We start from the raw sequence: 72,089 nt of genomic DNA, 5'->3' as shown, positions 1-72,089 counted from the left end.
ATTGATTAAAGTGGGATAAAAAGACAAAAAGATTTTTAATTTTATTTTTACCATGTTTTTAAAATTAATATTTAAATCTTAAATTAATATTGTAAACTTTGTAAAAACAATATTTTTAAAAATGTAAATATTTGAAAAATTAATATAAGTTTGGTGTGAATTTATAATATGAATTTTTAAATTAAGATTGGTGTGAACTTTTAATTTTTAAAATATAAATTTTTAATTTTATGCATTTTAAATTTTAAGTTTGGTGTGAATTTTTAATATTAATTTTGAATTTTATATTTAAGTTATGTGAATTTAAAAACAAAAATTTACTTTATCTCATTAAGTTAAGAATATGATTTTTAAAATTCGTCGCAAGTTGAAGACTAGGTCTTTGAACCGAAATTGCTTTACCCGAGGGAGGGACGAGAACTTTTATTATCATTATTTTTAATCTTATTGAATTAAAGTATGCCAAAAACATTGAAAAAACCCAAAAATCTTAGCTTTTAAAACAATCGCTACAAAAAGACAAATTTTAAAATTTTGTCGAGGGACGGACTAGGACATCGATCCGAAACGACCTCGTCCTAAATAACAAGGGAAACAAAATTTTAAAATTAAGTACTTAATTGTTTCAAAAGTTAATGATTATAAAAAAAAAAAAAAAAAAAAAAAAAAAAAAAAAAACTCCGCGAGTCGCGGAGTTTGAAGGCAAAAATGCCGCGACTCGCGGGAGGACCGGATTACAGAAAAAAATAAGAGCTGCAACAGCTCAGTTTCACACTCCACAACTCAAAAATAACTGCGAACATACTCCACAAAAACCCGAAAAATACACCCCAAAATCACAATTTTTAACCGTTAATCACCAAATTTTTTGCTAAAATCATGTTGAGAAGGATGCTATCTAAGAATTACTCAAGAAAAACGGTAAATTTCTACACCTAAACACCATTTAATCCGAAATTTGGTGTTCTTGAGCAATTTTTTCCCCAATTTGATTTTGATGCTTTTTAGTGTAATTATGCTTAAATTGTTTATGTATTATGCTTGAATAACCTAGATTGATGCTGTTTAACATGATTAGAAGCCTTAAACTTCAAATTTTGAATAATCTAGGGTTTGTGTTCTTGAGCAAATTTGGGGCTTTTTGATATAAACAGGTTATGGCCGATTTTTGTCATGAATTGTTGCTAAATTGAGTAGTGTAACATGTCTAGGTAGTTAAATGATCCAAACTTTGAGCCTAAACATGATTTTGAGAATTAAAGTGGACTTTTTCAAGTCTAAAATTCATGAACTTGATTTTTGAAAGATAATGCCATTTGAGACTTGTTTAATTGCTAGTAATGATTATTTTGACATGTTATTTGAGTTGAATGCTTATAAACTTGGCGAACATTTTCGTATATGCTTATTTGAAAAAGTGTAGATTTGATGAAAATATGAAAATAAGCTTAAGTTTGATATAAATTGATAATGTCATTGTAATTATTTTGATTGATGATTTTGCTGACACTAATGCATATTTGGATGCACAAAAATTGTGTTTGATGTGTTTTGCAGAATGAAAGGGGTGAATCTTCATCCCAAGCCCGCAATGCTCCTGCTGAGAATTTGGAACAACAGGAGGTGGATAACTACTACAAGCAGGATATACCTCATCCAGTCATGACCTTTTCTGATATGCACTTGGAAGAGTTGCACCCGAACCTGAGATTTGACAGACTTTGGATAGATTATCCAAAATATCAAAGGGGTTTGCATACTCTTCATTCTAAGGTTGTTGAGGTACCAAGGGTCATAGAATGGGGACCCTTAGAAGCTGTAGAATTGGCCGGGCCAATTAGGGAATTACTTGTACAGAGGTATGGTAATTCTTCTTTTAATGACTGGGTACGTTTATTCACCATACGTAGACCTGTATATAAAGTATGGTGTGAAGAATTGTTATGTAGTATAGAGTTGAATGATCGGGTAGCTAGTTTAACCGATCGTTCTTTTATTAGATTTTTGTTAGGCGGTTCAATGCGCCACATATCTTTACTGGACATGGCTCAGGCTTTACGTATATATACGCCTGAGGAGTTAGCGTCTGCCGATTGTAGAGGATTGATACTAAACGGTAGAAAGATAGATGAAAATTTTGATACACACGGTGTGTGGAGTCAAATGACAAGCCATCACCGTTTCAAAGGGGGAAATTACTCTTATTTGGATATAGATAGAGCCGAATTAAGAGTGATACATAGGTTTTTAGCTAATTCGATTACACAAAGGGGTAAAAACAAGGAAAAAGTAAATGAACAGGATTTGTTTTACCATATGTGTATTCGAGACCCACAAAGCGCTGTAAGTATACCATATTGTGTGGGTTATTATTTATCAGCTATGGTTCGGGGGATGCGACCGCATAGCATAATAGGAGGTGGTATTTTTATTACTTTGATTGGTGAATATCTCGGTGTGGATATAAGTCGGGGGGATTATTAGTAGAAGAACCGGAACCCCGCGATACTATAGGTTTAAATGTATACCATGGTGCGAAAGTTTTGAAGAGGTGAAATAACGCCGCAGTACGATACCATGGTAGACATCCACATGTGGAGAGAAACCAGCAGCAAGGTAATGTAGGAGGGGGGAATGAAATGCAAGAAATGCAAAGGTTTATAGCTTCTCAGGAATACGAAAATGCTAGACAGAGAGCATTTGAAGATTGGCAAGTTCATCAGAACCAAATCATAGCTCATTGCCAACATATAGGTAGAAACTATATTCCTACACCGAAACCCATCTTCCCTCCTTGGTCTATAGAGATGCAGCCACCATATCCTACGTATGACCCTGCCGAAGCATTCTATAGCACCTATGGTTATGCCTGGAACCCCTATTGGTACCAATATCATCCTTAGTATACTTAGTTTTATTTATTTTGTAATTTGTAATTATTGAAACGTTTAATGCTTTTGTTAATATTGTAATCATTTTTATAATTGTCTAACTTTTATTCTTAGATTTTAATAATTTTTGAATGTGGGGTAATATACCAAACTTCAAAAATATGTATATATGTTTGCAGTTTATCTTATGTACACAACAGGGTAAAACAACGCATTTTCAAAGACTGGCATTAAGTTCAGCAAAAGCAACTAATTTTGACGACAAGATGCAAAATATATGTGAAATAACAACAAGACGGAATGAACAAATGATGTGCACCATTTATCATTCAGCCAACAAACGCCAATATATTTGGAAACTTTGGTAAAAATTTAATCATTATCACACTAATCACCCTCAATAATTTAAATTGTTACTGATTTCTTGCAAATGAGGGCATTGCAAGATCTTAAGTGTGGGAAGGGGTTAAATTCTTTCGGATTTTAAAATTTTTATCTTAAACACTTGGTTACCATTAAAAATACTAGTAAAGCAGTAGTTGTATTAGAATCTAGTGCTCTCTGATAATAAAGAACAGCCCTAGTCTTATATACTGACTACCCAATTCTAGTAAAAATTTTCAAAATTTTCAATTAAATGAACTCAAAATCATGTTTATACATATTTATGAACGATAAAACTAGGTTTTAACACCGAAATTATTGTTACCTCGGAAAGGACATAAATTGAGAAACAAACTAAAATATTAAAATTCATTTAAAATGGAATAGAGGACGATAAAAAGGAAAATAAAAGCCAAGTGTGGGAAAATTTACCAAGTTATCTTAAACATATGTCACATATATCTGTAACAAATAACTGAAAATACTTTTGCTTTGGACTAAACTAAACTGTTTTACCCGATGAAAGAAAAGAAGAGATGGATCTACACGATGAATCAATTCCATCATTAAAAGGAAGTAAAGTCTTCCGAAAAAGACACGCGCTTCTTGATTTAGGTCATGAAGTTGTCGTCCAGACCAGCTGTAGGTTGACGAAAAATCTAGAAAAGTCATCACTAAAATCAGCAGGAAATCCACGGACCTCAGCATTAAACAGGGTCACCAAGTGGTCAGATTTATCCTAACCATGAGAAGGATTTATCTCGTACAATGGGGGGGCACCATGCAAATTAGCTGGATAAGACTAATGAATCAGATCCCCAGAAAGGATATTCTCCTTAAAGATTAAAAATCAGCTTTTAAGACTGATATTACTCAATCCTTGAGATTGACCTTAAAGATTGAGAATTACAAACTCATGGAATTCAATGATATCTAAACTCGAGCTTGAACGAGAAAATATTTTGATCAAAATTACAAACCGATTTGTTTTCTGAAAACCCTATTTTCAATGCGTTCATTACCATTGAACGTAAAATCCTAGGAATTCACCTGGAATTCATTAGGTCACCTGAACTAAATCGGGTGTCAACCGTAAGAACGGTGGTTGCATAGCATGGTCAAAGACAGGACCTTGTGCCATACCGAAAAATTATAAGGGTGAGCTTTACTATTGCTCCTACCAAGGATAGTAATTGCGTCCGACACGTTATAGACCATAATTAAAAGCATGTCAGGGGACATTGCCTTAACAGTTGCTTGTTCAACGCTTTCCTTTACAACCGGACGGTAGTTTACCGAAAGGTAATATACGGGACAAGTAAACTGGACGTGTTGCTTTCCAAATACAAGGTTAGCAAGTGGGTGACACAAAACCGCAAGTTTTGAGCTAAAATTTTCAAATCTGAAACCCACCAAATCCACAAAAATATTTTGCAAACACCGGTAAAGGGTTATTCTGAAAAACTTATCTAGGGTAAAAACTAGATTTAATTTTCAAAAGATCAAATGTTTTCATAAAGATCCAATTTCCTTAATGGATCTAAATTTTTATAGTCATGTGGGACTGTAAACCATATCGTTACTACCATTGTTTATACCGTCGTATAGAAATCACTGATGTACAAAGTGTGAAGAATAAAGAAGTGATTCTAGTATTTCAAGACGATATTGCTTGAGGACAAGCAACGCTCAAGTGTGGGAATATTTGATAATGCTAAAAACGAACATATATTTCATAGCATTATTCCTCAAGAAAGACAAGCTTTTAGTTGCAATTGTTCTATTTACAAGTGATATTCGTTTAAATAATAAAAGGTGAAGACAAAAGACAGATTCGACGAATTGAAGACGCAAACGACCAAAAAGCTCAAAAGTACAAAAGACAATCAAAAAGGTTCCAATTATTGATAAAAAAACGTCTCGAAATTACAAGAGTACAAGATTCAAAATGCAAAGTACAAGATATTAAATTGTACGCAAGGACGTTCGAAAATCCGGAACCGGGACCAGAGTCAACTCTTAACGCTCGACGCAACGGACTAAAAATTACAAGTTAACTATGTATATAAATATAATATAATATATAATTAATTATATTAATTATATATATATTATATTTATAAATAAAAACCGTCGGCAGAGAAAGACTCCAAGGGACTGAGCTGTAATTTCATTCTCCGCGACTCGCGGAGTTTGAAGGCAAAAATGCCGCGAGTCGCGGAGCCCCAAAATGAAAAACTGCCTATAAAGCCAACCGAATTCTGATCGCAAATCATCATCTTTTTTTTCCTCATTCATACGATATATTTATATTTATAATTTATATTTTAATTTTAATTTTAATTATAATTCTAATAATAAGGGTATGTTAGCAAATATTGTAAGGGTGTAAGTCGAAATTCTGTCCGTGTAACGCTACGCTATTTTTAATCATTGTAAGTTATGTTCAACCTTTTTACATTAATGTCTCATAGCTAAGTTATTATTATGCTTATTTAAAACGAAGTAATCATGATGTTGGGCTAATTACTAAAATTGGGTAATTGGGCTTTGTACCATAATTGGGGTTTGGACAAAAGAACGACACTTGTGGAAATTAGACTATGGCCTATTAATGGGCTTTATATTTGTTTAACTAAATGATAGTTTGTTAATGTTAATATAAAGATTTACAATTGGGCGTCCCTATAAATTACCATATACACTCGATCGGACACGATGGGCGGGGTATTTATATGTACGAATAATCGTTCATTTAACCGGACACGGGAATGGATTAATAGCCACTAGAATAATTAAAACGGGGGTGAAATTACATTCAAGGGTAATTGGTGTAATTGTTAACAAAGTAGTAAAACCTTGGTTTACACGCAGTCGATAACCTGGTGTATTCATTAAACAAAGTATTAAAACCTTGTTACAATTCGAATCCCCAATTAGTTGGAATATTTAACTTCGGGTATAATAATAATTTGACGAGGACACTCGCACTTTATATTTATGACTGATGGACTGTTATGGACAAAAACCAGACGGACATATTAAATAATCCAGGACAAAGGACAATTAACCCATGGGCATAAAACTAAAATCAACACGTCGAACATCATGATTACGGAAGTTTAAATAAGCATAATTCTTTTATTTCATATTTAATTTCCTTTATTTTATATTTAATTGCACTTCTAATTATCGCACTTTTATTTATTGTTATTTAATCGCACTTTTAATTATCGTACTTTTTAATTATCGCAATTTTATTTTATCGCACTTTTATTATTCGCAATTTCATTATCGTTATTTACTTTACGCTTTAAATTAAGTCTTTTATTTATTTAATATTTTACATTAGGTTTTAACTGCGACTAAAGTTTTAAAATCGACAAACCGGTCATTAAACGGTAAAAACCCCCCTTTATAATAAAATTACTTAGATATATGTTTGTATTTTTATAAAAGTAAATTAATATAGCGTTAAGCTTTGTTTAAAGATTTCCCTGTGGAACGAACCGGACTTACTAAAAACTACACTACTTTACGATTAGGTACACTGCCTATAAGTGTTGTAGCAAGGTTTAAGTATATCCATTCTATAAATAAATAAATATCTTGTGTAAAATTGTATCGTATTTAATAGTATTTCGCACTAAAAATAAAGCTATTTTGTATACACCCCCTACGACATCAACCACGTCTATACTCAATTTTCAAATCCAAAAGATTGTGAAATGCTTAATCCGGTTCTGATCCTTGTCCTCATCCTTACTATCGCAACAATCATTCTCCTTTTCCAACTTCCACCGGAGGAATCTGTTTTCTTCTACTTCGCCCTTGGGGTTATAGTGTTTTTAATTCTCCCGTGTCTTTACGTTGCGATAAACATTGATATACACGGTTTGTAATTTATGTGTTGTTATCGGGCTTTATATTTTCCCTTATATTTTGAAGTTCCATGCTTTTGTTTTCCCTTTTCGACTTTAAGTCAAGCGAATAATGGTCCAGAATTCGTAGGTATGAAGTTTCGATTGATCATAATATTTTAAGCAGGAAGGAACGTAATTGCACGATTTAATTTGGTAAATTACCAAAATCACTAAGAATAGAACTATCAATAATATATTTTCTTGATATGTTTAGAAGTTAAACAGAATGAAAGAGTTATGTAACATGACACATGATGATGGTATAATCTACTGTGAACCATCATCACGTTTCATTAGAAACTCAGCATGACTTACTGTAATATAATCACGTTGGCCAAGCGCCATTATATTATACTTAACTCATGCTTCAATTCCCTACATCTCTCCAGAATTCATTCATAATTTATACTTGAATTTTACAGAAGTTTCCAACATAATGGAATACAGAAAGCACGAAGAGGTAGATAATTTCGGACAAGAATATTTATGAAAATATCCTCAGAAATATCGAAGATATTTATGATGATATTTTGAAATTTCTAAGTTCGAAAGTTGATAAGGAAAAATTTTCCGCAAGATTTTAACATGACTTCGAAGCAAGATATTCTCTAAAGATTTTGGCGGATCCAGAATTACCTGGATTCTTTGAATATAGGGTTTGGTCCTTGTCTTTGTCCTTGGTCTCCTTCATGTTTAGCTCAATCTATTTTTCAGTACTAAATTTTCTATCAAGCATTCCCAGCATTCCATTCTTATCATCAAACTCTTGGCCATTTAGGCCATCTACAATTTTACTGTTTCCTCTGCATTTAATGCAGCCATATCTGAATCGTCCATTATCACTCCGAGGTGGTTTCAGGAGAATTGTGTTTTTAAAATTATTAAACGCTGATGGTAATATGGTGGAATATAAAAGGTTCCCCGGTAGCAATAAAGAGCACGCATATACTTCAAAGTTATAATAAGGTTGTTTCGAACGAAAAGTTGAAGTTGATTTGCTGGAGCTGTGACAAAATTGGCTATCTCGAACAGGAGTTGCAAGGTTATTTTCGGTAATAATAACACTAAAGGAATTAGCACAGCTACGTGTTAAACGTTTACTCAGTTTTCGAGAGTTTTTCAGGTGCATAACTATATGCATAAATCTTTCCTTCCGTAGATGAAGTGTGGTTGGTTCATCCTCTAGATTGAAGTGTTTTCAAGAATCATGAAAGGTTTGAATGCAGATTGTAATCGTCAAGATACAAATGAGGTTTAAGATAAAATCAAGTGGCAAACTAGAAAGAATGTTTAATTGTAGTAGATGTAATTTATTTACAATCTTTTAAGTCAAAATTTGTTGTAATTAATATTTCTTACTCTTTTAATACTTTTTAATTGTCCATGATAGTAGTCCAATAGTCCAATAGTTCAACCAAAACTAGTATATTATAAGGATATAGTCATATAGGAGCAGTTAGCTAGGAACAATCAGCTAGGTTTTTTTTTTATTAGTATAGGGTTAAAATTTTACGTAGTTAATTAATTGGTTACTAATCAATTTTATTTTGTTCATTATTTTCTTCATTATGCCACTTGTCAAATCTTGACTTGGATTTTGATCGGTAGAAACTCGTATATGAAATTGAATTGGAATGAAAATGGTTATTCTTTGGTGAACGGATATGTATATCCGTGGTTGTATGTAGGATAGTAAATGACTGTTGAATCGGATTTGAAGAATGTATAGTGTAACTTATTAATGTGAAATCTTAAGTATTCCTCGGGTATTACCTACCCGTTAAAATATTTTCATCATTAACAGTTTGTACGAAAGAATTTTTTAATCACAATCTTTATGAAAATATATATACATATATATTTTCTTCAGATGTAATTATGGATTTAATGAGTCAATATAATATTAGACTCATTTGATTTTCGATTTGAGCTAGAATAAGTAATCTCTAAAACTATTAGGAACCACATATTCTTCACAGAATATTAATGAAGTTATGGATCAATACTTCATTATTAATTATTAGGATCCACATATTCTTCGTAGAATATTAATGAAGTTATGGTTCAATACTTCATCGTTCATTGCTGTTGGTACTCCTTGGTATCTATGGTGCGTATGATGTTGATGTTCGTGAGACAGATTGTGAAATTGAAGCTTGGGATGTGGATGTTGTTGTTGGTGGTACTGTTAATGTCGGTAATGTTGCTGAAGCTGGTACATTTTGCACCATAATTTTCACATCTACAACTCGGGTGCGAAGCTCGTTGACTTATTACTCCGGGATGATTGTCGGTAGGAACGAGCGAGTGAATAAGGTTTTGAATTTGAGATAGTATATAATCATAGCGAGGTATTCGGAAAATGAGGGTGAAAATGGTGTTTCTAATAGGTTCACCGGTAAGTGTTTCAGGTTCTTCGCCAAAAGGTGAATTTTGGTTGGTGAAAGATGTGAATGATAACATATGTGAATTAATTATGATAGAAGCCCTTTAGAGCTTCTTTTATATTTCTCGGGCATTACCAACCCGTTAAAATATTCACACGTCATAGTTGATTTGAAAAGTATTTTAGTACGATTACGAGATATACATACATATATCTTTTAATCGTGAACCGTAAGTAATGAATTAATGTTTCATAATTCATCATTCTCGATATTCTTCGATGTCTATGGTGCTTACAGAGCTTGTGGTGATGGGAATGATGCTGATGCTGATGGGGTTACTGATGTTGTTGGTATTGGTGGTGGTACTTGCGTAGTAGGTGCAAGCCTAGCTTCCAAATCGAACACCGTCACTTCTAGGGTTTCTACTTTACACTCGAGTCTATGAATTTGTTCTACCCATTCTTCCGTAAGGTTTGTCAATTCTTGATATTTAGTTCGAAGTCTTCTAACTTCTTCTAATAATCCTATCTGATTAGAATTCGGGAGTAGAGGACGAATCCTATCTTTAGCTATATCGAGTCGACTTTCGAGGCGGAAAATCCTTGCGAAAAGAGTGAAAACGGTGTTGCGAACAGGTTCGCCGGTAAGCGGATCGAGTACTCCGACGTTAGGTGGAAAGTTTGGCTCGTGATACGGTGTACCTTCTTCATTTCTCCATATGGTAAGTATCTCGCGAACCCATCCCCACTTTCTAAAGAAATCACGGTAGTTGATCGGTTGGTGCGCTCCCATCGCACTGTCTTCGGAGCTGGAGGAACTTGGTCTATTCGAAGAGGCCATCTTACGCGGTCGCAGAAAGTTATGAAATGATTCTTGATATGAATTGAGTGTTGGATACTGGATGATATCTCCGTCTTCTCGAATACATATATATAGCAAAAAGATTCCGTAATTTACGGAGGAAATTTTGGAAAGTGTCAAATAAGATCCATGGTAATAGATATGATGGGATATGAATTTGTCTGTACATCATCTATGCAATAATTGCAATAAAAAGTGTCGAGACTGAAAATGATAAGTAGATATTTTTCGACAAGGAATGATATGCAAAGTTTCTATCATGCAGACCAGGTTCAAGTCCAGACTTATTAATATATCCTAACAACTACTAGGTCGAAGTCCAGACTCATTAATGCATCCTAACAACTACTAGTTAGACACACTAATGCAAGACCTGGTTCGCTAAGACCACCGCTCTGATACCAACTGTAGTGACTCGTCCTAATCCATCTGGACGAATACATTACATTTGGTTACATCGCGAGGTACTTGACCTCTATATGATACATTTTACAAACATTGCATTCGTTTTTAAAAGACAAACTTTCATTACATTGACAGTTGACAGTTGACGACATGCATACCATTTCATAATATATCCAACTATAATTGACTTAATAATAATCTTGATGAACTCGACGACTCGAATGCAACGTCTTTTGAAATATGTCATGAATGACTCCAAGTAATGTCTCTAATATGAGCAAATGCACAGTGGAAGATTTCTTTCATACCTGAGAATAAACATGCTTTCAAGTGTCAACCAAAAGGTTGGTAAGTTCATAGGTTTATCATAAAACAATAAAATTCATCATTTTGATAGACCACAGATTTAAATCCTGCATGGTACAAATGGGCCCGAATCCTATACCCACCTGTAATGTACATGCGATATCTTTTTAAATACAGTAAACCTTTCTCATGTACAAAATCATTTTTCATAAATCTTAGTAACCGTACACATATCTCGTGCACAAAAATAACATACACATAACCTGTGTATAAAATCATTCTCTCGATACATAACATTCATATCAATTGGTGGCAATTATCATGTCCACATAATTCAATGGTGGCAATTATCATGTCCACATAATTCAAAGGTGGCAATTATCATGTCCACATAATTCAATAATAATCCGCAGAACTTCTGTCTGCATAATAATTCATTCGAGGAATGTTTTTCTTGTGTCTATCTCGTCAAACATTTATAAAAGCATTTCATGTATTCGCAGTTCACAAATATATTTCAAAAGCATTTAATAAAGCAGTTGTAAAAACAGCCCATGTATTCTCAGTCCCAAAAATGTAAAGAGTAAAAGGGAATCAAATGAACTCACGCATATAAATATTGTAAAACAGTTAATAAAGCATTTGCATGTATTCTCAGCCCAAAAATGTAAAGAGTAAAAGGGAGCAAATGAACTCACCTAATGTATTTTGTAGTAAAAATACATATGACTATATTAAATAATGCAGGGTTTGGCCTTGGATTCACGAACCTATATCATTAACGTATATTAACACATATATTTGTATTCGAACAAATTTATTTATATTATATCTTAGTTTATATGTTATATATATATTTAATTTGTATATATTTAAAATGATTAATATTTATACATGTAGATATCTTAATATGTATATTAGTATTTTATTAAAAATTTGTAATTTGTAATATTTATAAAAATAATGTTAATAGGTTTAGTATATAATTATAAGTAGTATAATATTTATTTGTTATAAATATAAAAAAATAATTAAAATTAAAATAATAATGATAATTAAAATAGTAATGATAATAATAATGATAGTTTTTAATAATAATGTAAATTAATAATAATATTAAAAATAATAACGTTTTTATATAAAAATCATTTCAATAATAATAATAATAATAATAATAATAATAATAATAATAATAATAATAATAATAATAATAATAATAATAATAATAATAATAATAATAATAATAATAATAATAATAATAATAATAATAATAATAAAATTTATACCTCACAAGAATAGCTAAAATAATATAGTATCCTTGCCCGGGCTCGAACCCATGACCTCTCGATTACCCTAACACCCTATTAACCATCCAATTGTTGATTACTTTTGTGTTATAACCCGTATCCTATATTTATTTTACTTGTACTTTTGTTTCTACTTTCCTTCTTTGTTAAACCCATTTCATGATCATCACCTATAATCATTATTATAATCACTTAATGATAATAACCAAACCTGCATCATCATTCTTAATATCTATACGTATATCATCGTTATTATTATTTTCATAATCGTCATCATCTTTTATTACCATCACTCTTATTGTGATCATCATCTCCATCATGATTATCATCACTAATCTCATTCAGTAAACCTTAATCATCATCTACTATCTTATATATATGTCACGCCATCATCAACTATCATTAATCATCACCTTTTACATTATCACCGATACATCATTCGTTTGATCATTTTATTAATCACAACATGAAACCCCAATTAATAATCGAAATATAGCAGACATGGAATCAGTCTTTACGGCCCACTCAAACTTCAAAAACCAATTAAACTCTGCGGCCCCAATACATGTGATCATAATCGCCAAAAATAAAATAAGAATACATGTGACCCATTCATCAAACCTTGTAACGATCGATTCTCTTTTTTTTTTTATTAATTTCCTTTTAAGATAAGTAGGGTATGTCTGCCACTCAAAAAAATAAAAAATAAAGTGGAATAGCTGTAGTTGGTACGCGTATCTTTTTTACAAAAAGAAGATAACAAATGTAGTAATTTATGGTTTTAATATAAGGAGTGGGTGGCTTTTGGTCCAAAAGAACAAAGCTATAATATATATAATCGATTAAAGAAAATGGAATAGCTACACAAGTATCCTCCCTATTTACCTTTCGTGATCATGGCAGAAAACAAGGAGGACGGCTGTATTGACCATAAATCAAGTAGCTTGAAGAAGATATGAAGTAAAGAAATTAATTAATGGGTTGTAGCGATTATCGGCCAACCAATTCAGCTGCAATCGTGGTTTGTTTGGAATAAAATAGAATTCAGAAGTGAGAGAGGGAGAAAGAGTGAGGTGGTCGATCGGGGTTGAAGTGGATGGTTCATGTTTGACAGGAAACAAAGAGGAAGTGGATATAGATGGTGGTTATGGTGAAGCATGATGATGGTAAAGATGGTTGTTGTTAAATGGTAACGGGTTGGTTTACGGTTACAATAATAACAATGAACGTATTTGGTGGTGAAAAGTGTGACTTGTGGTGATTCACGAATCAAGGAGGTTGTTGGAGGTTCAAGAAGGTGGTGACAGTTTGGTTGATCAAACTGAAACAGAACAGAATGCGAATAGTAGTAACTCGAGCAATGTTTTAATGGGTTTGAAGTGGTTGGCGGTGGACTATCAATAACCCATGTAATAGTAGATATAAGTTGAGCTTTGGTTCTTGATCTAACTCAATAGAAAAATAATAACGAATACCTTGGTAGACCGGGTTGAGTGGGCTTAATCGACTTGTTCTTCCCTTTTCTGTTAAATTCCGAATTTGCAGTGTATATCTTATACAATGTGATTGTGTGAGTAAGTGAATGATTAATGTAGTAATTGTAATTGATTTACGTTTTAATATAGTAATGGTAGCTGACAATTTTACTCAGACAAGCAATAAAGGATAAATAAGATAAATAAAGTAGATATAGATGTAACTGTATTTGTTGTGTTCATGTGTTTGCATCTCTGATTCGTACCAATTTGGAACAAAAAAAATCAATCTAACATAGTAGGATAGATACAGATAACTGAATCCATGTTATGTTTATTGATTTTCTCTTTTATATAAATAATATTAATATAAATAATAATTCTATTAATAATAAATACTAATAATAATAATTGTAATAGAATTAATAATAATAATAATAATAATAATATCATAATAATACTAATACTATTAATAATAGATATATTAATAATGGTAATAAAAATAATATGATAACATTAACAATATTGGTATAATAATAATACTAATAATAATAATGTTATTATTAGTAAATCACATGTTTCAAATTTTATATTAACATTTAATATTAATAATTATATTAATAATAAAATAATAATGATATTATATATCAATTATATTTTAAATTGTTATTAAAATTGATATTACATATTATTATATATATTAATACATTTAAACATATACGTATCTATTTACAATTAGTGGTTCGTGAATCGTTGGAAATAGTCGAAGGGTAATTGATTTCATGAACAAAATTTAAAATTTTGAGACTCAACATTACAGACTTTGCTTATCGTGTCGAAACCCTATAAAGATTAAGTTTAAATTTGGTCAGAAATTTTCGGGTCGTCACAATTCGTTGATTCGCCAACAAGTGATGAGTTTAGGAGGGAGGTGCTGGAGTTTATCGACTATGCTGGTCAAGTTGCCTACAGCCCATTAACGAAGAAAATGCCACCCTTGTGGTACTACTTTTCTGGTGTACTGACTCAATGCATGAGTCAAAAGTCCGGTAGTTTTAATCAGTGCTCTGATTTTGAGCTCAAGATTGGTCATGGTTTGATCTTCAATCGAAGTATTGATTATGCTACTGAAATCTTTCTAAGATTAAGGAAAATTGTGGTTGCACCTAAAAGGAGTGAATAGATCCCCTTTCTAAGATTCTTGAGTCTTGTGTTTGAAAAATGAATTGGGTGATGGCTATGGGAGCATCACTGATCCCTCTGTCGACTTTCCATTAAAATAAGGGGATGCCAAAAGAAGCACCAGCTGATCCACATACTGGTCCATCACTAGCAATGCTCTAGTACTTTTCTGCTAAAGGAGGAGCTACCCAATCGACTTCCTCTGGTCCTGCACCAGCTGAGGGGGAGGGATCTCAGCATAAGCCAGCTACCACAACAGGAACAGCCACCGTCGCAGAAACTGGTAAAGCAGTAGTTGCATTAGAATCTAGTGCTCTCTGATAATAAAGAACAACCCTAGTATTATATACTGACTACCCACTTCTAGTTTTGGAATCCGTTGCTCATCCATTTCTTGGTAACAGGAAAATTTAAACGATCGAAAGCTGGCTCCAAGCAGGCCAAAGGGGAGAAAGCACCAGTCTCAACTGTTGTTCTTGAAAAGGAGCTGGCTATGGAACCTGGTGCGTCTCTAGACCAAACAGTAGAAATTACTAACATACTTCAAAATCTTTTATCTACTGACTTAAATGTTGAAAGTGAAGTTAAAGGCATGCCCTTTGCTCCCAAGCTGACTGGTTTTAAAACTAGTGTTAAGATGAATAGCAACTCATATTCTTCTAACCAGGCACTTCCACATTTTTCAAAATTGTACTTCAAGAAATATCCTCTGCTGACAGTACAACCAGCAGAGAACATACTTGACCCCCAAAGCAGACTTGAGTTGGGTTCTCATCGTGTTGAACCGGCTCAGGCTACTGCACGGCCCACTTACAACTTGGATCGTGATAAGAGTCATACTAACATATCTAAACCAGCTAAAACTCTTACACAATCTGAGTCAACATGTGTTGCCAATGAGTCAGCAGAGTCACAGCTGCACTTACAGACACCAATAGCTGTCTTAATCGAAGGGCTAACTAAAACACACATTTCTCCCCATAGACCAACATCAGATGCAATTGTTGAGTTAAAGTTATTTGGTTCTTCTTTTGCTAACATAAAATGTTTCATTGTTTCAGATCTTAGCAGGGCAGATGCCAAGGCAGCAGAGGTGATTGAAATGAATCCTGTTGTTCATACTGATACTAATGCTGGTATTGGTGAGTCTACTGGTACTGGTGCTGATATTGCTGCTGGTGATACTGCTGCTGCTGGTAATACTGGAGAAGAGGTCGATGATGGTTCAATTGTTCCTACTGTCGATGAGGAGATAGTTATTGCCGATGATGATGTTACTCCTCATGTTCTTCATAGTATTGTTGTTTCAACTACTGTTTCTGAAGTAGTTGCTGATGTGATTGTTGAACCCCTTCCTAATGTTGATGAAGTTGTTGCTGATAGGGTTGTTGATACTACCATTGCTGGTGGTACTCAGGATGCTGATAATGTTATTTTTCATGATGCAGTAATGATTATTGAACCTACAGGTGATACTTGTGACATGGATGCTGCTATTACGAAGGTTGATTTAAAGGGTGCTGATGAACAAACACCTACTGCTACTTCTGATGCTGATGACATGGACCTTGAAACCATTATCCCTAATGCAGCTGGTAATCTTGTCATCTCTGTTACTGCCCCTGATGCTGGTACCTAGGATACTCAACTGGATGCTAGTACTGCTAATGCTGTTACATCTAAAACACTTAAGGCTGCTGCTCCTGCCAAAAAGCCTGAGTTTGTTCCAAGAGTACCAGATCTAGAAGAGTTTGTGCCTAAATTTGTGTATAAGGGAGTATCTATTGCTCCCAAAATTGATCTCCCGGTGGATCAGCTAACTATCGATCCCCAAAGTGCTCTAGTTGCAGCCAGCAAGCTGCCTGATTAGGAGCTGGCTCAATTAATTCATCAGCTGGATGAACCAGCTAGGGAGGAGGTTTATGAAAGGCTAGCTACACTTGAAAATATTAAGGAGCAGCCATAATACCATTACTTCAGTATGCTCCTACTGCTTCCCCATGGCCTAATACATGAACGCCTCTCAAGTTTCAATATGATGCTGCTACTGGTAAGGTTGTCATGCAAAATCTTCCTGATTCACCAGTACCTTCTGATTCATCAGCTTCTTCCTCATCATCTTCTTCTTCTAATGGTGATGCTGATAAAGGTACTTGAAACGATGAGCCAGTAGTTCCTAATAATACTACTGGTTCTAAAGATAAACCAGTGGATCTTGAAGCTGATTCTGATGATATGGATAATAGTGGTTCTAAACCTTCGGGTGAAGGTAAAAATGATGGTGATCATGGTGATGAGTCCGATTCCGACCTTCCACCTCCACCACCCCACAGTGGTACTCATATTCCAGCTGCTACTGCACCACCACCACAAAGTGCAGTTGATGTTGTTGAAATGGAATGGTTATCTACCCTTGTTGTTTACAGGGCTGTTTCTAGAATCACACCTGATATGTAGAATACCATCAGGAACACCATTATTAACTGTGTTGGTGAAGCAATACGACATGACGGCAGTATCACAACTTCCTCCATTGAAGCCCAGCTACGTCAAACAGATGCTTTTGCTGATTTATTAGTTGCTGCCATCAGGCAACACTATCAAAATGTAAAGGATTGCTGCTCTACAAGCTGATGTTAGAGCCAGTGTTAATCAAAATGCCATGGGTGTGGCAAGAAATGAAGTAAGAACATCCAACTTGTGTCTCCAACAACATGGTGTTGATCCTGGTGCAAATCTCACCCCTGCTGATGCTGAATGGAATAATTTTTCTTGGTCCATGCCTAATTCTAATAGTGATCTTGAGGTCGGTATTCCCCCAGGCTCTACTTCTTCCCCTGCTAATGGAAAAAAGGGGGAGAAGAAATCTAAAAGGCAAAAGAAAAGAAAACAATCTAAGGGTGCTGGTGAATCTCAACCCAGCATGCCTGCCAAATATGTGGATGATATTAATTCTGGCAGTAAGAATGGTAAAGTTGTTTCTACTGAGCTGACTGAATCTTTTGTTGTCTCGAAAACCATTGAAAGAAGATTTAACGAAAATTGGAGAGACATCAGAAGAAACAGCAGAAAATCAATGATGCCTTTAACACTAGGTTTGAGGCCCATGCTGAAAAAAAGATGCAGAAAATTGAGCATAGGAGAGGTCTCTCTGGTGATCTTCTTGAAATTCACAACCGTATACTCAGCATTGACCAACACAAGAAGGCAGAAAGAAAAAGAAATGCTAAGTTTATGGTGAAGTATGACAAGAAGAAGGCTAAATTGTATGCTGAGCGAGCTGAAAGAATAAGGAACGTTACTGCTGAAGGACTTAAAAAGAATATGGATTCTGAAAGGTCGGGAGGAGAAAAGACAAGTGTGTTTTTACAATGGCTGGCTACTCAAACCCAGCAAATTCTCTCAACCAGCAGTTCCTACTCAGCCAACAACACAACCACAGCCAGTAGAAAATGTGAATCTCTCAGATAATGAAGAGAAGCCAGTAGATGTGACAACCCGGAAATTTCCAACCAAATTTAAACTTTATCTTTATATTATTCCAACACGATAAGCAAAGTTTGTTAAGTTAAATCTCAAGAATTTTAAATTGTGTTCATGCATTCATTATAACCTCGACCAAATTCCAACGATTCACGAACCGTTATATATAAATAAATATGTATATATATGTATATATATTATAACTTGAGAATATTAATAAAGTATTAAACGTATAATACTTTACATGAACGTATTTGTTTCAATATGTTTATCGATGGAATTAGAAGATAATATCAAATGATTAATTTATCAGATACATTGTGATATGATTACGGGTCTATGTTATGAGGTTCACTGTGATTTAAGAAATCTATTCTTTTTTACAACATTCAGAAAATGGTAAAGTGATTTATAAGTAAGAACGTGAAGTGTAACTAACTTAGATGTTGGATATTGACAAGTAAGTAACTTGACATTTTTCATTAAGATGATTTCATACGTTTATTTAACCTTTGAACTTTATCCCATGCTTCACTAACAGACTGTAATTTAAAAACTTGAAACCTATTATGAATATATATGATTCTACTTTTCTAAAACGTTTTATGATATAACGATTTCCATTATTTTAACCTTTAAACAAAATGATTCTTAAAAATATATTTGGTTTTGGAAAACAAAATTATTATATTTATTTGATTTAGTTTCAAACGTATAAAAACGTTTTCAGTTTAAAAAGAACTTTATTATTAAAACGTATATAAATTTTATAAATATCTAGAACCACTTTTGACAACTCATTACTTAACCAGTATGATAAAGATAACGATATTTATATTTTATTTTATTAAATATATATAACGATTTAAATTAATATTATATATATTTATACGCGTATTATACGTACATAGTTTTATACTTTTACTATACTTAAACTTTACCTTTACTTTATTTTTTACTTTACTTTGACTTTAATAATTCACTTTAATAATTCATACTTTAATAATTTACTTTAATAATTCATACTTTAATAATTCACTTTAATAATTCATACTTTAATAATTCACTTTAATAATTCATACTTTAATAATTCACTTTAATAATTCATACTTTAATAATTCACTTTAATAATTCAAAAATCTATTATAAATAGAATTCAATAGGTTTCATTATTTCATAGAAACTTGAAAATATTTTTCTCTAAACTCTCTCAATCGATTTACATATATATATTTACTCCGTATTATTTCAAGATATTATTAGTATACATAAAATATTACGTCGGAGTGCGGTCCGGGTGATTTCGAAATTGTTTTTCGAGTGGGATTGGATTAAGGAAATTATGGGTTATAGCTATGGAGGTGATTGGGTATGGTTCATGGGTATGCTCATGAGGTCAATATAGTGTTTATCATCTCCGTTGCGTCTACGTACCTTTCCTGCAATATTGAATCTCAATATTGATACGTGAGTACTCATAATTTAACTTTTATATACTAATAGTGTATCCCTGACTAGTGCTCGAGTATATAGGATTATGCATGTTTGTACTTTTGATATTGCCTTTAGTTAGATTATGTTGAATCCTGAATTAGTTATATATGCGACTGAGATAAGGTATAAGATATGCATGTCGTTGGAAAGCTAGCGAAAAATTAAGAACTTTTTATTTAGATATCGAATGATTTTGATGAACGGATTTGAAGTTATAGTCCATCGAATTTTTGTATTATTATTAAAAATGATTATTATTATCGTCGTTATTATCATCGTTCTAGTTTTATCTTATTATTATTATTATTATCTTTATCAATAAAAGGATTTATCATTAAAAATTGTTTTTTTATTATTATTACTATCGTTATTATCATTAAAGTTATAATTAGTATTATTATTATTATTATTATTATTATCTAATTATTATTATTATTATCTAATTATTATTATTATTATTATTATTATTATTATTATTATTATTATTATCATTATTATTATTATTATTATTATTATTATCATTATTAATATATATATCATTATTTAAAAATGGTTATTGTTATTATTATTATTATTATATTATCATTATCGTTAATAATGTCATAGTAATTATCATTATTAGTATTATTGTAATTAAAACTAATATTAGTAACACCTAATTATTTTGATTACTATTATTATCATTATTATGAGCACGATATAAAAGACGATTAAAAGCTATTAAACGAAACGATTAGGAAATAATGAGTAAGAGTATCATGATGAAATTAAAATATTATAAGATATTGATTTAGATAAAATTATCGTTCTTATTATTTTTATCATTACTATTATTATTAAAAGTATCGTTAGTATCAAAACTATCATTTTAACAAAAATTATCATTTTAACAAAAATTATCATTTTAACAAAAATTATCATTTTAATAGAAATGTCATTGTTACTATAAAATATCATTTTTATTATCATTTTAAATAGAATTATTATTTTAAAGATAATATTAAAAATTATCGTAAATATTAAAGTTATCATAATTAGAATTATCGTTTTATCATAATATCACCTTAGTAATTATAAATATTGATATTTTTATAATAATAATTATTATTACAAAATAATACAACTTTTACTTACTAACATTATAGATATTATTTTATCAAATAAATATGTAATACAAACATATTTTACTACGTGTAATAAATTACTTTAATAATACCTATCATATTATCTTTATGATATTAAATGAACCCTATAAATTTTATTACTTAATATATATAAAAGTATATTTTATTATATAAATTTTAATATAAAATTTTATTTATTAATAAATGAATTATATTATTTACTCTAATAAATCTTTAAAAATATTTAAAAATATAAAACGACGATATTTAAATATATTATAATCATGTATAAATTTTAGAAATCATTTTGAGTCAAATTGACTTTTGTTGACTTTTGCATATTAGTCTCGAGCATTAGGATTGTGGTACACTATGACCTGACCTAATTGTTAGACAAATATTGACCAACATATAATTATATATAATTAATTTAGGTTCGTGAATCCGAGGCCAACCTTGCACTAGTTCAATGACGTTATATGTATTTTCACTACGAAATACAGTATGGTGAGTTTCATTTGCCTTTTTACCCTTTATATTTTTGGGCTGAGAATACATGCGCAATTTTTATAAATATTTTACGAAATAGACACAAGTAATCGAAACTACATTATATGGTTGAATTATCGAAATCGAATATGCCCCTTTTTATTAAGTCTGGTAATCTAAGAATTAGGGAACAGACACCCTAATTGACGCGAATCCTAAAGATAGATCTATTGGGTCCAACAAGCCCCATCCAAAGTACCGGATGCTTTAGTACTTCGAAATTTATATCATGTCCGAAGGAGGATCCCGGAATGATGGGGATATTCTTATATGCATATTGTGAATGTCGGTTACCAGGTGTTCAATCCATATGAATGATTTTTGTCTCTATGCATGGGACGTATATTTATGAGAACTGGAAATGAAATTCTTGTGGTCTATTAAAATGATGAAAATGAATGATTATGATAAACTAATGAACTCACCAACCTTTTGGTTGACACTTTAAAGCATGTTTATTCTCAGGTATTAAAGAAATCTTCTGCTGTGCATTTGCCCATTTTAAAGATATTAATTGGAGTCTTTCATGGCATATTTCGAAGAACGTTGCATTCAAGTCATTGAGTTCATTAAAGATTATTATTATTAAGTCAATTTATAGTTGAATAGTGGATATTATGAAATGGTATACATGCCTGTCAATTTTCGATGTAAAGAAAGTTTGTCTTTTAAAAACAAATGCAATGTTTGTAAAATGTATCATATAGAGGTCAAATACCTCGCGATGTAATCAACTATTGTGAATCGTTTATAATGTATTTGAACGGGTTCTTTCAGTTGGTATCAGAGCGGTGGTCTTAGCGAACCAGGTCTGCATTAGTGTGTCTAACTGATAAGTCGTTAGGATGCATTAGTGAGTCTGGACTTCGACCGTGTCTGCATGTCAAAAGTTTTGCTTATCATTTCTAGTCGGAAATCATCTACTTATCATCCATAGGAAATTATCTGCTTATCATTATTAGTCTAGACACGTCTTGCTACATTAATTGTATGAGTAGTGTATAGACAAAATTCATATCTTAGCGTATCTGCTAAATCATATCTTATCGTATCTGTTACTTTAAACTTTGCCTGACATATCCCGCAAATTCCTCCGTAATCTATGAAATCTTTTGATCTCTATATATAGATATCCTAGGTAAATAGAATACCACCCGATAGCCGAAAAATCATTTTATATCGAAAAATCCTTTATCCAATCGTACGAAATGGAATTTGTCATCAGTTCAAGTCACTCGGATTCCGAAATAGAATCTCACGCAAGCTCCGAAAGCAGTGTGACCGGAATGGATCAACCAATCAGTCATCACCTATTCTGGATGAATTAGGGATGGGTTCGTAGCCTCCTCAATCATTGGAAATAAGAAGAACGCGATCCTTTCCATCCACCACATTGCCCTCTTGGCGAAGAACCTGAAGCACTTACCGGCGAACCTGTTCGAGACACCATTTTCTCTCTCATTTCCAGGGTATCTCGTCACGATTATATACTACATCAAATTCTAGATTTTATTTATCCGCTCGTTCCGACCGACAATCATCCTGGAATAATAGAAGAAGTCAATGAACTTCGCGCTCGGGTAGTGGCTTTGGAGAATATGGTTCAGAGATTACAAACACCAGCAGCAGCATCAGCAACATAACCAGTACCACCATCATCAACGCCAACAGTACCATTACCACCTCCAACCACAACCGCGTTGTAAACCTCAACTTCACAATCTGTCCCACGAGTATCAACGTCATACGTACCATAGATACCAAGGAGTACCAACAACAATAACTGACGAAGTATTAATTCATAACTTCATTGGAGAAACATTCCGCAGTGATTATATAATCTCTAAAGTCTTAGAGATTATCTAATCTAGCTCTAACCATAAATCAGTTAAGCGAACCAAAATGATAGAAGGAAGAGTAGAAACCCTGACAAAAATGGCGTGTGATTAACAAGTTAAACTTGTTTTACCAATAACATCAACAGTACCGTCAGCGTCACCAGCATCGTCAGTACAGTCAACATCAGAATCAACAACACCTATAACATCACAAACTCCGTCAGTTCAAGAATCACTGTTTACATCATTACGAATCAATAACGTGTATATTGTATCAACAAGTTATGAAGAATTAACTCATTCCCTCCGAAGAAATTATATATATATTTTATATATATATATTTTGAAATAAAAAAATAAATCTTTCCGTGTTAAAGCTATTGTGTGTGAATCTTAACTACTCGGTTAATTCATATTACAAATATGCAATAATGTACGTCCCTCACCCGCGACTTAACCATCGTTAACTACAATCTCTGTCTCAATTCAACAAATTCCAATTCCTAATAAATCAAGTATATAGTTGATTTTAGACTTCATCATTGATGTAACCGAAACTTTTCAGATAACATCATTCGTACTTTGCGAAGTTCACAAGAATATAACAAAAACCAGCATCACATCTCAACAAATAACGAAGTATTGATTCATAATTTCAATATTATTGAAGAAATACTTATGTAACCTCTAAAGCCTTAAAGGAATTATTCAATTCTAGTTCCAACCGTAAATCAAATGAGTTTAATTTAGTATTAACTCATTAAAATCTATGTTACATCTGAGAAGAATATATACATATATATTTTCATAAAGACTGTAATAAAATTCTTATGTACAAAATATTAATTGTGAAATTTTTTTTAACGGGTAGGTAATACCCGAGAGATATATATAAATTCACAATTAATATGTTACATTCTTCGAATCAGATTAAGCAAATTATCAATTATACTTCCTACTTTCACAATAATATACATTCTTTCATAGAAATCAAAACAACCATACTCATTCAAACCCAATTACATATTCTGATTTTAAAATCTCAGAATTCAATTTGAGATATAACCGGTACCATCACTTTTAGATTCCTACATCTTTCAAAGCTATACTTTGACTTCAAAAGTGTGTTAGAACATCAAATGTATACAAACGATTACAATCTGTGTTCAAACCCTTCGAAAATCTCTGAAGACACTTCAAATAATGAGCAATCGATATGATGATCCAACCACATATTACCCACAGTTATGTACTTAAAAAGCTCTCGAAACCAAAGTCATAATTCAACACATATCTGTGTCAGATCTTTTGGCATTTATTAGCAAAAATAACCTTGCAATTCCTTTGCAAAGTAGCAAATTATATCACAGCTCCAGCAAGACAACTTCGATTTTTTCATTCGGAGTAGCCTTATCATAATTTTGATATATGTGATTACCCTTTTGTTACCGGAGAACCTTTCATATTCCACCACATTAGCAATAAACTTACCAACAACTTCACTGATCTTGGGCATTCCGAAGAATCATTATATTTATCGAAACCTCATCATTTACTCATCTGCCTCTTGTAACGAGAATTACCATATGAATCATTGGGAATTAGAAATCAGTATTTTGAAATCTCACAGCATGTTGACGCCAACAATTATACATAACGTCTATTTCCAAGGCTTACATACTTCGAATGTGAAGTTTCTGAAAAACACTCTGAACCGCGAACTAGTTCTCGAAATGCTGATGAAGTAACAAAAACTGTAAATGACCTTAGCAGTAAAAAGTTTGATGATAAAGATTAGTGTATTAGTAAAGCTCAGAAATAGAGAAGTTTTGGAACTGAAAAACGGATTGAGCAAAGTATGAAGGAGGCTGTGGACAAATCACAAAGACTGAACTTGCCTTCAAAGAATCCAAATGATTCAGTGTCTGTTGAAGTCATTAACGAATACCTTGCTCCTGACACTAAACCCTTACAGACAACATACTTCATCATCCTCTGATATTAGAAATTCTAAGATATCATCGTATCTTTCATTATAAATATCCTCCATATTTCTGAAGATATTTCCATAACTATTCTTATCTGGAATCATTTATCTCTTTGCGCTATCTGTATTAAATCAAAAAGGAAACTGTTTAGTTCCTATACTCTGTAAACCTTTGAGTTTAAAATATGAATATTTTTGAAGTAGTGTTGGAAACTGAAGCATGAGTTAGTATAATATAATGACACTTGATCAACGTAATTATATTACAGTAATTCATGCTGAGTTTCTAAATGGAACGTGATGATTCACAGATCATAACATCATCATTTGCCATGTTATACGACTCTTGTATTCTATTTAACCTCTAAAATATCAAGAAAATATTTCTTGATGATTCGGCTTTTTCTGAGGTATTCTGGTAATTTGACAAGTCAAGATCGTGCCATTACAATTTTCTTCCTAGAACATTAACAATGTTCATTCCAAAATTCACATCTGCAAATTCTGGACCATTACAAGCGGTGCTTAATCGCAAGAAGAAGAAACGAAAGGACAAAACTCCGAAATAGAAATTGGGGTATAAATTGTAGCAAATAAAAGAGAGCATTAACTGTGGATGACAATGATTATAGAAGATAGAAACAGAGATTTTGAAATATAAGGGAAGATATAAAGCCCAACGACAAACCAAAAGTTATAAACCATATATATCGATGCATATAGCAATAAAAAGACACGGGAGAACTAGAAACACTTTAAACCCAAGAGTATAGTAGAAGTAAATAGATTCTTCCGGCGGTAGATGAAAAAGAAGAATGACCGATATGAAAGTTAGAAGTATATCGAGAATCAGAACTGGATGGAGCATATTGATGAATACTTTAAAATATGAGTTGAGGGGGAAAGAATAGAATGTGATGAAACATGACTAGGAACTTAGAAATCAACAGATTTAACTCACACAATGACAGAATAAGTGAATCAAACCCTCTAGTGAATAGGTTAAGCTTTTTGGGATTAATTTAGTCATACCACAACTAAATCAATTGTGATTAGATCAACACTTAGAGCTATTATTCACCACCTGGGTGATTTGGGTTGAGAGAGAATCGGAGGAGCTCACCAGATCTGAGTGTGTGTAACAAATGAGAGGCTTAACCTAAAATGAAGAACATAAGACTTTATATACCCCTGCTATTGACTCACCCGCACGATTCATCCATCACACATATGAGTTGGCTTCATCAGCCGTACGGGTGATCACTCACTCGTGTCTTCTCATTTAGGTTGTAATTGTGACTTAGCTCAGCATCAACCGTGCGTATGAGCCTGTCAGCCGTACGAGTGAGGCTTCACTCGGACGTCTGACTAAGTCTAACATAGTCAAACATCCAAATCTCGTTCCTGCAGTTCCTGTAACCACATACAAACACGGATAGGATAATAACGAACGATCATGGTGGCCTGTAAACTATTGTACCTGCAATGGACGTGGGTAGATGTCTAGGGACTTGCATAAAATGCATCAACAGAAGGTGTGAGTTGTAAGAAAACGAAGGAGGTGAATTTATAAGAAAATTTCTGACAGAACAATTAAAATGGACGATCGCATTTAAAGCGGATCCTAATTCCCTTTGTTACCGGAGAATCAAATCTTATTACAAAGATTTTCTTCAAATCCCTTGAAATCTGGAAATCAATCATATCTACGTCAAATGATAAGATGAATCTACACTTACTCATTTCACTCTTCTATGTTAGCTTCATTCGTACTCTTCATATAAATGGATTGTTTATCCAAATTATTCGCTGATGATAAAACTCTAATTTTCAGCCTGTATGCATCATGAAAACATACTTATTATCATTCATGACCTTTCCACTCAAATTTCGGGAAGAAATTTCTTTAACGGGTAGGTACTGTGACAACCCGGAAATTTCCAACCAAATTTAAACTTTATCTTTATATTATTCCAACACGATAAGCAAAGTTTGTTAAGTTAAATCTCAAGAATTTTAAATTGTGTTCATGCATTCATTATAACCTCGACCAAATTCCAACGATTCACGAACCGTTATATATAAATAAATATGTATATATATGTATATATATTATAACTTGAGAATATTAATAAAGTATTAAACGTATAATACTTTACATGAACGTATTTATATCAATATGTTTATCGATGGAATTAGAAGATAATATCAAATGATTAATTTATCAGATACATTGTGATATGATTACGGGTCTATGTTATGAGGTCCACTGTGATTTAAGAAATCTATTCTTTTTTACAACATTCGGAAAATGGTAAAGTGATTTATAAGTAAGAACGTGAAGTGTAACTAACTTAGATGTTGGATATCGACAAGTAAGTAACTCGACATTTTTCATTAAGATGATTTCATACGTTTATTTAACCTTTGAACTTTATCCCATGCTTCACCAACAGACTGTAATTTAAAAACTTGAAACCTATTATGAATATATATGATTCTACTTTTCTAAAACGTTTTATGATATAACGATTTCCATTATTTTAACCTTTAAACAAAATGATTCTTAAAAATATATTTGGTTTTGGAAAACAAAATTATTATATTTATTTGATTTAGTTTCAAACGTACAAAAACGTTTTCAGTTTAAAAAGAACTTTATTATTAAAACGTATATAACTTTTATAAATATCTAGAACCACTTTTGACAACTCATTACTTAACCAGTATGATAAAGATAACGATATTTATATTTTATTTTATTAAATATATATAACGATTTAAATTAATATTATATATATTTATACGCGTATTATACGTACATAGTTTTATACTTTTACTATACTTAAACTTTACCTTTACTTTATTTTTTACTTTACTTTGACTTTAATAATTCACTTTAATAATTTATACTTTAATAATTCACTTTAATAATTCATACTTTAATAATTCACTTTAATAATTCATACTTTAATAATTCACTTTAATAATTCATACTTTAATAATTCACTTTAATAATTCATACTTTAATAATTCACTTTAATAATTCATACTTTAATAATTCACTTTAATAATTCAAAAATCTATTATAAATAGAATTCAATAGGTTTCATTATTTCATAGAAACTTGAAAATATTTTTCTCAAAACTCTCTCAATCGATTTACATATATATATTTACTCCGTATTATTTCAAGATATTATTAGTATACATAAAATATTACGTCGGAGTGCGGTCCGGGTGATTTCGAAATTATTTTTCGAGTGGGATTGGATTAAGGAAATTATGGGTTATAGCTATGGAGGTGATTGGTATGGTTCATGGGTATGCTCATGAGGTCAATATAGTGTTTATCATCTCCGTTGCGTCTACGTACCTTTCCTGCAATATTGAATCTCAATATTGATACGTGAGTACTCATAATTTAACTTTTACATACTAATAGTGTATCCCTGACTAGTACTCGAGTATATAGGATTATGCATGTTTGTACTTTTGATATTGCCTTTAGTTAGATAATGTTGAATCCTGAATTAGTTATATATGCGACTGAGATAAGGTATAAGATATGCATGTCGTTGGAAAGCTAGCGAAAAATTAAGAACTTTTTATTTAGATATCGAATGATTTCGATGAACGGATTTGAAGTTATAGTCCATCGAATTTTTGTATTATTATTAAAAATGATTATTATTATCGTCGTTATTATCGTCGTTCTAGTTTTATCTTATTATTATTATTATTATTATCTTTATCAATAAAAGGATTTATCATTAAAAATTGTTTTTTTATTATTATTACTATCGTTATTATCATTAAAGTTATAATTAGTATTATTATTATTATTATTATCTAATTATTATTATTATTATCTAATTATTATTATTATTATTATTATTATTATTATTATTATTATTATTATCATTATTATTATTATTATTATCATTATTAATATATATATCATTATTTAAAAATGGTTATTGTTATTATTATTATTATTATTATTATATTATCATTATCGTTAATAATGTCATAGTAATTATCATTATTAGTATTATTGTAATTAAAACTAATATTAGTAACACCTAATTATTTTGATTACTATTATTATCATTATTATGAGCACGATATAAAAGACGATTAAAAGCTATTAAACGAAACGATTAGGAAATAATGAGTAAGAGTATCATGATGAAATTAAAATATTATAAGATATTGATTTAGATAAAATTATCGTTCTTATTATTTTTATCATTACTATTATTATTAAAAGTATCGTTAGTATCAAAACTATCATTTTAACAAAAATTATCATTTTAACAAAAATTATCATTTTAATAGAAATGTCATTGTTACTATAAAATATCATTTTTATTATCATTTTAAATAGAATTATTATTTTAAAGATAATATTAAAAATTATCGTAAATATTAAAGTTATCATAATTAGAATTATCGTTTTATCATAATATCACCTTAGTAATTATAAATATTGATATTTTTATAATAATAATTATTATTACAAAATAATACAACTTTTACTTACTAACATTATAGATATTATTTTATCAAATAAATATGTAATACAAACATATTTTACTACGTGTAATAAATTACTTTAATAATACCTATCATATTATCTTTATGATATTAAATGAACCCTATAAATTTTATTACTTAATATATATAAAAGTATATTTTATTATATAAATTTTAATATAAAATTTTATTTATTAATAAATGAATTATATTATTTACTCTAATAAATCTTTAAAAATATAAAACGACGATATTTAAAATATATTATAATCATGTATAAATTTTAGAAATCATTTTGAGTCAAATTGACTTTTGTTGACTTTTGCATATTAGTCTCGAGCATTAGGATTGTGGTACACTATGACCTGACCTAATTGTTAGACAAATATTGACCAACATATAATTATATATAATTAATTTAGGTTCGTGAATCCGAGGCCAACCTTGCACTAGTTCAATGACGTTATATGTATTTTCACTACGAAATACAGTATGGTGAGTTTCATTTGCCTTTTTACCCTTTATATTTTTGGGCTGAGAATACATGCGCAATTTTTATAAATATTTTACGAAATAGACACAAGTAATCGAAACTACATTATATGGTTGAATTATCGAAATCGAATATGCCCCTTTTTATTAAGTCTGGTAATCTAAGAATTAGGGAACAGACACCCTAATTGACGCGAATCCTAAAGATAGATCTATTGGGCCCAACAAGCCCCATCCAAAGTATCGGATGCTTTAGTACTTCGAAATTTATATCATGTCCGAAGGAGGATCCCGGAATGATGGGGATATTCTTATATGCATATTGTGAATGTCGGTTACCAGGTGTTCAATCCATATGAATGATTTTTGTCTCTATGCATGGGACGTATATTTATGAGAACTGGAAATGAAATTCTTGTGGTCTATTAAAATGATGAAAATGAATGATTATGATAAACTAATGAACTCACCAACCTTTTGGTTGGCACTTTAAAGCATGTTTATTCTCAGGTATTAAAGAAATCTTCCGCTGTGCATTTGCTCATTTTAAAGATATTAATTGGAGTCTTTCATGGCATATTTCGAAGAACGTTGCATTCAAGTCATTGAGTTCATTAAAGATTATTATTATTAAGTCAATTTATAGTTAAATAGTGGATATTATGAAATGGTATACATGCCTGTCAATTTTCGATGTAAAGAAAGTTTGCTTTTAAAAACAAATGCAATGTTTGTAAAATGTATCATATAGAGGTCAAATACCTCGCGATGTAATCAACTATTGTGAATCGTTTATAATGTATATGAACGGGTCCTTTCAGTAGAGACAAATCTGTCTGCTACTGAGGGGGAGAAATTTGCTCTAACTCTCCTCTTATCCACACAAGAACCATTATCCACACAAGAACCATCAGCTGATCCCAAGCCTATTGTCAAACAAAGGGTAAAATCTGCCCCTAAGGATAACCAGCCCCTAAGGAAAGAGCCCTTATTCGAGGCAGCTCATGAAGGTACTGTGGCAAGTGTACCAGCTGATACTAATCAGTTAGCTGGTAGTGAAGACACAACAAGGAGTGCTGTGACAGAAGACCCATCCAGAAGTGTGCTGCTGGGTGACAGAAGAGTTGAAGACCCAGCAAAGGAGGATGGGATGGGAGCTAATTGTAGTGACCCGAACTTTTCCATGATTATATATTTAATGAGAACCATATTTACATGATTAAATGTTTTTAACATGTTAAGCAATCAAACGTGTTAAGACTTGATTATTTGAAATGAGTTTCATGTAGACAATTGACCACCCAAGTTGACCGGCGATTCACGAACGTTAAAACTTGTAAAAACTATATGTTGATATATATATATGGATATGTATATAGCTAACATGATATTATGAAAAGTAAGTATCTCACTAGGTATATTAACAATGAGTTATATACATAAAATGAGACTATTGAATTATGAAACTCGAAATGATATATATAACGATTATCGTTATAGCAACGTCTTACTAAATACATATGTATCATATTAAGATATATTCATTGTTGGTGATTTTTGTCACCAATATGATTTAAGTGTAATGGGATTAATTTGTTAACCAAAATAACCTTGATAAATATCGAACAAGTTTGGGAAATTGTGGAGTGCACACTTGTTTGAACTTATCGTATTTATGACGGGGGTTCGGGGGCAGCGCCCCCGATAGCGGGGTCCAAGGGGTGACAACCCCTGGCGGGGTCTAAGGGGCAGAGCCCCTAGCTGAGTTAATATCGCTTTATTAAAAATATGTTAAAATTTGATTTAAAGCTTTCAACAACATTAAATGAGATCGTTAACTTAAAGCTTTCAAAAACAACACTTACATGTAACGACTAACGTTGACTTAACGACTCAATTAAAATGAATATACATGTAGTGTATTAAGATGTATTAGTACACTTTTGAAAGACTTCAAGACACATATCAAAGTACTTCTACTTAGCAAAAATGCTTACAATTACATTTCCATTCATTTTCATCAATAATTCTACTCGTAGTCATTCCGTATTTGTACCCGTATTATACACAGCTTCTAGATGTACTTACTATGGGTATATACTAATAGGAACTAGCATGAGATTCCACTCTTGATTATGTCATGCATGACTAATCAAATTTAACTTCTACCATGAACTAGTCAACTAACTAGAACTCCTTTGAACCCCACTCACCACTCATCATTCACCACTCACCAATCAATCCATTTCACTTTTAATTCTCTCTAAACACACATACACTCTTAGGAACGAAATTTCCAGTAAACTAATCATCATCTTCATCAAAAATTACTTCAAGAATCAAGCTATAATCATCATAGGAAGAACACTTCAAGAATACTTCGAAAATCCTTTCAAGTTTGCTAGTTTACTTTCAATCTTGCAAATCCATTCCAAGTAATCATCTAAGATCAAGAAACCTTTGCTAATTACAGTAGGTTATTTTTCTTATTCAAGGTAATATTCATATCCAAACTTTGATTCGATTTCTATAACTATAAACTATCTTAATTCGAGTGATAATCTTACTTGAACTTGTTTTCGTTTCATGATTCTACTTCAAGAACTTTCAAGCCATCCAAGAATCCTTTAAAGCTAGATCAATTTTTATCACTTCCAGTAGATTTACCTACTAAACTCGAGGTAGTAATGATGTTCATAACATCATTCGATTCATATATATATAAAACTATCTTATTCGAAGATTATAACATGTAATCACTAGAACATAGTTTAGTTAATTCTAAACTTGTTCTCAAACAAAGTTAATCCTTCTAACTTAACTTATAAAAATCAACTAAACACATGTTCTATATCTTTATGATATGCTAACTTAATGATTTTAAACCTGGAAACACGAAGAACACCGTAAAACCGGACATACGCTGTCATAGTAACACCGCGGGCTGTTTTGGGTTAGATAATTAAAAACTATGATAAACTTTGATTTAAAAGTTTTTCTTATGGGAAAATGATTTTTCTTATGAACATGAAACTATATCCAAAAATCATGGTTAAACTCAAAGTGGAAGTATGCTGTTCAAAATGGTCATCAAGACGTCGTTCTTTCAACTGAAATGACTACCTCTTACAAAAATGACTTGTAACCTGTATTTCTGAATATAAACTTATACTTTTTCTGTTTAGTTTCATAAATTTCAGTTCATTATGAAACCATAGCAACTTGAATCACTCAAAACGGATTTAAAACGAAGAAGTTATGGGTAAAACAAAATTGGATATCTTTGCTTGTTGTAGCTACGTGAAATTTGTAACAAATCTATTATAACCATAACTTAACTAACTTATATTGTATTATACATGTACTCTAACATATTATGTAACCTTGATAGACCATAGACACGTATACAATGTTTTGACATATCATATCGACCCATCTATATATATTATTTGGAACAACCATAGACACTCTATATGCAGTAATGCTTGAGTTAGCTATACAGGGTTGAGGTTGATTCCAAAATAATATATATATTTTGAGTTGTGATCGAGTCTGAGACTTGTAGACACTGGGTTGTGGATTAATTCGAGATAATATATATTGATTTATTTCTGTACATCTAACTATGGACAACTAGTTGTAGATTACTAACGTTGGACCGCTAATTTAATAAACTTAAATCATTAAAACGTAATAAAAAAATGTTGTGAATATATTTTGATCATACTTTGATATATATGTATACATTTGTTATAGGTTCGTGAATCAATCCGTGACCAAGTCTTAAATTCCGAAGAAGTAAAAATCTGTGAAAGTGAGTTATAGTCCCACTTTTAAAAATCTAATATTTTTGGGATGAGAATACATGCAGTTTTATAAATGTTTTACAAAATAGACACAAGTACGTGAAACTACATTTTATGGTTGAATGATCGAAATCGAATATGCCCCTTTTAGCTTGGTAGCCTAAGAATTAGGGAATTGGCCCCTAATTGACGCGAATCCTAAAGGTAGATCTACGGGAACTAACAACCCCCATTCTGGAATTTGGAATGCTTTAGTACTTCGAGTTTATCATGTCCAATGGGTGTCCCGGAATGATGGGGATATTCTATATGCATCTTGTTAATGTCGGTTACCAGGTGTTCACCATATGAATGATTTTTATACAGATAGCTTTATACCTGTATGTTACTTATGAAAAATGAAATCTTGTGGTCTATTATTATGAATTGATAACATATAGGTTCAGGGCCGTCCCGTCAAATTTATGGGCCCCGTGCGTTAAATAAAAGTGGGCCCTTATATACACAAAATTTTCAATTATGTAATAATAAACTTTAATAATACTAATAAAGTCATAATTACTACGATCAATCAAAATAACGGACGTAAAAAAGGTTGTATCAAATTCAATAGAAAACTTAGCATGGTGTATTTTCTTTTTTAGTTTTTTTTTTAATTCTTAATTATCAAATGGACTCATGTATGGTTAATGAGTCAATGTATGCAACATAAGACTATATTTTTTGGGCCCCTAAAGATATTGGGCCCTGTACGGTTGCACGGGTTGCACGGCCCAATATCCGGCCTTGTATAGGTTAAACCTATAACTCACCAACATTTTTGTTGACGTTTTAAGCATGTTTATTCTTAGGTGATTATTAAGAAGCTTCCGCTGTTGCATGCTATATAAAGACAGGAATTGGAGTCTGCATGCTTGTATAATATTGTTTAAAAACTGCATTCGTAGAAATTAATCGATGTGTAATATTATTGTAAACCATTATGTAATGGTCGTGTGTAAAACGTTATATTCTAGATTATCATTACTTGATAATCTACGTCATGCTTTAAAAACCTTTATCGATAAAATAAAGGTTATGGGTTGTTTTTAAAATCGAATGCAGTCTTTGAAAAACATCTCATTTAGAGGTCAAAACCTCGCAAAGAAATCAATTAATATGAAACGTTTATAATCGCTATGAACGGGACATTTCACTAATAGTGATAATGATTCTGTTGCTGCTGATTTTACTGTATGGGTAGTGACAACTCAACTTTTGTGCTATCTCCACTACCTGTAGTCATTCGTGCTGATTTCGATAGGACACTGGGTGATCTTCATCCCAATGAACCAGTGGGTCCTTCTGGCACAACAGAATTACCATATGAATATCCTCCATCTTCCCCGAGAAACATGACAATCATACTACTTGAGAAGATGAACCAAGCACACAAGAAGCCTAACCTTAGAAAGATGAATCCAGATGAAAGGGAGGCTCACAGGCTCAAAATTACTGTTGAAGAATTACTGAGCATTCAAGCAGCAAGGAGAACATAAAGAATATGCCAAATTAGAATGTTGTATCATCCTCTTGATCAACAATTTTACATCAATACTATAGATTGCAACATTGATATTGGCATGTATTTAAGGAATAGTGGCCAGAGACTTCATAATGATAGGGAAAAGGCACTTTTATATGAAGCTGTGCAACTGGGCATGGATTTAGAATAATACTACATCCTCATGGTTACTGATGAGGGCATGGAATTGATTCACTCAGCACGTTTCTTGGACATTACTGTGAATGAGTATATTACAAGTATTTAACTGGAACGACAAAGAAGGGATGATGCTGAGTATGATGAAAGAATGAGGCTTCAGAAACAAGAAGCAAAATTAGCTGCTGATAATATACAAGAAGAAAAATCAATCAAATTAGCAAAATCCATTATCAAAGCACAGGACAAGTTTCTAGACAAGCTTGAAGCTGCTGAAAAGATACATGGAGTAACTCCACTTGAGACTGAACGAACAAAAGAACTATCCGACCAGTTCTTCAGGAGAAAATATGTTGATGTGATGATCAGAAGATCTAATCCTGGTAAGATCATCAAATGTCACAGAGGAACCCAAAGGACCTTCAGTATCAGCAGAGATTATAATGTTCATGAGAAGGTAGACTATAGAGATCTGAGAACTTTTGGATTTGATGAATGGATGGAAATGTTGCAGTACTTTATTGGAAAAGGAAAAAGTAATCTCAAAGATGTACTGACCTTTGAGTTACGAGATCTATTTGAAAAGGCGGCTAAATATGGTAATTCACCAGTAGTAATAGTAGAAGAAGTACTAGCTCAAAAGAATAAGAAGAAATCTACTGGTGGGCCATTTAAAAGAGATCCAATTATCATTCCAGAAAACTTTGAACCCTTTAAGCCTGAAGACCTTCCTGAACGGTTTCTTGAAGCCTGGAGGGCCTTAAAGGATAAAGAAGAAGAGATATCTGAAGAAGAAAGAGAAAAAGAGAAAGATAAAGATCGATAGCCTTCTGTTGTTAAATTGTATCTTTTTGTTACTTCATATTCATTGTACTGGTCTGTAATTACTGTATATATTCTTATGATGAATGTGAAATGAGTTTATCTTCAAAATCATATCAATTTATAAGATATAGATAACTCATCAAAAGATCCCAAAATAAACCCAAAGAGATAAATTTACTGCTTATTTTCATTAAGTCCTTTAGTGATGGCTTTAGGGCTTTTTTTTATAAGTCATAGGTTTTGTCATCATCAAATAGGGGGAGATTGTTGAGTCCCCAAATAATTAAGGATTTAATTATGACAAAATAGCAATTATGTACACTAAAATGTTATGTGCAGCCATCATAAGTTTATTTATGTATAGACAACATTTGTTGCTGTTTCGAGTGTTATAGTATACTATCTAGTCTACCAGCACAAGGTAGACAATATTCTTCGGTTAGCACAGGATGAGTGCCCAGCAAATCAAGAAGATCAAGTGAAGCAGTAAAGAAGAACCAGCATACCTGGTAAGCAGCATACAACACTTAGACAATTGTGATCCATTACAAGCATAGTAGTTTCCTGAGTGGTCTACATCAATGGTACTATTCAACAGAAGTCGAAGACAAATTTGAACAGAAAAGGACACGTGTCAGCGGCTGACAAGTGACCTTACAACACGACGTGGGAATGCATAAGTTTAACGCATGTGCAGACATGTGTAATTCTTTGTCAACGCCTAGGGAACCCAACATTCTATTTGTTTATTCAAATAGTGGTGCCAAACCAAATTGGGGTGTTCCTGCAAATAGCTACCAAAGAGGAAAGAAGAGAGCACGCTCTATGATGCAGTTGTCCCCACAAGTACAGACATCATATATACCAGTGGACAATAGATCAATTACACGGATAAAAGGACTACTATAAATAGAAGTATTCATTATTGTAATATCTAGTGGTCTGGGTTAATTTAAATAGAGTCCAAACGTGTAATAGCTTAAGATATCCTCTCTAGCTATAACTTAGGTGATTCTGTAATCAACCAACTGTTATTCCGCCAAGAACAATTGTGATTCTTTGTGATTTATATCAATAAAGAATAACTGTTGAAAATTACCTTTGACTCTTATTTAAATTGTCTATTTGAATATTTAACCGTTACATTACTTAAGTTAATCAAAAGAATTGTATTCACCCCCCTCTACAATACTCCTGTTGTTAATCAAGGGACCAACAGAAACCTCCCTAGCGTCAACCACAATGGGTCTCCACTAACGAGTAAAACCCCTAGATGACGAGCCACCGGAACGACGAGAACGTAAACGAGTGAATTGTGCATATTAGCGCTCCCTATAGTCAAGAGCTCAGTTAATTCAATCTTAAGCGTTACTAAGAATTGAACCTAGATATCCCACTTCATTGAAAACTCGGTGGTCACTTTGGCTATGCCCAAGTGGTTGGGAACTGTTGGAACACAAAAGAAAAATAAAATTTCACTATAGGCTTCCTTTCATTCCTCTGTTTCAAGCAAACTCTAATCATAGAGTGAGGTGAGCTCTCACAGATATATGGTCGAGTAAGAGAGCTCCAACTATGTCGATGGAGAATATGTCATCAAATTTCAATTCGTGTGAAAATTGTGTTATTTCATTTATGTTTTTTAACTTTCCAAAAAACTGGGTTCGTGCCGATTGTTGGAAATTATTTGAGGAATATGGCTCAGTTAGGGATGTATATCTAGCTAGGAAACGATTATTGAGTGGTCAACGTTTTGGATTCGTAAGGTTCATCGGGGTTAATGATGTTGAAAATTTCGTGAAAGTCTTGAACTCTATTACTATAAATGGACGATGGATACGTGCCTATAAAACGATGGAGAAGAAATATGCTTTCGTTAGTCATTCCGCTAATGAAGTGGATGTGGGCAATTTAAAAAATTATAGAAATGAGAAGCTGGGTGCACAGTGGAACGGGAGGAGGTTCGCAATGTTGTTTCCGGTGAGAAAAGTGATTCGTTTAATCAAGTGGATCAAATACCAGTATGTCATCCCAAGCCTTGCAACTCCAACGTAAATCCGAATTGTTCTATTCCTATAGAAATAAAGGTAGATGGTAAAAATTTTCGTTTTTAACAATCCTGAAACTCTTAATAACCATAACACCGTATTTAGCTTTAACAGAGAGCGGTACACATGGTCCCTGATTGAAAAGGATTGCAAATCATCAGATTTTATTTCTGACGGTGTTGGCAAGCGCGAGTATGGTGGTACGAAAGAAAATTATAACGGTTCCTTGATTAATGATTCCAAGAAGGTTGAAGTTCCCTATGTTTCTACATCATCCGACCTATCATTTGGTTGTGATATTTCGTCGAATATCGTTAGTGATACATTGAAAAAACAATTATGATAATAGCCAATTCGAGAATGAAATAACTGTGGAGGTCGTATATCAAACCTCTAAATCACTGGCTGACATTGTAGCGAGTGAATCCGTCGAAGGATCGAAGATTGTTGCTTCCTCGATTCCTAACAACGGTTGTGAGGCTTCCAACGCAAGCTGCAGGGCGTTTGGTTCCTTTTCGAGTAAAAGCATTGATGGTGCAATTCTTAAAGACTCAAAAGCATGTGCTAGTTTTACTTCTTCCGATGTCCATTCATCATTTGACTCTATTTTGTGTGGAGAAGTTAATGGTATAGTTTTCGAGGAGACAAACACAGGTAAATGTTTCAATGCTCCATTTCAGTTGGCTACTGTTACAAATAATAGCCATTTTAATGGACCTAAGGGCATTGTTAGTGGACAACACTTGGCCTATGTGTTTCCTTGTGTGTCAAAATCTCTTCTTGGGCCTACGCAGGGTATTTGGCCTGGTCTTAGCGAATCTCATGGATCTGGTTCTAATTATGTGGCCTTTATGGATACAAATGATGCTAGTTTGGCACAAAGTGCGGTGTCCAGATTTTGGATTAAAAAGAGAAAATTTTGTCCGTTAATCAAACATCACTTTATTAACTTTGTCATGAAAAGGAAACAATTGAAACGTAAAAAAGTCGTGATAAAAGTTCCTGGTATGAAAGGTTTGTTATCAATGATTTGTTGAAGGATTCAGATGAAGATGATGATGATGACGATTGTTGCTCACGTTGTTGCTCATCATCTGGAACGGAAACATAGAATTATGTGTTTTGTCGTTTTGTTTTGTTGTATTAGACTTCAAGTACTTTAGGATCTTCGTGTATGAATTGGTCGATAGGCTTGGGGTCTGAGGATCTTTTAGTTGCTTTTCTTGTATATTAGGTTGAATTTTGATTCGTGTGTGTTTTTTCATCGTATCGTGTATTCGCTAGCTTCTTGCTAGTTTATCGTTTAGTTTTAATAAAATATTGCCTTTCATAAAAAAAAATACAAAGGATCCGGTGAAATATGTAGCCAAAACGCCGCTAAAAATGTCGTATAAAGTCGTCTCACAGCGTTGCAATGGTGAATTACCGATAACACACGTAAAGTAGACCATTCAATATGCGTACATGCTTTTACGTAAAATATGTGTACTAGATACGATTTCATGCATATACCAATAGTAGCTTTCCTCTTAAATGACAAGTTTATAATTTCTACTTCATATATAGACAAAATTACTGAAATGGTCCCTATAGTTTGTATCAAGATGCTGATTTAGTCCCTATGATTTTTTTTGACGGATTTCATCCCCGTGGTATGTCAATGTTGCTGATTTAGTCCCTATTTCTGACGGACGTCTAATTTGACCGTTAAATCTGATCAAGTGCAATGCATATGAGGGTAAATGTGTCTTTTTGCTTCTCATATTCTTAATCTACCTTATCTTTTGTACTTCATCTTCCTTCCCAATCACAAACCTAAAAACTTAACACATACCATAATATCCCCCCAAATTAAAATCCATCTACATCCTCAAAATTTTGTTAAAGCTAAATATAAATCAAACAATAAATTAAAGATTAAAAAATCATCATCATCCTGGTGAACCCACTAAAAAATCATAACCTCAAAACTTAAAATTAGAAACCCAAAATTCAAAAAAGAAATCATGGTATTCGATTATGTTTTTTCCGTGTTTACATATCCCATTACAATATCGCCAGATCTTTAATTATGTTTAACTCACAAATTCTTAATCTGGAAAAAGGGTATACAATATTCATCTTTTACCATCACTTAGACATATCAAGTATCTTAGTACAACCTTCCATCCAAACAACAACAAAAAGTTCATGTTACAAACAAAGTTCATCAGAATCTAATCGTCCTTCCAAACAAAGTCAACCACCATCACTTTACTTCAATTATTCTTACCTAATATCTCTAAAACAAAAACTAAAAAAATAATAATTAACAACAAGAAATAGATTCATAAACAAATTGTGGTTCTGGAACACGATGGCAAGCAAATCACATAAAACCCCTTTTTTCAGCAACCCTTCACATGTTTCCGATAAGCACCGTTCATCACTAAGAACGAGAATTGGCCATCGACCACCATCAAATACATACCCAATGAACCGAAGTTCCAAATGTGTTAAATTGCTTCCTCCGTCGTTATTTTCATCGTCGATGACATTGTGGATCCAGATCTGGTTTTCACGCTTCGATTTGGTGGTTTCTTAGCTTTTTTGTGGAAACCCCTTTATAGTCACTGGAACTAACTCTGATGTTGTTACCTCCGCCGACAACCACCACTAGCAAACGAAGCTTGAAACCACCGCTCTCCGCTACTTGGAATAAAAAACCCTAACCGCATCTGAAAGTGAATCTGCGTTTATTAGGTTTGGATTGTGCGTTTAATAGCAGGATAAATATTTTTAATGTCTCTGGGTTTTGATTATCAACTTTGTGTTTGGGAATTTGTATATGGATAGAAATTTGTTAAAAGTTAACTAGCACGTGAAAGCACTTGTAATGTATCTGGGTTTTTGAAATGAATATGGATAAAGACTTCTAATGTATATGGGTTATTGACCTGACTAGCAGGTAAAAGGAATAGTTAAAAGTTGAATACCAATTTTACCCATCACGTGCATCTCACATGATCAGATTTAACGGCCAAATTAGACGTCCGTCAGAAATAGGGATTAAATCAGCATCATTTACATACCACGAGGATGAAACCCGTCAAAAAATAACCACAGGGACTAAATCAGCATTTTGATACAAACCACAGGGACTATTTCAGCAATTTTGTCTCATATATATATATATATATATATATATATATATATATATATATATATATATATATATATATATATATATATATATATATATATATATTACTATACTATTTATTAGACAAAAATGATGAATAGTATCAGGGGCGTTTTCGTCTTTTCACTTTTTCCTTTTCATTCTTTTAACTAACACCACATATCCCCCCCCCCCCCCCCCCCCGGCGCACTTTGTTCAAAAATTAAAATCGGCCCCCCAAAACAGGGGGTTAAAGCGTCAAATCAAAATTTTTATAAAATATCTTAAATAAACTCCACTCAAATATTCAACGGGTCATATCTTCTCGCTCGCAATGAGTTAAATTTTTCCCGAAATCATCGTTAAACTCGAAATAATTTTACGAACACAATGTCACTAACTATACGCAAAACGGACACTTTTTAAAAAAACGCTAAATATTGTAGTTTTCATATACGTTAATTTTTCACTCGCATCCTCCGTAACTAAACACAATAAAATACATTAAAAATCAAACTCCGGACGCGAAGCGAGGGTTCGAAAACTAGTTATAATCACAATATAAATATACGGAGTAGTATAATTATAATTATAAATGTAATTATAATTATTCTGGTCGAGTTAGGTTTTTGATTTTATTTCACTATACTTAAATGATGACGTGACAACTTAGATTTTGGTTTTATCATAAAGAATAGTACCAAATTACTGGTCTTATGGTAGCAGTTGAGATGTTACTTGTAATAATTTTCTCGATTTTATATCCTTAGTAACAAATCTTGGATTTTTTGGATTCTATTCAATTTGTAATAATTCTTTTACTTTATTGATTTGATTTGATTTAGTTATTTATTTTTCAATGTTAAAGTGAATGTCACGACGATAGTAATATTTATATATTGATGTCTTACGTTTGAACATAAAAAGATCGAAAACTATGTTTTTGTTTTATTAAAAAAAATAAATCAATTAATAATTACTCCGTAATAACTAATAATTGATGACTTAAATTGTAAGCCGAAACTTGGGCGTAAAGTAGATATTAATTGAACAAAAGATTGTGATATACTCGTTAGTCACTATCTTACTTTGAATCAATCGGCTTCTCAATTATTTGTTTATATTAGAATTAGAATCAAAACGTCATATATAGTGGTCATGGTACTTATATCGTCACAAAAAATCTAAAGTTCAAATCTCACCAGTAGCGTATTTTGAAGAGACCGGAGAAATGGTTGAACATTATTTAAATCTCACTAGTCGCGTATATTCAACAATCCGGATAGTCTGGACAGTAAAAATCTCATCCGAATTTTTTTTTTTTTTTTTTTTTGTAAAGGGTTAACCCCGGCGAATATTATTAATAAATAATAAAAAGAATGATTACAACGAAGAACAGGAGCAACAAGAAAACCTTGAAGCTACTAAACGACCAAAGCTAGACGAACAAATTACATCCAACTAGCAAACCAAAAAGAAATACGACTACACCATCACTAAAGGTGCCAAGTGCGCTTCATTCGCTCCACATAGGATGACTCTTTGAATTTTAACGATAGGAGTTTTAAGCGGACCGTTCCAAATATATCATCAAAAAGCTTCACTTCCGTCTCATGCGATTTTTTGAAAATTCTATTGTTCCTTTCCTGCCATATGAAGTAAACCACCGCTCCAAACATTAGCTTCGCGACCACAATATTTACCGAATTACGGGTAGCTGAATGAGATAACCAAGAACACACAATTCGCCAAGAGTTTGTCATAGGCATGATCGTCAAACCTGATGCTCTAGACCAAACCTGACTAGCATAAGAACACTCGAAGAATAAGTGACTACGCGAATCAGGACCGCCGTTAAATAAAGGACATGACAATTTGACCCCATTATATAATTCCCACCTACTCAGTTTATCTTGTGTTTTCAATCGCTCCCCCATTAGGAGCCACACAAGAAACGCATGCCGAGGCATACATTGAGAGAACCAAACCACTCGAAACCATGAAACAGCGATCGCTCTCGGTCTTATAGAATCCCAAACGTTCTGAACTGAGAACTTGCGAACCTCATTATTAATATCCACCCAAAGAACCTCATCCTGTGCAACTTTGATAGAGCAGGATATTTTATATCTCATGAAGTAGGCCATTTCCAAGAAGAATAGACAATCACATCTCTGACATAACTTGTAAGGAGCCCTTCATGCACAATGTCTTCTCTAGAGATGGTTTATTCTTCCGGAGGCATCCGAAAGTTTATAATCAGAATCAGCCTAGTTTTAGCCCACATAAAACATGAGTCCATTAAGCCCATAAACCATGGGCCCAACACTTATGTACCAGTTGGCTGAAAACCTTTTTAACCAGTGATTAATAAAACATGAGTCTAAATAAATTAATCTACTTTTTTCGTATAAGAAAATACTTAAAACAGATGCTTAAGTAATATGACCATATTTTGCGGATTAAAATTGTCAAACAGATAAAGTTGGAGAAACGCTTTTCATAATTAAGAGTGCATGTTGCTTATTAGTTGATTTTGGTGTTACAAATTCTTCCAAAATACACAATAATTTGATTTGATGGAACAGCAACCTAGCGATTAAAAGCAACAGACAATGTTACGGATAATATTATCCAAGTGAGAAGAAAATATCCTACTAATCTCGTTGGCTCCACATATTCAGGCTCCTGTAACACGAATATATATACAACAAGTTATATATACTCTGGATTCGATACGAAATCCGAATAGATTTATATAAAATTATTGTATCGACCGAAGATTTAGCAAGAATAAACAGATTTGAGGATGAGAACAGTTCACTAGCAGAAATACAATGTGTCAGGACTTAGATACATGTAACGAATTCTATTTGGTTATTTGATATATCAATACTAAGATGTTTAGGGCTAAGTAATTCAACATATGACTTGTGTTATAAAAGTCTAAGGAGGTAGGGATGGAGAAAAAAACACGCATCGGATGGAAAACCCGATATTTTTTGGTCAGGTTCGGGCTGGGTAAATGGTAATAGGGTCGTAAACGGGGATGGTTTTTAATTTTTTTGCGGATCCGGGTCCGGAAATGGTTTTAGACACAAACCGATTACCCGGCCCATATATCCGAAAAAAGACTTGAGCCCGTATACCCGGCCAGTATACCCGAAAAAAGACTCAAATACTCGTGAAAAACCCATTTACCCGATAGTTTGTAAGTAAATAGGGAGCTAGATACCCGTGCCGAAACCCGTTTACCCGCTAGTTAGTAACTAAATGGGGACCCCCGCAGGTCAGGGTCCGGGTTTGGACGGTTTTTTAAATCGGGTTCGAGTATGGGATTACCTAAATCCAACTCAAACCCGGCCCGATACCATCCCTAGTTACTCATTGTAAGGTTTTCAATACAATTACACTTATCAGAGAACACATTCAAAGGAAATTCTATCTACATTCATACACATTCTTATGTATTCATACATCGGTTGCTTGATATTGTAGCGTCACAATGTAAAATACTTGATACAAAGTGGTGTACACTCGAACTAAGATGTTTTACACATTCATAGACCTAAGGTAAAAAAAGATGCGAGACGGAGCCGAATCGGGGTCAGGACCTTGAAAAGTCGAGTCGGATCAAAACATGATCGAGACGGACGTTGACCAATGTTGACTTTTAGATATAAACTAGTTGTGGAGCCCTCGCTTCGCGCCGGGGGCTCCGTTTTGAATGCGAGTTAAAAAAAAAAGTCTTGATCTATTTTGTAAAAAGGAATTTTTTTCGACATCTAACATTGAAGGGTTGTTCCTTTTGTGAAAGTTGCTTCTTTTAGCGTTAAAGTTAGTTGATCTATTTTGTAAAAAAGAATGTTTTTCGACATCTTTTGGTAGCATTGAAGGGTTGTTCCTTTTAAGAAAATTGCTTCTTTTATCGTTGGAGACAAAAAAAAATGTAGCACAGTAGTGGCCTATGTGGGTCCTACTATTTGAGCGCAGTGTACAAGTCGGTAAAGCGTGGTGGGTGTTATTATTCAGTATTTTTGGTGTTAGTGATGGGATAAATAATAATTTAGAATATAAGTATAAAGTGGGGGGTTCGATTTGTATTTTAATGAAAGTTAGGGGGTTAGGTATAAAGTGGGGGGTTCGATTTGTATTTTAATGGAAGTTAGGGGGTTATGTTTGTGAAAAGTGAAAAACTAAATAGTACTATTCATAACAAATAAGACAAATTTTATCTATTAGTTATATTGGTAAATATATTAAATATGGTTATTTCAAACATAAAAGATTTACATATAAGATGATGTGATGTTAGTTTTGTTGGTTATTAATGCCCAAGACACAACTTATGTCTATACTACTAATGACATATGAACCTAAAGGGTCACACACAATGAGCAAATAAATATCATTTACATATTTGAATATGATTTGAATATTATAACCTTATTATACATGTTGTGACATTGTTATTTAATATAAATGATAATACTACAATTGTATGAGAATGCATACAATTATATAAACATGTATGTGAGTAAGTAACAAGTATATTACTTACTTCTTTATATCTTGTTAATTATATAATGTATAAGTATACATTATTGAAGTCATATTATTAAAGTGAAATGATGAAGCATTTACTTTCATGATGACTTGTTTAAAGTGAAATGATGAAGTATTGTCTTTCATCATGACTTGTTAGTGTGTTTCTTTAAATATATTAGAACATACTACATTTTAAGAGATGTAAGAAAACACACACATGCAAGTATGATTCTCTTTAGTTACTAACAACCTCTAAGTTTCCTTTCATGTTTGAAAGACTACTGTGAATACAAGATAGAATTAAAACAAGAATTAAGAAAGAATTGTTTCTTATACTTGTGTTCAAGGGTTATAAAGGACTAGCATCCGGTTAATATTGGAGTTTATTTTCGTGTGGATTACCGATAGAGGGAGGCTACTTTGGCTCCTACATTCTAAGCATTCATAACTTCTCAAGTTCAAAGTCTTCAAAGGTTGTAGTCTTTAAACTCACTATTTATTATTTAGTTTTCTTGACAACATGCAATTGGATCCTTGGTGGAGAGTTTTTGAAAGGTTTAAAGATTGTTGTACGTGCTTCCGCTGCTAAATAGTTTTATGAAACTTCATATACAAACCCCAACAGTGGTATCAAGAGCCGTTTTTGCATGTGTTAAGAAACTTGTGTTATATACAATAAGAACTTGTTCCTATTATTAGAAATGAACAACTTCTCTTCTAAAAAGGAAAAGTTGTATATTTCTAAACTGCAACTTACTTATTTTATTTGCTACAACCATTCCTTTTACATGCATGTATGGTTGTAGAAGTTGCTACATATATATATATATATATATATATATATATATATATATATATATATATATATATATATATATATATATATATATATATATATATATATATATATATATATACTAGTTGATATATTAAGTTGCATGGTGCATAGAAAGCCTTTAGACCATTTTGTGATGTTTGGTTGTGTTAAAAATCGATTGGGTTGTAATTATTATTTCATTTATAATGGTTTGTAATAATTTTATTTCATGTTTTCTTTATTTTTGAGATGTAAAAGTATTAGTGTATACTTGTATATTTTATCTATAAAAATGTAACAAGACATGAAGAAAATTCAAGAAGGAGTTCTAAACAATTTTGGAGCCATTTGCAACACCAAATGTTGACTAGGCAAGTGGGAGCTTCAAGACATCACAATGGAGCATGGATATTTGTCATGTCCTTAGATTGACCCGGTCCCTTCGTTTGGCTCACGAAAACCGATTAGAAAAAAGCTTGACTATGCACCTATTAATTGTTGTGTTTATGTTTGTATGTTGCATGTTTGAATATAGGATATTTTCATGCTAGAAAATATATTTTTTAACAAATTAAACACAAATAAAAGTTTGGTAAATTTATATATAATTTTGAAAATGGTTTTTCATAAAAGTATAAAATGAGTTTTAATAAAAAAGAGTTTTTACATAAAGCTCAAAATTGACATTAAAATTATGAATTTTAGTAAATTATGAATTTAATAAATTTAAACCAAACTCTTGTATAAAGTTTTAAATAAAATGAGTTTTATTATAAACTAAAATTGGTCTTAAGTTAGCGCGCTCAATATATACATATTAATATAGGATATTAGTTTAAAATTGGACACGCCGTGAGTGACTAAAATAGAGATTCTATAAACTCCAGACCAACATATAAAATATGATTTTATCTAAAGTATACGTATAATATATTGTTGAATGAATGCAACAATTATTATACGAAATGTTTTGTCAAATTGAAATAATACAAAACACAAAATTCCTTTTAAAATGTAAGTTTATGCCATCCTTTTTAAGACACTCGCTTGTCATTTGTACGTCGTTGTGGAGAGAGCATCAACCAACCACCACGGTCGTCTTATGATTACCGAGATGGTGTTTCGCGATTCCCATGACAGTCTTGGGCCGAACATCATAGTTTTTAAATAGGACAACTTAATTGGTGCTTCTTGTGGAGAGAGCATCAGCCAAACACAAGAGGCCCAAGGCATAGATGAGATTAAACATACCAGTTGACAATTGTTGTTAAGGATCCCATTAAGATATAGAAATTGTATTGGACTTACAATTGGTAATCGCTACCTATCTTGTTGATTTAAACTTAGTGGAGAGAGCATCAGCCAACCACTCAAGGTTAAATGGAACTTGGATTCTAGCCTTTAACAAATTAATTTTTCATAAGAAAGTTAGGGTAATTAATTATTAAAGGATCAAATATTAAAATACTAAAAGAACTTTGTTAATTTTGTAGATGTCACCCAATGCAACTACACCCGTTCACCACCTTTCTCTATGATCTGTCTTAGAGAAGGAAAAACTCAATGATACGAACTTCTTAGACTGGTATCGTAATTTGAGAATTGTTCTCAAAGTCGAAAAGAAGTCGTATATACTTGATGGACCCGTTCCCGAGGAACCCCCTGCTAATGCCACAAAGAGCATCCGAGATGCTTGGACTAAGCACACGGATGACTCCACAGAGGTAGCATGCCTCATGTTAGCCACCATGATTCCAGACTTGCAAAAGGACCTGGAACATCATGATGCCTTTGAGATGCTTAAGCAGCTAAAGGAAATGTTCCAACAACAAGCTAGGCAACAACGCTTTGAAACTGTTAGAGCGTTACACGCATGCAAGATGGCAGAGGGGACATCTGTAAGCTCTTATATTCTGAAAATGAAGAGCTACATAGATCAACTTGAGAGGCTTGGAACTTCCATTGGTCCTGAGTTGGCAATAGACTTAATCCTCAACTCACTACCAAAGTCATATGATCAGTTCGTCTTGAACTACAATATGAACAATTGGGAGAAATCTATCTCGGAGTTGCATTTAATGCTTAAGACTGCCGAGAAGAATATTCCATCCAAAACCTCTGAAGTCCTCATGATTCGGGAAGGAAAAATCAAGAAGCCAGAAGCCAAAGGCAAAGGTAAAGGCAAACCTAAGAGTCAAGGCAACTACAAAGGCAAAAATTTTGTCCCAAAGGATTCTGTCAAGAAGAAAGAAAAACCTGCCAAAGATGCCACTTGTTTCCATTGTGGAGAAATTGGTCATTGGAAGCGAAACTGCCCGACTTACCTTGCATAGCTGAAAAAGACAAAGGCTAGCAATGCTAGCACCTCAGGTATCTATATGATAGAACTATTTGCTTTCTCTAGTAATTCATGGGTATTTGATACTGGTTGTGGAACTCACATTTGTAATAATGTGCAGGGACTAAGAAAGATTAAGAAGCTGAAACCAGGCGATTTGGTATTGCATGTTGGCAACGGAGCACATGTTGCGGTCGTAGCAATAGGCATTTATGAACTATTATTACCAAATGGCTTGTATTTAATATTAAATAATTGTTATTATGTACCTTGTTTAACTAGGAACATTATTTCAGCTGCACGATTGTATGAATCTGATTACTCGTATGCTTTTCCAAATGGTAATATTTCGGTTTTCAATAAAGATGTTTTTTTTATTTTAAGGCACGCCCTCACAATGGAATATATGAAGTTGACATACAAGATTCATCCAATAATAGTTCTATGTATAACATAAACACCAAAAGATTCAAGCATGACTTGAATCAAACTTATCTATGGCATTGTCGTCTTGGTAACATAAACAAGAAACGCATAACCAAACTCCAATCTGATGGAATTTTAAAATCAACTAACTCTGAGTCATTTGATGTATGTGAATCTTGTTTAAGCGGGAAGATGACAAAGGCACCTTTCTCCGGTTCCGGAGAAAGAGCAAAGGATCTTTTGGGACTTATACATTCCGATGTATGCGGTTCTTTTAAAACTATGTCAAGAAATGGTGAAAGATACTTCATTACATTTACTGATGATTTTAGTAGATTTGGTTATGTTTACTTATTGAAACATAAACATGAGGCATTTGAAACGTTCAAAGTGTTTCAAAATGAGGTTCATAATCAGCTAGGCAAAACGATAAAGGTTCTTCGATCGGATCGAGGAGGTGAGTACTTGTGTCAAGAGTTTGACGATCATCTAAAGAATTGTGGAATTATTTCACAACGCACTCCACCCGGAACACCACAACATAATGGTGTTTCTGATAGGAGGAATCGAACCTTACTTGATATGGTTCGATCTATGATGAATTATACTTCACTTCCTCCATCCTTCTGGACCTATGCCTTATTATCTGCTGCTCGCATATTAAATATGGTACCAACCAAAAAGGTTAATAAGACACCATACGAGTTATGGCATGGAAAAGTTCCAAATTTATCTTATTTGAAAGTTTGGGATTGCGAAGCTCATGTTCTACAAGAAACTTCCAACAAACTTGATCCCAGATCTATCAAATGCATTTTTGTGGGATATTCAAAGGATTCTATGGGATATTATTTCTACAATCCTACCGATAACAAAGTGTTTGTTTCTAGACACACTACTTTTCTAGAAAAGGAGTTTCTATTAAATAAAGCAAGTGGGAGTAATGTAGAACTTGAAAAAATTCAAGAACCACAAAATATCACACCTGAGGTTGGCACTAGCTATCAATAAATTGTTGAAGAACCTGAACAATTGGTTGCTCAGGAACCTGAAGTAACACAAGACATTCGTATATCTAGCAGACCTCGTCATAGTCCCCAAAGATATGACGATATTTTCTTAGTGGATCAAAGTGAGCCCACTAACTACAAAGATGCTATATTAAATCCTGAATCTAAGAAATGGCATGAAGCCATGAATGACGAGATGCAATCCATGTATGACAACGAAGTATGGGACTTAGTTGATCTACCTCCTGACAGCAAGGCTGTTGGGAGCAAATGGATTTTCAAGAAGAAAACCGATATGGACGGAAATGTACATACATTTAAGGCAAGACTAGTGGCGAAAGGTTTCACTCAAACTCATGGTATTGACTATGGCGAAACTTTCTCTCCAGTAGCCATGCTAAAATCAATTAGAATACTCATTGTCATAGCCGCATATTATGACTATAGATATGGCAAATGGATGTCAAAACCGCATTCCTTAATGGACACTTAAGTGAAGATGTCTATATGGAACAACCAGAAGGTTTTGTAAATCCTAAGTATCCTAATAAAGTGTGTAAGCTTAAAAGAGCCATTTACGGATTAAAACAAGCATCTAGAAGCTGGAATCTTCGTTTTGACGAGAAAATAAAAGAGTTTGATTTTATCCAAAATGAAGATGAGCCATGTGTTTACAAAAGGGCTAGTGGGAGCATAGTAGTATTTTTAATCTTATATGTAGATGATATACTACTTATTGGAAATAACATCCCAACTTTACAAAAGGTAAAGTCTTGGCTTGGGAAGTGTTTTCAAATGAAAGACCTTGGTGATGCTGCTTATATTCTAGGAATAAAAATTCATAGAGATAGATCAAAGCGGCTAATCGGCTTGAGCCAAAGTGCATATATTGAAAAGATTCTAAAAAGATTCAAGATGCAAGATTCCAAACGCGAATTTTTGTCAATGTCACATGGTACAATATTGAGCAAGTCTCAAAGTCCTAGCACAAATGATGAGCTTAGACGAATGAATGGAACTCCATATGCTTCTGCAATTGGATCCATTATGTATGCCATGTTATGCACAAGACCAGACGTATCGTATGCTTTGAGCATGACGAGTAGATACCAACAAAATCCGGGTGAAAGCCACTGGATGGCTGTCAAGAACATCCTAAAGTACTTGAGAAGGACTAAAGATATGTTCTTGATTTATGGTGGTGTGGAAGAAGATCTTACTATAAAGTGCTACACAGATGCTAGCTTCCAAACTGATAGAGATGATTCACGATCAAAATCTGGATATGTCTTTATCTTGAATGGAGGAGCTATAACTTGGAAAAGTTCTAAGCAGAAAGTAGTTGCACAATCTACTACAGAAGCTGAATACATTGCTGCATCGGAGGCAGCACAAGAGGCTGCGTGGATGAAAAAGTTCATTGATGATTTAGGGGTGATGCCAAGCATAGAAGATCCCATAGAAATATTTTGCGACAACAATGGTGCTATTGCTCAAGCAAAAGAACCTAGATCGCATCACAGTACCAAACATATCCTTAGGAGATTCCACTACATACGTCACATAGTGGGAAACAGAGATGTTTGTATTCGCAAATTTCACACAGATCAAAACCTAGCCGATCCTTTTACAAAGGCTTTGGCACAATCAAAACACGAGGGTCATGCTCGGTGCATAGGGCTTCGTAATGTTAATGATTGGAATGATTTGTAATTTAGTATTATGATATTTTGGAACATTTATGCAACATTTATATTAAATGATATGATGTATTTGGAGATAATCATACTCATTAATAATTGTTGTGTTCTTTATTAGTATGTTTAAATCCTTGAATAACTCCGTTATTCAAAAACGTCCATAGTCGATCACAACTATGAGAATAGTTGTGAGTTAAGACTAATGTGAATAAGTTGGTTGACTTTCATGAAGATGAAAGTAGAGCAAGGGAGTTGCAACCAAATTCATCTATGTTTATTGAAGAATAAACATTGGACATGACCCACTTTCAAGATCACTTCATGGATCGATGTCATAAGTGATTCTTGAAAACGGTAATATATTTATATCCTTAGACCGTAGATATATATTGGGTCTTAAGTGTGAGGATTGTTATACTTTGACATAGTCAAACATTGTTCTTTAGCCAGGCAATCATAAAAGCTATTGTTAAGTATAATATGAGACACAATCATAAAAGCTATTGTTAAGTATAATATGAGACACATGAGAGACGTGTGTAGTCTAGATGGGATTTGTTCCTCTCATCTGGATGAGAGATTGACATCTATGGGCCCCTCGATGATTTAAATTGATTAAGTTGTGTGGCCACGCTCAAACTATATTGATGTATTCAATGGTGTTTGTTTTATCACTTTCAATCTTGATCGAGTAACATAATGTATGAGCTAAATATGAGATTGATTACTATCCATGTCTCATGCTCAACGTGATGTCAGTAACAAAGGGATAACTGATACCTTACCTATATAATGATTTGAAGTTTTAACTTAAGATCAATGGATGCTCGGAATGACACATTTTCATGTGTTGTTAGGGGCAGCGGCATGTTGCTAGACGTTTACCACTGTCTGTGTTGACATATGTTGAATCTTGTGCAAGTGGGAGATTGTTGGTTATTAATGCCCAAGACACAACTTATGTCTATACTACTAATGACATATGAACCTAAAGGGTCACACACAATGAGCAAATAAATATCATTTACATATTTGAATATGATTTGAATATTATAACCTTATTATACATGTTGTGACATTGTTATTTAATATAAATGATAATACTACAATTGTATGAGAATGCATACAATTATATAAACATGTATGTGAGTAAGTAACAAGTATATTACTTACTTCTTTATATCTTGTTAATTATATAATGTATAAGTATACATTATTGAAGTCATATTATTAAAGTGAAATGATGAAGCATTTACTTTCATGATGACTTGTTTAAAGTGAAATGATGAAGTATTGTCTTTCATCATGACTTGTTAGTGTGTTTCTTTAAATATACTAGAACATACTACATTTTAAGAGATGTAAGAAAACACACACATGCAAGTATGATTCTCTTTAGTTACTAACAACCTCTAAGTTTTCTTTCATGTTTGAAAGACTACTGTGAATACAAGATAGAATTAAAACAAGAATTAAGAAAGAATTGTTTCTTATACTTGTGTTCAAGGGTTATAAAGGACTAGCATCCGGTTAATATTGGAGTTTATTTTCGTGTGGATTACCGATAGAGGGAGGCTACTTTGGCTCCTACATTCTAAGCATTCATAACTTCTCAAGTTCAAAGTCTTCAAAGGTTGTAGTCTTTAAACTCACTATTTATTATTTAGTTTTCTTGACAACATGCAATTGGATCCTTGGTGGGGAGTTTTTGAAAGGTTTAAAGATTATTGTACGTGATTACGCTGCTAAATAGTTTTATGAAACTTCATATACAAACCCCAACAGTGGTATCAAGAGCCGCTTTTGCATGTGTTAAGAAACTTGTGTTATATACAATAAGAACTTGTTCCTATTATTAGAAATGAACAACTTCTCTTCTAAAAAGGAAAAGTTGTATATTTCTAAACTGCAACTTAGTTATTTTATTTGCTACAACCATTCCTTTTACATGCATATATGGTTGTAGAAGTTGCTATATATATACTAGTTGATATATTAAGTTGCATGGTGCATAGAAAGCCTTTAGACCATTTTGTGATGTTTGGTTGTGTTAAAAATCGATTGGGTTGTAATTATTATTTCATTTATAATGGTTTGTAATAATTTTATTTCATGTTTTGTTTATTTTTGAGATGTAAAAGTATTAGTGTATACTTGTATATTTTATCTATAAAAATGTAACAAGACATGAAGAAAATTCAAGAAGGAGTTCTAAGCAATTTTGGAGCCATTTGCAACACCAAATGTTGACTAGGCAAGTGGGAGCTTCAAGACATCACAATGGAGCATGGATATTTGTCATGTCCTTAGATTGACCCGGTCCCTTCGTTTGGCTCACGAAAACCGATTAGGAAAATGCTTGACTATGCACCTATTAATTGTTGTGTTTATGTTTGTATGTTGCATGTTTGAATATAGGATATTTTCATGCTAGAAAATATTTTTTTTAACAAATTAAACACAAATAAAAGTTTGGTAAATTTATATATAATTTTGAAAATGGTTTTTCATAAAAGTATAAAATGAGTTTTAATAAAAAAGAGTTTTTACATAAAGCTCAAAATTGACATTAAAATTATGAATTTTAGTAAATTATGAATTTAATAAATTTAAACCAAACTCTTGTATAAAGTTTTAAATAAAATGAGTTTTATTATAAACTAAAATTGGTCTTAAGTTAGCGCGCTCAATATATACATATTAATATAGGATATTAGTTTAAAATTGGACACGCCGTGAGTGACTGAAATAGAGATTCTATAAACTCCAGACCAACATATAAAATATGATTTTATCTAAAGTATACGTATAATATATTGTTGAATGCATGCAACAATTATTATACGAAATGTTTTGTCAAATTGAAATAATATGATTTGAATATTATAACCTTATTATACATGTTGTGACATTGTTATTTAATATAAATGATAATACTACAATTGTATGAGAATGCATACAATTATATAAACATGTATGTGAGTAAGTAACAAGTATATTACTTACTTCTTTATATCTGGTTAATTATATAATGTATAAGTATACATTATTGAAGTCATATTATTAAAGTGAAATGATGAAGCATTTACTTTCATGATGACTTGTTTAAAGTGAAATGATGAAGTATTGTCTTTTATCATGACTTGTTAGTGTGTTTCTTTAAATATATTAGAACATACTACATTTTAAGAGATGTAAGAAAACACACACATGCAAGTATGATTCTCTTTAGTTACTAACAACCTCTAAGTTTTCTTTCATGTTTGAAAGACTACTGTGAATACAAGATAGAATTAAAACAAGAATTAAGAAAGAATTGTTTCTTATACTTGTGTTCAAGGGTTATAAAGGACTAGCATCCGGTTGATATTGGAGTTTGTTTTCGTGTGGATTACCGATAGAGGGAGACTACTTTGGCTCCTACATTCTAAGCATTCATAACTTCTTAAGTTCAAAGTCTTCAAATGTTGTAGTCTTTAAACTCACTATTTATTATTTAGTTTTCTTGACAACATGCAATTGGATCCTTGGTGGGGAGTTTTTGAAAGGTTTAAAGATTGTTGTACGCGGTTCCGATGCTAAATAGTTTTATGAAACTTCATATACAAACCCCAACAAGTTTAAATAATATATATGATATATGATATATGATTTATATATTGTTTTTTTGAGCTTATAGTGTATTTATTAATAGCATGTTTATTAATTTATCTTTAACGCATACTATACTATGTAAGTCGGTTTTTCCAATTTTTAAATGGGCTTGATCTCTTTGTATAAATAAGAACAAGGGCAGACAAAAAGCCTAATTTTGACCGACCTTTATGGACTTTGACCCAGCTTTTCTCGACTTTGACCTCACTTTTTAGCATTGACCTTATAATTAGACAGTTTTGAGCGAAACGGGACAGGCTAGTCACCAAACCGTCGCAACGGCCGCCGCAAACTCCGTTTGCAACCATATAGACCATATGACAATGATGCAGAAAATAAAATAAAATTCAAGGGCGTACAATTATACACTTTATAAAAGTTTGACTTATTTGCAGCACTTTACATGAAGTTATAGATTACCTGTGGTGGAGGAGTGTCGGGTGAATTTACAGTTTGAGTTTGACTAATGTCAACTTCAAATGGCCAAGCATATCGATCTGTGTTTTCATTTCTTGCCAAGCTCCAATCGTACAGCCTTCTATCTTCAACCGACGACAAGATTGTGTATGACTCCTAAAATGGGATGCAAGAAACATAAACAGATATTTTAATCATCAAACAGAGTTAGTTGATCTACGTTAATCAGTTAATACATACTACTATACCTTTAAAAGATCAAGCTTCTTGGTTAGCTCTTCTTGTTCCAATCCTTGGTTCATTAGCTCTTCAAGCTTTAGATCATACGCAACTTTAACCTGGAACACAAACCACACCAATTATAGTTGGATCAATTGAATCTACTAAACCAACAAGAAATTTGCAAATTTAGAGTGTGCGTATAACGTAATATTCGTGTAATTTTATATACAAATGTTAGTTATTAACTTTGATTATGAACGTGTTTGAGTTTTTTTCTGACTCCGTTGATGTTAACTAACCTGGTCATATGGACATCCCTTTTTCAATCCTAGTATGCCATAGTAATCTGCATCTGTAATGGCTGCACTCTAAAAATATACTTTATCAATCATCTGCAACTTTGTTTTTTTAATTTCTCAAAACTTCATTAATGATTTATATTTCACAAGAATCAGAAATTCATAACTATCCGAAATAGTCTAATGATTCGAGAGGTCTCAAATTCAAACTTCAAACCTCACTGACAACATATTTTTGAATAGGAAAAATCTTAATCGTTTACGAGTTTAAGAACCAGAAATTCATAGCTTTTGCAATTTCATTTTGATAGTATCTATAAATCTATAAATTATCTTCAATCAAATAATCTATAATTTAATTTTAATTTCATAACATTTTATTACCAGTCAAATTAACGAAATTTAAATTTAAAATGTACGTTACAATAATTACAAAAACTCTAACAAAAAAAAAAGTACCGATTCCACGAAGAGCTTTTTCGACATTAAGAGCCGATATCAATGAAGGTGGCCCCTTTGGTACTTCAACCTGACTCTCTTCCGTCCCCTCAACTGCCGTTGATGAAGCCACGTCATCAGGCGAACTTCTAGCAAGTAAACTAACATTTGGTTTCCTAATGAACTTAATATAGTTTTTGGACAAATTTGTGCCAACGACAATCGGATGTTGGCGGCAAAAATAGGTACTTGAAGTAGTCGTCGACGTAGCAGCCATGGCCATGTTTTGGTGAAGAATTATGATTGTGATTATACCGACTCATTGAGTGTTTGTTTTGGCGCTTTCATGTACATCCAAAAAGGGTTTGAGATGAAAGAGATAATGCTAGGTCAATAACCACCAGTCGTTTAAATTAAACTAAAGGTTAAGTATAATGTTACAGCTTGCGTTTCAACAAAGTCGTTGTAGTATAGTGGTAAGTATTCCCGCCTGTCACGCGGGTGACCCGGGTTCGATCCCCGGCAACGGCGTAAATTTTTAATTACTCAGCAATATCTACCCACTTAGTAATTTTATTTTTTTTATACTAAAGTCCACCGAAAAAAGAAACTGGAGTACTGGTCCCAGGAAACAAAGTCAACAAACTTATTTTACATTATATGTAATGTAAGCAAGATGTGAAAGACCCGAGATAGGGTCGAAACAGTTAGGACTTTGGAGCGTTGCAACGGTTAAAATGGAATCGAGACGGATGTTCATCATGACTTTTTTTTTATATATTTCAAAACATAAATATTTCAAATATAAATATATAAAATTAAAGGTAAGTATCTATGTTTAATTTGAAATATTTGCCTTTAATTTGAAATATTGTTTATTTTCAAAATATATATTAAAAAGTCAACGTTGGTCAAAATTCGTCTCGACCTCGTCTAAACCCATTTTTGACCGTTTTTACCGTTGTTGATCGTTGTTTTAACGTTGATCGTTTTTAAATCCGTTGCGATGGTACACAAGTAATCCGTTACGATGGTCGTTTTGACCGTTTTTTACAACATTGATTGTAAGTAACCTCTTAACATTGTGTATAAGTTAACAAGTTCTTGAAAACAGATCAAAGTACAAGGGTAAAAATTTAGAGAGAAAAAAAAAATTCACCAAGAAACAACAAATCTTGTTTTCCCCTTTGGTCAACAATTTGAAATCCTTCCCGGTTCTGTTTTTAATCTATCGCATATCATTTTCAAACCACGAATGATGGTTGCGAAAGATGGTCTGTATTCAGGGTCTTCATCCCATGAGAGTTGAATCAGTTCAATCAAATCTTCGATATTATCTTCATGTTCCGGTAGTGCTGGCCTTATCTTGCCCTCTCCTACTTGTAACGCAATCTGTTTATTGTCAAACACAAATGTACGCCAACTTTCTATCAGCAGTCATAAACAGAAAAAAAAAAGTTAAATTGTTGGGATTAAAGTGCATGGTAGTTTAGTACCTTGGAGGGACCATAGTCTGTTTCAATGTATGGATATTGACCCGTTACAAGCTCGTTAAGTATGATGCTGTAACTGTAAATATCACATTTCTCATCGTATGGTTCACTTCGAATCACCTCCGGGGCCATATATACGTACGTGCCTTAAAAAAACATCCATCTATCAGAATTTATGCTTCAACCCTACCCGACCCGACCCGACCCGATCCTATCACTTTGTCCCACACTAAGAATTATTTGTTGCATATAGTAGCGGATGTAGGAATGGTAGTCACTTGTGTTATTCGTTAAAAACTCAATTTTCTTTCACTTGATGGTTTATTTCAATGGTGTCAGTAAAAGAAATTACATAACCATTGGTGTCACTTGTTAAAAACTTAAAAAAAAAAACCACTAGATGGCTTATTTCGCTGATAGCACGTGCTACCAGTGCTAACCAAGTAGGTCCGCCCCTGACTTGCAAACTGAGTCCAATGTATCCGATATGTTATCTTAAAAAAAAATAAAAGCAATTGAAGCCTTGCCTGTTTCACCGGTAAATGCTTTTTCCTCGTCTTTTAAAAACCGGGCATGCCCAAAATCAGCAACTCTCACATGAAACGCATCATCCAAAAATATGTTACTAGGTTTTAAATCCCTATGTAAGATCATAGGCTTATGCTCGTGTAAATACTGCATCGCTTGAGCAATCTCTAACGCCTTTGCTAATCTATCCTCAAAAGAAGGTAGTTGAGTGACCCGTTCTTTCCTTCTTTTACCCGGTCCATGTAGCCAGTCTTTTAATGTCATGTTTAGGTATTCAGTAACAACCCAACCGTGGTTAGGTGGGTCCAGACACGCTCCCATTAGCTGCAACACGTATGTGTGACGTTGTCTTGATAATGTTTCCACCTCTTGAGCAAAAAAGTTGACTCCGTTATCGTTTAATTTAAAAAAGTCAGGGAATATGCATTTTACTGCCACGTCTAGACCTCTCCATGTTGCTTTGTATATTTCAGCTGTGCTTCCTTGAGCTACTTTATTGTGTAGTTCGATCTTTATACCATACAAAACAATAAAAACAATCTAGTTAGATTATTGTGTGAATCTAATTCAAATTTGATACCAATTGGCTAAATTTGATGCGTTGTTCTTAGAGGTGGCAAGATGGGTGGGTTGGGTAACATGTTAAATTGATTTTGCCCATTATTGATAACAGTATGTGATAATAATGGGTCGAAATTGCCACTATGAACCATTCGCATTTTAGCTGTGTGTTTTGACCCAATTATAATATAATGGGTCGAAATTGCCACCTCTTCTTGGTAATCTGTTTCTTGTTAAAACATATGTATGAAGTTTACCTCTTGTGGATCAATGTACCATCCGTTTATTTTGGCTTGCTCAATGAGAGTTGAAAGATTAATATTCGGATCAACAGTTGGTGGAGTTTGTGGATTTGTAGAAGCTTGAATGATGGCAGATGACGCACTAGGAGATAATGATGATGAGGATGATGATGATGATGATTCGTGAGGGTTGTCCTTTTTGTTAAGAATAAGGTCCAAAAACCCATTGTCTTGTGCTACTTGTAGACAATATTTTAGGTAATCTTGTGTTCTTTCCAACCTCAATTTGTACATAGACTTCATTTCTTTCTCTTTTTTTAGTTCTTTATGCAGTTCTTCTACCTTCAATTGAATTTGACAAACCAAAAACCAACATATGAGTGTTAACTAGAATGTTAAACTAAGTCTTCTCTTGCTCCTTTTGGAAAATTATACTATACAATATATAAGTTCATTATATATAGTACCTAGTGAAATCATTAGGTCTAGCGGTTGGCATCCTAATATCCTAAAAATAGGTTTTAAGTTCAAATTTTACTAGCAACACATTTAGGGGACCAAGAATAGGGTCTTAGCGGTCAACGATAAGTCGATAACCTGATTAAACCGCACATTTAAGTAAATATGCTCGGTCATTCGGGTAGTATGAACAGAAAAAAAAAACATTTAAACAACAATTATATCTATGACTTTAACAAGGAAAAGGTTGGGCCTCGTTGTATAGGGGCGTGAAAGGTATACAAGAAAAAACTGTAAGCAAAATTACCAAAATGCCACTAATGAACTGTAACTTGAACCAATGACATGACTTCAGACAACAAGAAGTTGGTGTAGTGGTGGTGACTTGACTTCACATATGGGAGGTGAGTGATTCGACTCGCACTCACTGCAAAATTTGGTTTGTTGTTACCCCCCCCCCCCCCCCCCCCAACCCACATGGATTTCAGATGTTGCGAACGTCTTGCGTTCGAACCTCACTCGAGGGCAGCGGCGGAACTTGAACTCGGATATAGGTGGGGCGAGTGTAAATTTTTTTTTAATTCTTTTATAGTCAGCAAGGACGAACACTAAAAAAAACCTTATTTTTTAGTAATTTTTTTTTTAGTGTAAAAATTTTTGTTCCGTAAAATCCAGGGTGGGCGGACACCACCTTTGGGATACCTTAAGTACCGCCATTGCTCGAGGGTGTTTTACTACACGCGATGTCCGTTTGGATTTGTCGTGGGGGTTTTCTTCTTGAGGGTGGTAGGACTGTAATAGTTCGACCAAGAAAATGATCGGATGAGTAGGTTCCGACATTGTGTTTGGGGACTCCTAACCGCTATTAAAAAAAATGATATGACTTTATTTTCCATGTCATAAAGGGTCAAATGTGTTAATATAAAATTAAAAATTTTTTAAATATGAGGTAAAGTTGCCAAATAATTATTTTTATACTACAACCAACACTGAACTCATTTGAAGTTTAATAGTATTTCCTAAGAATTCAAGTATCAATTACTGTCATATGTTTTAAAAATTACCTGAACCTCGAGTCTATTGTTAGACTGACTAGGTGGCGAAGACGCAACGCTTGATTTCGTCATACAATCTCCAAATGCACCGCAAAGTCTGTTTCGAGAACTTTTGATTGTCGTGATGGCCTTAGGTTGTTGTCGACTCATGATGGGTGAGTTTCTTGAAATCCCATAAAAATGTAGAAATTAAGGTAACCATGGATTTGGTGATTTTAAGCTAATGTTTGGACAAAAGTGGTGCTTTCAAAAAGCCAGCAATGGGCGGAGGTAGTAATAAGATGGTTTTGTTTTAAGTATTGGCATGAACCTATGGACCTATCTTAATTCACAATGCCTATCCATTTTATGTGAGTTTCTCCGAATACTTGAGCAACAGGTCACAGTTTTGATCTCAATATCTTCTTTTACATCGAAATTACATCATTAGTATTTTTATGCTTGGGAAGATGAGGTAGCCAAATTGAAATGTCCCGTTCTTATTGATTAAAAACGTTCCATATTAATTGATTTCGTTGCGAGGTTTTGACCTCTATATGAGACGTTTTTCAAAGACTGCATTCATTTTTAAAACAAACCATAACCTTTATTTCATAAATAAAGGTTTAAAAAGCTTTACGTAGATTATCAAATAATGATAATCTAAAATATCCTGTTTACACACGACCATTACATAATGGTTTACAATACAAATATGTTACATCGAAATCAGCTTCTTGAATGCAGTTTTTACACAATATCATACAAACATGGACTCCAAATCTTGTCCTTATTTTAGTATGCAACAGCGGAAGCTCTTAGTATTCACCTGAGAATAAACATGCTTTAAACGTCAACAAAAATGTTGGTGAGTTATAGGTTTAACCTATATATATCAAATCGTAACAATAGACCACAAGATTTCATATTTCAATACACATCCCATACATAGAGATAAAAATCATTCATATGGTGAACACCTGGTAACCGACATTAACAAGATGCATATATAAGAATATCCCCATCATTCCGGGACACCCTTCGGACATGATATAAATTTCGAAGTACTAAAGCATCCGGTACTTTGGATGGGGTTTGTTAGGCCCAATAGATCTATCTTTAGGATTCCCGTCAATTAGGGTGTCTGTTCCCTAATTCTTAGATTACCAGACTTAATAAAAAGGGGCATATTCGATTTCGATAATTCAACCATAGAATGTAGTTTCACGTACTTGTGTCTATTTTGTAAATCATTTATAAAACCTGCATGTATTCTCATCCCAAAAATATTAGATTTTAAAAGTGGGACTATAACTCACTTTCACAGATTTTTACTTCGTCGAGAAGTAAGACTTGGCCACTGGTTGATTCACGAACCTATAACAATATATACATATATATGAAAATATGTTCAAAATATATTTACAACACTTTTAATATATTTTGATGTTTTAAGTTCATTAAGTCAGCTGTCCTCGTTAGTAACCTACAACTAGTTGTCCACAGTTAGATGTACAGAAATAAATCGATAAATATTATCTTGAATCAATCCACGACCCAGTGTATACGTATCTCAGTATTGATCACAACTCAAACTATATATATTTTGGAATCAACCTCAACCCTATATAGCTAACTCCAACATTCACATATAGAGTGTCTATGGTTGTTCCGAAATATATATAGATGTATCGACATGATAGGTCGAAACATTGTATACGTGTCTATGGTATCTCAAGATTACATAATATACAATACAAGTTGATTAAGTTATGGTTGGAATAGATTTGTTACCAATTTTCACGTAGCTAAAATGAGAAAAATTATCCAATCTTGTTTTACCCATAACTTCTTCATTTTAAATCCGTTTTGAGTGAATCAAATTGCTATGGTTTCATATTGAACTCTATTTTATGAATCTAAACAGAAAAAGTATAGGTTTATAGTCGAAAAAATAAGTTACAAGTCGTTTTTGTAAAGGTAGTCATTTCAGTCGAAAGAACGACGTCTAGATGACCATTTTAGAAAACATACTTCCACTTTGAGTTTAACCATAATTTTTGGATATAGTTTCATGTTCATAATAAAAATCATTTTCCCAGAATAACAACTTTTAAATCAAAGTTTATCATAATTTTTAATTAACTAACCCAAAACAGCCCGCGGTGTTACTACGACGGCGTAAATCCGATTTTACGGTATTTTTCGTGTTTCCAGGTTTTAAATTATTAAGTTAGCATATCATAAAGATATAGAACATGTGTTTAGTTGATTTTAAAAGTCAAGTTAGAAGGATTAACTTTTATTTGCGAACAAGTTTAGAATTAACTAAACTATGTTCTAGTGATTACAAGTTTAAACCTTCGAATAAGATAGCTTTATATGTATGAATCGAATGATGTTATGAACATCATTACTACCTTAAGTTCCTTGGATAAACCTACTGGAAATGAGAAAAATAGATCTAGCTTCAAAGGATCCTTGGATGGCTTGAAAGTTCTTGAAGCAGAATCATGACACGAAAACAATTTCAAGTAAGATTTCCACTCGAAATAAGATTGTTATAGTTATAGAAATTGAATTAAAGTTTGAATATGATTATTACCTTGTATTAGAAAGATAACCTACTGTAAGTAACAAAGGTTTCTTGATCTTGGATGATTACTTGGAATGGATTTAGAAAACTTGGAAGTAAACTTGCAATCTTGGAAGTATTCTTGATTTTATGAAACTAGAACTTTTGGAATTTATGAAGAACACTTAGAACTTGAAGATAGAACTTGAGAGAGATCAATTAAATGAAGAAAATTGAAGAATGAAAGTGTTTGTAGGTGTTTTTGGTCGTTGGTGTATGGATTAGATATAAAGGATATGTAATTTTGTTTTCATGTAAATAAGTCATGAATGATTACTCATATTTTTGTAATTTTATAAGATATTTCATGCTAGTTGCCAAATGATGGTTCCCACATGTGTTAGGTGACTCACATGGGTTGCTAAGAGCTGATCATTGGAGTGTATATACCAATAGTACATACATCTAAAAGCTGTGTATTGTACGAGTGCATACGAGTAGAATTGTTGATGAAACTGAACGAGGATGTAATTGTAAGCATTTTTGTTAAGTAGAAGTATTTTGATAAGTGTCTTGAAGTCTTTCAAAAGTGTATGAATACATATTAAAACACTACATGTATATACATTTTAACTGAGTCGTTAAGTCATCGTTAGTCGTTACATGTAAATGTTGTTTTGAAACCTTTAGGTTAACGATCTTGTTGAATGTTGTTAACCCAATGTTTATAATATCAAATGAGATTTTAAATTATTATATTATCATGATATTATGATGTACGCATATCTCTTAATATGATCTATATACATGAAATGTCGTTACAACGATAATCGTTACATATATGTCTCGTTTCAAAATCATTAAGTTAGTAGTCTTATTTTTACATATGTAGTTCATTGTTAATACACTTAATGATATATTTACTTATCATTTAACATAATTAACCAAGTGTATCAATATCTTAATATGATTCATATGTACCTAGTAAGACGTTATAACGATAATCGTTATATATATCGTTTTCGAGTTTCTTAAATTAATAGTCTCATTTTTATGTATATAACTCATTGTTAAAATACCTAATGAGATACATACTTATAATAAAATCATGTTAACTATATATATAACCATATATATGTCATCGTATAGTTTTTACAAGTTTTAACGTTCGTGAATCACCGGTCAACTTGGGTGGTCAATTGTCTATATGAAACCTATTTCAATTAATCAAGTCTTAACAAGTTTGATTGCTTAACATATTAGAAACACTTAATCATGTAAATAATAATTTCATTTAATATATATATAAACATGGAAAAGTTCGGGTCACTACACAAATGAGATGTCAATTGGAGTTGATTAAAGATCATTAGAGGTGCCAAAATTTCAAAATTAGTTGTTTTCAACCAGCAGAAAATGACAAAATTTTTTTTTTAGATACTCCCTCCGTCTCATTCCAATAGTCCACAGACAAAAAACACGCAGTTTTAGGAAATCCCACTAACTTCATTTCTCCACCAATGAAATATCTTCTCTCTCCAGATCCACCAATGAAATATCTTCTTTTCTTTCTATTTATGGAAGTGGACTATCAAAATGGGACAACCCAAAATAGAATAATGGCCTATTGGAATGAGACGGAGGTAGTATATTCTTTTATAAGAGATAAATGTAGAAGGTTTTTCATGTTCGGTCTATCCGGGAGGACGAGTAATCTGACCTCATACTTTAATTTATGCAGCTCAGTAGAATTATTCACTGTTGTTTCCAACCCTTCTCTAGCCACCACAATATATTCGTCATAGAAAGGATTCGAAACTGAGACCTCTTGTAAGGAACTCATAGCCCCAACCACTAGACTATGGGAAATCTTGTGGTGGCCAGGGAAAGGTTGGAAACATCCGGGGAGTATTCATGATGAGTTGAGTACAGTAGAGTATGAGGTCGGATTACTCGCCCTTTTACCCTGTAACCTGTACAGGGAAAACCTTACAACTTTGTTATTCTTATATAAGAGATTTCAGGTTACTATCAACATCGATAGCCTTGAAAAATAACAAAAACTGTAACGAGATAATCTGGTTAAGCGTAGATGATCGCATTGTATATCAGAGTAAAAATTTGCATCCTCATATATCGGGTGATGATGGATATATCGTTGATGATAATCCGATCCACAAAATTTCATATCATCCATATCCACTATTCATTCATTTAAATCCTTTATATTCATTTTAATAAATCGGATCGGACGGATTTTCAATGGATCAGACATCTATAGCCATCCCTACCTACATGTAATCAAGAAAATATATTATTCTAATTGTAATTGTAATGAATCTGAATATGAATATTATTGTAATGCAATGAGTATTCAATTAATCAAAAAATTACGACAAATTTATATCACTTATTCACTTTGGACAAATTTGGGCACATAAATATAGATCAAACATAACACAAGAAATGTATTTGAAAATGAGTTTAGCACACTTAATAATGGCCACGATCATACTTAGAGTTAGGCGTATTAAAAAATAAATATGGGCTAAAGCTAAGCCCATTGTGGTAACAAAAGGGCTTTGGGGTGATCCAACTTTTATTTTCTTTTTAAAGAAAAGAATGAATCGTAATAACAAAAGGGCTTTAGCAGGATTCAATGACATGAAAAGATTAACCTCTTAACACGTCTTTTACATGTTTTCTTATATATATTTGAATTGAATAAGACAAAACAATATGGTTAGAAATGTGAACACGTCTCAATCTAACAGTTCTATTCACCATATTCTTTTTCTTTTTTGTGTAGCTGTTTTTTGTTGTTTTGTTTATATATGACAAAATTTGGTTGCATACGTGATGCTTTACTGATGATCGATGATACAAAGAAAACGATAAATTAAGTTGCTTTAACTTTATTACTACTCCGTATTAGGAAAGCTAAAGCTGCAAACAATCTCATGGAAACTCATCTCGGGATCACCAAATGTACAATAACTTCCAACCCCTCATACCTTTTTAATTCTCTCTTCATCTTTGTACAAAAATACTACTCCCACTATTGTACGGAGGAGTAACTTTTGTAAAAATATTTATGTAATTTCATAAAAATAAAAAAGAATTAATAATAAGAGAAAGTTCATTTCTACCCTTAATATATGACAAAAAAAAATATATGTAAAAAGTAAAAGTTAAAAACTATATGAAAATGGTATAGAAACTGAGGTAACTAAATAATAACCAGATTGCTACATAATCAAAAAAGAGAAAGTCAAAAACGATCTAACCAATATTAGATTGAACCGGGCTTGTGTTTGATACAATTTCCTTAAACAGATTCGACGTATGTTTCCAGGGTACACCGGTCCGAAGCTGCGTACTGGGAAGGGGAGACCTTGTTGCGGCTGAGTGGAAAACTCATAACGTATAAGAATGCTCATACGATTTTTTTGTGTGTGTTTTACAAAGCCTAAGGCCTTTATTTATAGTGAAGACTATAGCCTTAGGTTTGCTCCCACACCCGATGTGGGACAAAAACACTTAACTTATTCTTCAAGTTAATTTTACATAAAACTAGCAACTTTGAGACTAGATATCTCATTCACTTTTAATCCGTTTTGGACACACTTTAGGTCATTGTAAAGCCCTCGCCAAGGATTACAAAACCCACTAAATAATTATTAATATATATAAATTTATCATATATTAATTAGTGTCCAAAGTTGGTGAAAAACACACTTATTTTTAACTAATTTTTCCAACAAGAACCACTCACGCTTGCCTCCACCGAGTTGCCCAATGAAGCACACCACACAGGTTCAATTCCTGGCTATGCCAAATTGTTCAAAAAGGAAGTGTATCTAGAGGGTGAGCATAATACGCAATTCACCCCGGTACCAGGTCTCGCGCTCGGGGGACTTGATTACCCGAGGTTTTACCTTCTATGGGGGAGCAATGTGCTCGTTCATAGGAGGGTTTCCTCGCTTGCCAAAAAAAAAAAAGTTAAAATTTAAACTAGTCTAAAAATACATTGTAACCAAAGGGTTTCTGGCCCATTATTCAAAGAGTTTCATTAACCTTTACTTTATAAGTTCGAGCCCGTTATGAACAAAATGGGTGTATTTTTATCGTTAAAAGAATACATTGTAGTTATAATTGTATCTGAAACTGTAACTATAATAATAATAATAATAATAATAATAATAATAATAATAATAATAATAATAATAATAATAATAATAATAATAATAATTCTCAACTGCAATTGGTCTAACCGTTTGAAGAAAATTAGTTTGAAACAGAAGAAGTAGTTTCGTAAATTTTATATATATTCAATTTGAAAAAGTGAACAGTAACTAATTTTAACTAACTTTTTTATTTTGACCAACCCTCTGATTTGAGGGATATATATATATATATATATATATATATATATATATATATATATATATATATATATATATATATATATATTAAACAAACTATAAAATTACCAACATGAACAGGTGGATCAGTTGGTAAGGATGTTTGATGAAATCTTAAGGGCGCTGGTTCGAACCTTGCTGTTCCCCTTTTTTTTAAGGCTAGCGATTTTGAGCCAAGTGAAGCGGGCTGACCCGAATACTTGTTAGAGATTCAATTTTAAATTTATTAATTAGTGTCTCATATATATATATATATATATATATTTATATATATATATATTGGTAGAATCAATGGGGAAGTAACTAACTGGGGGGGAAGCAAATTATTATTTTTTTTTTTTTAAAAACTTTGTTCACGAACATTATAGATTGGATGAAAATATGAACATTTAATAAAGACACTTTGTGATAAATATTTTTATTTGATTGGAAAACGCTCGAAGAAATACTCCCTCTGTCTCATTCCAATAGTCCACTTTCTTTTTTTCAAAGTCTTTTGTATTAAACTTTGACTCAAAATATTTTTGTTTGTGTTATATATTATTCGATGAAATTTATATGAATGAATTAATGTTCAAATGTGTTTTCATTGGTATAACTTTCAGCAAATAATATATAACACAAATAAAGTTATTTTAGGTTAAAGTTGAGCAAAAAGACCTTAAAAGTCAAAACTGGACTATTGGAATGAGACAGAGGGAGTAATATATAACAATTATCGTGTTTTTCGATCGTATTTTGAGGGTTTAGAAATTAAGGTTTAGATATTAGGGTTTAGATTTTAGGGTTTAGAAGGATTTAGATTTAGGGTTTAGATTGAGTTTTTAACACAAACGGTTTAGAGTTTAGGGTTTAGGGTTTGTGTGTTTTGGGTTTAGTCCCTAAACCCAAAACCCAAAACTCTCAACTATAAATCGGGATAAATTTTGACAAAAAGTACTTCACAAAACATGAAAAAAAACGTTCGAAGAGTAATATTCATCACGATCAATATTATCTTAAATGTTATTTCTCCCCAATTGGTTACTTCCCCTTTGATCCTACCCCTGTATATATATTCATCGTGAGAACTTCTTAATTTCATAGTTTTTATACATTTAAATACAACTGTTCACATGTAAATGTTAATTAATGATTATTTCATTAACAAACATATGTTCATTACAACAAATTACATGTTAAATTGTTAATTATATGAAATGTCCACATGTTCACAAACAAATATGCACATGTGAACGAGAAACTATATAATTGATTATATAGGTAAAATATAAGTGTTTTTCAAACTATTTCATGTTCATTCTTACTCTCCACCAACATTTATAGGTGATTCAATCTTCCCATGTATGAAAATCTTTGTAAATTAAAAGTTCTCGTAGTTCTCGCCTTTTTGTGGTTCTCGTTTGAACTTTTTACTATATATATATATATATATATATATATATATATATATATATATATATATATATATATATATAATCATCATCAACATGGAAACATTTTTTTTGAGAGAAGAAGGAAGTAATTTTTTTTCGTCTTTTAAATTTTTTTCACAGATATTATGATTAGGTGAAAATATAAATATTTAAAAAAGCACAATTTGTGATAGATGTTATTATTTTGACCAGAAAATGCTCAAAGAAATAACTTCATCGATAAATTGTATTCCTAATAACATTCATCGTGATGCATATTATACTTCGAGCGTTATATTTTTTCCTCTAATCCGAAGTTTTTTTTTAAAAAAATGCTCGAAGAATAACATGCATCACGATGAAAGGGATAAAATTTATCGATGAACGTTATTTTTAAGCATTTTCTGGTCAAAATAATACTCATTCTGTCCCATCTTAATGGTCCATCTTTCCTTTTCGGGTTGTCTCAAATTAATAGTCCACTCCCATAAATAAATAAAAATAATTTGTTAAAATTCTTTTATGTCCATACTTTATTCAAGTGAGATAAAAAATGTAGGTAAAAAGTAAGTGGTAAAACTCGAAGGTAGACAAAAAGTACAAGTGACAGTCGCTTTTTCTTAAACTGTGTATTTTGTCTATGAACTATTAAGTTGGGACGGAGGGAGTAACAATTATCATAAAGTTTCTTTTTTAGATGTTCATATTTTCACGTGATCCTAATATTTGTAGAAAAAAATTAGAAAAAAAAGAATTTTTTTTTACTTCCCTTCCCCTCAAAGAAGTGTTTTTCTCTTCATTAAATCTGTATATATATATATATATATATATATATATATATATATATATATATATATATATATATATATATATATATATATATATATATATATATATAGTGAGGATTCAGAGAGAACTCCAACTAGCAGAGAACTCCGAGAACTTGATGGCCGAACAGAAAAAGAGGCAGACGAACAATATTCAATCTGGCCGAACACAATTTTAGATGAATACGAAATCCTTTTTGTTCTACATTTTTGTTCTACATTATTGTTCTACATAACAATTTTTGTTCGAATTCAGTTTTTTTTTGTTTGAATTAAGCTTTTATTGTTCGAATTTAGAGTAGTAAAACAAATTGTAGAACAAATATTTGTTCAAACATACACAAATATTTCGAATACAAATTTTTTTTTGTTCAAATTCATCTTTTTTTTGTTCAAATTCAACCTTTTTTTCTTCTTAAATTGAGTCGATTTAGAGTTTAGGGTTTATGATCTAGTATTTTGGGCCAAGATCCCTAATCCCAAAATCATAACTC

At 32.4% G+C, this 72,089-nt stretch overlaps 3 protein-coding genes and 1 non-coding gene across 4 annotated transcripts; 1 reads left to right on the top strand and 3 right to left on the bottom strand.

Annotated features, from left to right (window-relative positions):
- Positions 1-43,664: 43,664 nt before the first annotated feature.
- LOC139901801 (uncharacterized) lies at positions 43,665-44,315 on the bottom strand. Its single transcript, XM_071884477.1, has one exon. The coding sequence runs from the start codon at positions 44,313-44,315 to the stop codon at positions 43,665-43,667; it is 651 nt and encodes a 216-aa protein (XP_071740578.1).
- A 350-nt stretch (positions 44,316-44,665) lies between these two features.
- Positions 44,666-58,367, bottom strand: LOC139902885 (NAD(P)H-quinone oxidoreductase subunit U, chloroplastic). Its single transcript, XM_071885554.1, has 5 exons — positions 58,059-58,367; positions 57,600-57,661; positions 57,327-57,416; positions 57,082-57,234; positions 44,666-44,856 (listed from the first exon to the last, which is right to left on the bottom strand). The coding sequence occupies exons 1-5, from the start codon at positions 58,318-58,320 to the stop codon at positions 44,761-44,763; spliced, it is 663 nt and encodes a 220-aa protein (XP_071741655.1). The 5' UTR covers positions 58,321-58,367; the 3' UTR covers positions 44,666-44,760.
- Positions 58,368-58,496: 129 nt separating this feature from the next.
- Positions 58,497-58,568, top strand: TRNAD-GUC (transfer RNA aspartic acid (anticodon GUC)). Its single transcript has one exon. It is a non-coding gene; the product is annotated as a tRNA-Asp (tRNA).
- A 660-nt stretch (positions 58,569-59,228) lies between these two features.
- LOC139901800 (serine/threonine-protein kinase STY17-like) lies at positions 59,229-62,525 on the bottom strand. The gene is made up of 5 exons (XM_071884476.1): positions 62,385-62,525; positions 60,877-61,203; positions 60,058-60,568; positions 59,534-59,676; positions 59,229-59,429 (listed from the first exon to the last, which is right to left on the bottom strand). The coding sequence occupies exons 1-5, from the start codon at positions 62,523-62,525 to the stop codon at positions 59,229-59,231; spliced, it is 1,323 nt and encodes a 440-aa protein (XP_071740577.1).
- Positions 62,526-72,089: the final 9,564 nt, after the last annotated feature.

This window comes from Rutidosis leptorrhynchoides, chromosome 3 (assembly GCF_046630445.1).
Source record: "Rutidosis leptorrhynchoides isolate AG116_Rl617_1_P2 chromosome 3, CSIRO_AGI_Rlap_v1, whole genome shotgun sequence".
Classification (NCBI taxonomy): Eukaryota; Viridiplantae; Streptophyta; class Magnoliopsida; order Asterales; family Asteraceae; genus Rutidosis; species Rutidosis leptorrhynchoides.
The sequence above is the reverse complement of the archived record's forward strand: the minus strand, read 5'-3'. Positions and strand labels throughout refer to the sequence as shown.

What these genes read in the sequence shown, in the direction of transcription:
- LOC139901801 (XM_071884477.1), bottom strand. Translation starts at nt 44,315, where the DNA reads ATGGCCTACTTCATGAGATATAAAATATCCTGCTCTATCAAAGTTGCA.
- LOC139902885 (XM_071885554.1), bottom strand. Translation starts at nt 58,320, where the DNA reads ATGGCCATGGCTGCTACGTCGACGACTACTTCAAGTACCTATTTTTGC. An exon ending in AGGGATGTCCATATGACCAG is followed by an intron (nt 57,417 to 57,599) that starts GTTAGTTAACAT and finishes TTTGTGTTCCAG; the next exon opens with GTTAAAGTTGCGTATGATCT. An exon ending in AGAAGCTTGATCTTTTAAAG is followed by an intron (nt 57,235 to 57,326) that starts GTATAGTAGTAT and finishes ATCCCATTTTAG; the next exon opens with GAGTCATACACAATCTTGTC.
- LOC139901800 (XM_071884476.1), bottom strand. Translation starts at nt 62,525, where the DNA reads ATGAGTCGACAACAACCTAAGGCCATCACGACAATCAAAAGTTCTCGA. An exon ending in GGTACATTGATCCACAAGAG is followed by an intron (nt 60,569 to 60,876) that starts GTAAACTTCATA and finishes TATGGTATAAAG; the next exon opens with ATCGAACTACACAATAAAGT. An exon ending in CAGACTATGGTCCCTCCAAG is followed by an intron (nt 59,430 to 59,533) that starts GTACTAAACTAC and finishes GACAATAAACAG; the next exon opens with ATTGCGTTACAAGTAGGAGA.